The sequence below is a fragment of the Sinohyriopsis cumingii genome, chromosome 10 (assembly GCF_028554795.1).
Source record: "Sinohyriopsis cumingii isolate HCF-2022 chromosome 10, ASM2855479v2, whole genome shotgun sequence".
Taxonomy (NCBI): domain Eukaryota; kingdom Metazoa; phylum Mollusca; class Bivalvia; order Unionida; family Unionidae; genus Sinohyriopsis; species Sinohyriopsis cumingii.
This window is the reverse complement of record NC_142970.1, coordinates 113379397-113451485: the sequence shown is the minus strand read 5'-3', so window position 1 is coordinate 113451485 and position 72089 is coordinate 113379397. Positions and strand designations below refer to the sequence as shown.

The 72089-nt window shown below is 35.8% G+C and overlaps 1 protein-coding gene across 1 annotated transcript; it reads left to right on the top strand.

Moving 5' to 3' along the window:
* Nucleotides 1-34541: 34541 nt before the first annotated feature.
* LOC149791045 (transcription factor Sp9-like) lies at nucleotides 34542-54342 on the top strand. Its single transcript, XM_089972954.1, has 2 exons — nucleotides 34542-34682; nucleotides 50678-54342. Exons 1-2 carry the CDS (start codon nucleotides 34662-34664, stop codon nucleotides 51935-51937), a joined length of 1281 nt encoding a protein of 426 aa, XP_089829080.1. The 5' UTR covers nucleotides 34542-34661; the 3' UTR covers nucleotides 51938-54342.
* The last annotated feature ends 17747 nt before the right edge of the window (nucleotides 54343-72089 follow it).

Sequence of the window (72089 nt, the reverse complement as noted above, 5' to 3'; positions counted from 1 at the left end):
GGAAAGAAAAGTAAATAATAGAATGGATGATAGAATGTTAATTAGTTTTAACCTTGAATATTTTGGAGGGTTACAAAATGCATGATGGGAATTACACTCCATGTCTAAAACCGCTCACACCAATGCATAAAATGTGTTACATTTGAAACAGTTCACACTTAGCTAACAATGGATGACTAACGCTGACGGAAGGAGTCTTTGCTCACATAGATTGAAAATCTAATTTCAGATTTGGGAATGCATTCGCTTTTCAGACGCTATGTTTCTTGAAGGTGAAGACACAACGAAAGTAACTATTTATGCTGAAAATTTGGCTCCAGCATGACTAGAGTTTGACTGATGACATTAAGCACAAAATTAATCTTTAATTAGAATTACTTCTTAGACGTCTTCTAATTTAGACTTTCTTTGTGCTTTCCTTTTGCTCGTGTTTCTTCTTATTTCTATTAGCGTTACCTATTACATAAACTTATTTGTTACTTCAGCCAATTACTCGTTCTTAGTCTGTTACTCCCAGGCCTGGACATTATAATAAGGTTGTCGAATTCTTACGTTGGCTGGAGAGTATATCTGTTAATAAATGCATGTTCTATAACAACAGTCTGTGAATTCTCTTCAACCTTCTAGCTTACCTTTATATTGAAGATAGTTTGCAGGTTAATTAGACTCGTACAAAAAACCAAAGGAAAACATCATGGTGATATAAGAAACATTTAAACAACGATGCACTCTTGTACGCTTAAAAACGAAAGAGTAGCCCGGAATAACAGGTCGTTCATAATTCATCGGAACAGACTTATTTTTTTAGATAATATACAAGAAATACAAACGTGTTAACTTGGAAGACGAATAGAGGGCTCACACTTACATTACAAATATATATATATATATATATATATATATATATATATATATATATATATATATATATATGCACGCACAAATACAAATCAACCGGTGGCCTAGCGGTTAGAGCATGCGCATCGGATGCGGGAGGTCGTGGGTTCGATCCCAGGCTGAGTCAAACCAAAGACTTACAAAAATGGTACTAACAGCTGCCTCGCTTGGCACTCATAATTAAGAGGTTAGTGTTAGGACTGGTCGGCCTGGTGTCAGGGTAATGTGACTAGGTGGGACATCAAGCTACATGTCTGCAGCATGATGCCCCAGTGCTAGACATCACTATAAACTGCCACACTGCAGACATCGTAGCGATATGACTGAAAAATTGTTAAAGTTACGTTAAAAATCCAAATCACATCACAAATACAAATTTATGAAAGATTCTGTATACCGGTAGAAAGAGTTAGCAGTTTATCACACTTCTAAGCAGGAATTGGTTTTAGGATCAGGTGAAGTTTTGTGATTTGTTTTCTTTTGCGCTGTTTAAAACATATTTGTTTCTTGAAAGTATATATGAATGAAATCAATCGTTTCTTAATCATGTACACATCAGCACTTCAATGATACATTTAGGGCTTAAATACCATAATTCTTCTTATAAAGTACCAAATGTATTATTGTTTTTGAGAGCAGGAGTACAGAGTCTTCATGATTATTATCAAAGGTAAGATGATTCGACATCAGCGCTGAGTCGCTGACCAGTCCAGGACACCTTGTGTATGTGTGTCCTTGGGAAAGACACTTTATCTCCATTTCCTCAAAATGACATATCAAATGATGTAACAAAACCACCAACAACTACTCTAAAATCAAAGTATACACTTTTCCGTGTTCCTCTGTTAATATTAAATCATACTGAACACACAACATATTCTTTATGGTAATTTACATGGCTTTGGTTATTATAAACTACGTTATGTAAATGCCCGGTGGTGATATTCTTGAAGTTAGAAGTACTTAGAGCATTCAGGAGGCACCACTGGTTTCAGAACCGGAGGGGGTACATCAGCATTTATTACCATTTCAATGGCTTCTTTGAAGGGGTTAATTGTTCCAGGGATGTACGCAAATACGTCTTTGGTAACTTATAGCATTAATTCATCCCAGGAATTCAAAATAAAAGTCTTGGAGCTGAAATCAAGTGAAGAGAGTCATCAAAGAAACAATGTTCTTATTGAGAGTAAAGAAGACATTTATGACTATAATATAAATGGATTAAAATTTCATTTTGACCTCTAAGTAAACTTCATCCCTTTTAACGACATTTTAAATTGTTGTACATATTTACTAAGCTTGACATAAAGAAATATTGTTGTCGATTGTCGCCTTGTTGTCGATTGTTACCTTTGTTCGTAAATATTACGTCTGATGAATGAGAGAAATAAATTGTTGGAAAGAATTCCCTCTTTATTTTCAAACTGTATGCTTTACATACGTCTGGACAATAAATTATCTACAAAGGACAACCGCCTGTGTTCGTGGAAATTAAAGCAAAATTTTGAAATTTTGACACACATAGTCATTCGTCTGTCTCCTAGCTGATTGTCTTTATTTATGAAAGATTAAATTAAATATGTTCTCTTTAATTGACTCTAATCTGTTTGGTAGTGCCTGGATTAGTTATGCAGACATGTAAATATTTTTGATGGTCCTCGCTAGACTTTTGATTGCTTGTCATATAAAATGTATCATTTCTATCACTGTGAATGTTTAACTATTTAATACAGTAGATACAGAATTTCATCACGATTTAGATCTGATCTTAGAAACATGATTCGACTGGTATTACTGCTTTACGAAAATGAAATGTCCTAAATTATCTCTTGGATGATTTTCTGAACAACTTTTTATTTTAAAAAACCCACTTCAGATGGGAAATAACTGATCCATAACCCGTGGAATATAAGCAATAACTGATCCACAATCCGTGACAAATTTGCAATAATTGAATCACAGTACACGAAAAAAGATGCATGATGGGATATTTCCTCCTATTAAAACTGTTCTGCGTTGCGTTTTGTTAATTATGAGAAGGCTGTACAAAAAAGTCTCAATAATAAAGTAAGAAGGACTGTATTTTCTTAGCTGATTTACTTGTTTCGTCTTGTTCAGAACACACACACACACACACACACAAACACGTATACAGAAGTTACAGAAGTACTTTCATAAGTATATAATTAGACCTGGTGGCGCATTTTAAGATCACTCATATCGTATTGAATGAGAATTAAGGCCATGACATCAATATATAATAGTACAGATGATAGCTACATGCGTCCAAGTCGATCCGCGATGTAATAATTTTACTTGCCTCATAGAAACCAGACAAGGTTGCATTCTAAGTTCTCTGATTTTTCATCTTTCATAAACGATTTTAGCACGAAACTTTGAAAGGGATAAAAATATTTGAAAATTTGTTTATAGTGATGTACCAAAATATTTATGTACAAATTGTATGTTCGCCATGATGCTAATTATACAGACACTGTACATATTTTATTCTAATCAAGCTGCTAATTAGGCAAACACTGTACATATTGTATTCTAATCAAGCTGCTAATCATGCAGACACCGTAAGTATTCTATTATAATCAAGTTGCTCATTGCGCAGACACCTTACGTATTGTATTATAAACAAGCTGCTAATTATGCAAACACCTACTTACTGTATTCTAATCAAGATTCTAATTATGCAGACACCGTACTTATTGTATTACAGTCAAGTTGCTAGTTGTGCATACACCATACGTATTGTATTCTAATCAAGCTGCTAATTGTGCAGATACTGTACATATTGTATTCTAATCAAGCTTCTAATAATGCAGGCAACGTACGTACTGTATTATCATCAAATTGCCAATTGTGCAGACACCCTATGTATTGTATTCTAATCATGCTGCTAATTATGCAGACACTGTACATATAGCACTCTAATCAAGCTGCTAATTATGCAGACACCGTACTTACTGCATTCTAATGAAGATTCTAATTATGCAGGCACCGTACTTCTAATCAAGCCTATAAATATGCAGACACCGTACGTATTGTATTCTAATCAAGCTGATAATTGTACAGGCACCCTACGTATTGTATTATAGTCAAGTTGCTAATTATGAAGAAACCCCTACGTACTGTATTCTAATCAAGCTGCTAATTGTTTAGACACTGCACATATTGTATTCTAATCAAACGTCTAATAGTGCAGACACTGTACGTATTGTATTCTAATCAAGCTGCTAATTATGCAGACACCGTAGGTATTCTATTAAAATCAAGTTTCTCATTGCACAGACACCTTACGTATTGTATTATAATCAAGCTGCTACTTGTGCAGATACTGTACCTATATCACCCTAATCAAGCTGCTAATTATGCCACCTCTGTACATATTGTATTCTAATCAAGCTTCTAATAATGCAGGCACCGTACGGATTGTATTATACTCAAATTGCTAATTGTGCCGACACCATACATATTGTATTTTAATCAAGCTGCTGACTGTGCAGACACCGTAGATATTGTATTCTAATCAAGCTGCTAATTATGCAGGCACCGCAGATATTGTATTCTAATCAAGCTGCTAACTATGCATTCACCGTAAGTATTGTATTCTAATCAAGCTGCTAATTATGTAGGCACCGTAAGTATTGTGTTCTAATCAAGCTGCTAATTATGCACACACCGTAGATATTGTATTGTAATCAAGCTGCTAATTATGGAGGCACCGACCGTATTGTATTATAATCAAGTTACTAATTGTGCAGAAACCCTACATATTGTATTAAAATCTAGTTGCTAATTGTGAACAAAACCCTACGTACTGTATTCTAATGAAGCTGCTAATTGTTTAGACACTGTACATATTGTATTCTGATCAAACTTCTAATTTTGCAGACACTGTTCGTATTGTATTATAATCAAGCTGCTAATTGTGCATACACTGTACATATTGTATTCTAATCAAGCTGCTAATTATGCAGACCCCGTGCTATTGTATTCTAATCAAGCTGCTAATTATGCAGGCACCGTACGTATTGTATTCTAATCAAGATAACGTTATGCCTTACCAATGACCACTTTCTAATTTACCAATGTCCATGTTCTACCTTACATGACGAAAGTTTTACAATTACCAGTGATCAAATTCTATGGTCAATGATGACGTATTACGTTGCCAATGACAACGTTCTACCTAATGGATGGTCACGTTCTAGTCCACTTCCGTTGTAGGGACAAGTCTGCATCTGAAGTTGCAACACCAAAATACATCATCTCGAGCCCATTGCCGGATAAAGCCTCCATTTAATCCCAGAACATGTAACTAGGCCCAAATCTTTGAAATAACTAGATACATTAAAAATAAAACAAGACACCTTTTCGGATTCCTTTTGCACAGAGAACCATTTAAACAACCTTTAATTTAACAATCATTTATTATCACAAATCAAAAACAAATATGATCTATTCATAACGACCAAACTAGTAGTTTGTATTTTGGATGTCTTGTCACATTGAGTGGTAATGAAAGGGCAGATAAAGCAGCCAATGCTGCCCATTTCTGAAATGAAAAGACCATATACTGTCATCAGATAATTGATGTGGTCCATATGATTGGCAAAACACGTTGAAGGAAAACAGTTCGAAATAATGCCGTTTACAAATATAATAAAAAGATATTTTGGAATTTTTGTATTCTTTACCTTAATATTTCATTTGCGTACATTTTATCAGTTTTTGAAATCTTTAATCTACATTTTTTATCAAGTGTGATTACTTTCTTACTTTTATTTTAAAGGGTTTATCTTACTAAAACATTTCTTTGCAATTTGTATTAATACATTTTTGTGACAAAAATTAATCGGCACTTTATAGCCAGTATTGTGCTGTCGTGCTGCTAAACCCTACACATACATACACACACACACGCACACACGCACACACACACACACACACACACGTGCATGCATACATACATACATACATACATACATACATACATACATACATACATACATACATACATACATATATGCATACATACATACATATACATCGGAGAAAGAATTGGCGAAATAATTGGAGAGATTTGGAATAGAGAATGAATTGGAGAGATTAGGTATATGGTCTGTAGTTCGGCAAATGGTTAGATTTGCACATTCTGGTCTTTCAATGTAAAGAAAAATAAACACCAACTCCAGCTACACCCTAAAACTATCTTTACCTTATTTTCATATTTCTTTCAGCTGCGAAAAGTTGATTTTCCTGATGCTTATCTTTCAAAACATTGGTGACTTGATTTAGCTTAGGCTCGTAGAAATGAGCCCAGGACTTCCTCTACTTTATGTACTTGTATAAAGGGACCTGTCAAATTAGGACTGATAAATCGAGAGGGTCACACCTAAACACTGTGAAACAGCTCAGAGGCAGATGCGAATACAGATAAGACCGACACGAAAACGGATCACGGTACAAGTCTAGTTAACCCTACTTTTTTCTTGAACAACAATATCCCGCTAACAGGTGCGAGGAGAGTCAAATTCTTTATCTTGGGAAATGTGAATGTAAAATGCTGCATTGAATATAAAAGGTCATTTAATTTGTAAACCTGTGAGTGAGTATGATAAGATCTTCTATTTTACTAGCGATATCAAACAGTGTCTTTTGATATGTGGTTGATACCAATTCAAGTGTTACTGGAATTTAATTGGACTCCCCGCCTACACTAATGGTTTGCTACTGAGCTTACAAGATTTCATCTTTTAGTTTCCGCCAATACAACCAAATTTGACAATTTTTTAAAAAGAAAACTAATTGGAATACATTTCTCAGATAATGATGTCTTTAGTTTAAAAACAAACGTTCTTTCTTAAGTTGAATATTTCCCATAAATTATATAGTTGATAAAGCAGCTTGCATGTACATACCCTTGATAAAACCATTTGAAACATTTAGTTATTTGATATTAAATTGTATTATTATTATTATTATTATTATTATTATTATTATTATTATTATTACAATAATAGTAGTAGTAGTGACAACTTTGGTTTTAATTATTAAGCCCCTTCAAAAAAGATGTTGATAAATAAATGTGTACGAGTTAGGGTAGTTTGGCTAAATAATTAGTAACCATATTCAGATAAGTTAAAAGTATGTAATTTTGTCTTCATTAGGATTGCTAGCAATATGATTGGGCAGGCCATTTAAGTTTCTTTTCTTATATGTATATGAACCGAAAAAATAAAATTTAGTCACACATACTGGCACAACGTTTGCCGTTTCTCTTATAGAATTATAAGCAAATTATTTGCAAGCTACATTGATGTTAAGTGATCTACAACAATGATGGAAAAATGTTGATTACAACGACCGGAGTAATGCCTGTTTACAACAACGAGTGCAATGTAGCGTAGAACGAGAGAAATTTGGTCCACAACAAAATAGGCAGTAGAGATAGCACGAGGGAAATGTCGAAAACAACGAGGGCAATGCAGTTTAGAACGATGGAAATGTGGTATAAAAAACAACGAGGACAAAGAGGGCAATGTGATCTACAAGAAAGAGGGCAATATTAGAATACAACAGCGATGGCAACATGGTCTACATCAACGAGGATAATGTGGTCTACATCAACGATGGCAACGTGGTCTACATCAACGATGGCAACGTGGTCTACATCAACGAGGATAATGTGGTCTACAACAGCGAGAACAAAATGGTCTATAACAACGAGTTGTGGTCTACCAGAACGAGAGCAATGTGGTCTGCGACAGCGATGGCCACGTGGTCTACAGCAACGAAGACAATTTAGTCTATAACAACGAGGGCAATGTGGTCTACAACAACGAGGGCAATGTGGTCTACAACAACGAGGGCAATGTGGTCTACAAAAACGAGAGCAATGTGGTCTACAACAGCGATGGCAATGTGGTCTACAGCAACAAAGATAATGTAGTCTATAACAACGAGGGCAATGTGGTCTACAACAGCGATGCCAACGTAGTCTACAGCAACGAAGATAACGTAATTTATCACAACGAGAGCAATGTGGTCTACAGCAACCAGGGCAATGTGGTCTACAGCAACGAGGGCGATGTGGTCTACAACAGCGAGAACAAAATGATCTATAACAACGAGTTGTGGTCTACTAGAACGAGAGCAATGTGGTCTACGACAGCGATGGCAACGTGGTCTACAGCAACGAAGACAATGTAGTCTATAACAACGAGGGCAATGTGGTCTACAACAACGAGAGCAATGTGGTCTACAACAGCGATGGCAATGTGGTCTACAGCAACGAAGACAATGTAGTCTATAACAACGAGGTCAATGTGGTCTACAACAGCGATGGCAACGTGGTCTACAACAACGAGGGCAATGTGGTCTACAACGAGGGCAATGTTGTCTAACATCGAGGGCAGTGTGGTCTACAACAATGAGGGCGATATGGTCTACAATAACGAGAGCAATGTGGTCTACAACAGCGATGGCAACATGGTCTAGAGCAACGAAGACAATGTAGTCTATAGCAACGAGGGCAACGTGGTCTACAAAAACGAAGACAATGTAGTCTATAACAACGAGGGCAAAGTGATCTACAACAACGAGGGCAATGTGGTATACAACAACGAGAGCAGTCTACACCAGCGATGTCAACGTGGTCTACAGCAACGAAGACAATGTAGTCATGCTCACCTCTAAAACAGTAGAATCTGTCGATAACAGTTATAGTGAAAACTTCAAATGTAACTAAAGGTAGTGTTTAGATTTAAGGAATGGTGAGCGTGTTTTTCAACGGCATATAATATGGATGGTCCCATATACAACAGGGCAGGAATGGAATATGTACGGTCCCTAGCACAGCAGAAAATGAATATAATATGGATGGTCTTTAGTACAGCAGGAAAGGAATATAATGTGGATGGTCTTTAATACAACAGGAAATGAATATAATATGGACGGTCCCTAATACAGCAGGAGAGGAATATAACATGGATGGTCCCATATAAAGTAGGAAAGTAGTATAATATGGATAGTCCCTAATACTGCAGGGAAGAAATATAATATGGATGGTCCCTAATACACCAGGAGAAGAATATAATGTGGATAGTCCCTAATACAGCAGGAAAGGAATACAATATGGATATTCCCTAACTCATCAGGAAAGGAATATAATATGGGTGGTTCCTAATACAACAGGAAAGGAATACAATATAAATGATCTTTTATACAGCATGAAAAGAACGTAATATGGATGGTTCATACCAGGAAAGGAATATAATATGGGTGGTCCCATATACAACAGGAAAGGAATACAATATGGATGTTTCCTAATTCAGCACGAAAGGAATATAATATAGGTGGTCCCTAATGCAGCAAGAAAGGAATATACTATGGGTGGTCCCTAATACAGCAGGAAATGAATATAATATGGATGGTCCCTGATTCAGCAGGAAAGGAATATAATGTAGATGGGCAATAATACAGCAGGGAAGAATATAATACGGATGGTTCCTAACACAGCAGGACGCGAATACAATATGGACGGTCTCTAATTCAGCAAGAAAGGAATTAACATGGACGGTCCCTAATACATCAGGACGGAAATATAATATGGATAGTCCCTAATTCAACAAGAGAGGAATATAATATGGATGGTCCCTAATACAGCAGGAAAGGAATATAATATAGATGGCTTTCAATACAGCAGGAAAGGAATATAATATGGATGGTCCCTAATTCAGCAGTAAGGAAATATAATATGGATGGTCCCTAATACAGCAGGAAGGAATATAATATGGATGGTCGATAATAAAGTAGAGAAGTAAAAAATGATTGCTGTTGTTGTTATTATTGGGTTTAACGCCATTTTTCAGCACAAGATAGGGCATACATGGCGGCCAGTATTAATGGTGGAGGAAGAACCCGGCAAAACCCCGTAAAGAACCACCGACCCACGAGAAGCTACCGGCAAGCTTTCTCACATATCCACACTGGCCGAGCCCGAGACTCGAACCCACGCAGACAGAGGTGAGATGTCAGTGATCCGTGACGGAGAGCGCTTTAGACCACTCGGCCACTCTGGGCCCCAGTAAAAAACGAACTAAGTGAATTGAACTGATGATTTATAGAGATAAGGTGTCAAAAAATCACAAGCATAGCTTTTTTGTTTTACAAATAAATTTACTATCAGCTTTTATCAACCAAACTGATGGAAGTTTCAATGTTTTTATCACTTTTCTTTGTGCATTAATGAGGTTCCATAACCAGTGAGTCTACAAAAATACATATAATAATAATAATACTAATAATAATAATAATAATAAGAAGAAGAAGAAGAAGAAGAAGAAGAACCCATTTAAGTTTAGTAAAGGATGGACTGTATTGCAAAAGCAAAGAAAACACGACCCTCCTTTCTTTAATAGCAAATATTGAACAGAGCTAAATCAAATAGGTGCAACCTCCAAATTTCGTCATCGGTAAGTAAGAATAAAAATAACTAAATCAAAATAATGTTGCATTATTCGTATGCGTATTTATCCACCATGGATTCCACATGAGAAATTTTTACTGTATTGTACAAATGAGGCTGTTCCTAAAATGCTTTTATGGCAGAGGGTACCTTTGTGTCATGTCTTCAGGCGACTGAATCCCGTATTTAGATTGGCGGATTGCTACTTTGCACGTATTCATGCACGATTAGACATAGTTAAAATCCTCTATTTTAATAAGCTTTTTAAAATAATTTACTTATTTTGTCTTTATTAAATGTCACATTTAATTATAAAGACTGAGCATTGTATTACACACACATATATATATATATATATATATATATATATATATATATATATATATATATATATATATATATATATATATATATATATATATATATATATATATATATATATATATATATATATATATCTATATATAAGAATTACGGGGAAAAATATGTGTTAAAACAGAAAAGAACACTTGAAAAGCTGACAATGACAGCATAAATGAACCCTTTTTTCGATACCGTCTTATTTGAAGAACTACATGAAAAGGCACAAAGAAGATAGTATACGGACATGACAACATACAGAGGCTGAAAGTCGATCAAAGTCAATATTTAGGAACAGAACAATATCATAATGTGAGCCCATGTATTGAATATATTTGTCCCGTTAGCATGGAATGTTAAAAGCTTTCAAAATTCGGAAATGTAGACTGTAAAGAGTGATAAAGAAAGGACATGTGTCTGGCAATGCTAGTTTCATATTGCATTTTATTGTGCCATTATTTTAATCTGAATCTGTTTGTCCTCTAATTGAGATAAATTATTTGTTGCCATCAATGAATAGTTAAATCGCTTCAATTATATAGTCAATTATAATTTTAAATAATTCTAGGCAGTTTGTAAAGCGGCTTCTTTTCCGTTGCCTCGATGACTTTATTTTCTTGCTTACAAGGCAGGCTTTCACGACCATGCCTCTATTTCGACTTATTATCTTTTATCTCTATTGATTTGTTATATGTGCAAAATTGGAACGTGATATCTGCCTCCATCCTTATAACCAAAACTCCATACAGCAAAAACAGATCATCGTGACCTACTTTACTTTAAGCATATATTTTGTTATACCTCTAAGTTAGTGTCCATTTCACAACTAGTGCTGTACACACGGCGGTAACATTTGATGAGCAAATATATGGAATAACGTATAAAAGAGATACTGTGTCCTATATTCGTATGTTCCAGTGGCATTATCCATGCTGTCATTTAGACTCATTTTCAGGTGCCCGTCGTATGGTCACATTGTGATAACGTTCTAACAATGGGGTGCTTTATAAAAAATATTAAAAAAAACACATGTAAGTTCAAAAATATGGGATTAATGTCTTGTGTTATTGTCTTAGGTTGGTCTTCTTCACATAGGCCTCCAGTACATGCCTAAAATTTTTACAGTTCACTTTCAGGGTTTTTAATTTCTAACAACTTCACTTGTACATGCGGCATGCCTGAATACTAAACGTGGATGTTTCTGGAGAACATAACATGTCTTAGATTGTTTCATTTTAAAAACAACACTAACATTTCTTAATCCGAAAGGATGAAAACAGGCACACCTCTGTCAGACCAAATTCAAGCAGGGACATCTGAATCAGACGATACACAAGCAGACACACTTGAATCAGACGATATGCAGCCGGTACACTTCAATCGAACGATATGCAATCCGGCACACTTAAATCGGGCGATATGCAATCCGGCACATTTGAATCGGACGATATGCAAGCAGTCATATAGTTGACATCGTTCTGAAATAAGGCCATTACTTATAGTACTCCAATCCACTTTAAACTGGATAAATAAGTTAGAATATTAATTAAAATGACTATATATGAGTAAGATTTAAAATATAAAGCTATAGTTTAAAAATTTAAAAATATGTGACATGTTAACGATATCCTACTTGCGTCTGAAATATGATTTCATAATGGTGTGAACTATAGCAGAATTTTATATTCTATAGCCGAATTGTTTTTTTTTTCTTTTCCAAAATATATATCACATATTAGTACATTATTACTCTTCTGTCAAGATTCGTTATTAAAATACAAGCAAACAATGTATTAATTAGTTAATGTCATGACCCAAACTCTCATACAACCTACTACCCTTTTAAAGTTCCGAAAATACCGGTTTATACATAAACACTCTGTCTTCCACGAAACACTGCATCAGTGTCAGAAACGTTTGAGGTCTGTACATTTGACGCTATATCTTAATCGAAGCACTGAATCAGTGTCAAGATATATCGTAGGAACAAAATGTCGGTAATCCCGACGGACATAATAATGTTTTGCGCGTAATTGTTGCAGTGTAAGCATGTCTGCCTCATACCAATTCCACGAGATCGACCGAACTGTAGAGAACACGAATAGTTATGTAGACAGAACGAAACGTAATTCTTGTGACAACAATATAAAACAGGCGAAATGCGGTATGTCAGAAACCACTTAGAGGATGGGAGCTATGCTATGTCATTTGTAATGCAGATTATGTATGGGTACCGCTATTGCCAATGATGTTTTCGATATAGTGCTTTATTATTTACTAGTGTCTGAATGGATCTAAACAAATAGTATAAAAACACATCCATAAGCATGCGTTTGTAAAGGAAAGAGTAACCGTGTTTGCGTTTCATTTGCAACAACACAAAATAATTTTTTTCCACGAACACCTTCGGACGTGGCTCATTCTTTAGATTATAACGTTCATGTGCAAATTATGTGTTGTAATTCGGAACATTCGCAACGTTTTCAGATGCGACTTGAATAACTTCGACTTTATCAAAGGTAATCTGGTGATTCTTCCCGAATTGATAAGATTCTGGCCGACGAACCTCCGCTCAGATGTGTAAATTACAGATTTACCCCAAAATGATAGGTGTGAATTAACACTGGACAACGTTTCAAAACAATCAATGAAATACCTGCACTTTTTATTCGTAATATTATCCATGTCGCTTTGTAATGAAAAATATCTTTGAAGAAATCATTATTTTTTTTTTGCGATAGCTTTTAACAGTTGCTTACGTGGCTGTTAGTGGTGACACGCCATCTAGTCGTTGTGACGTCAGGGAGTTATTATGTAAATAAGAAACACCGGGTTCAGGACAGCTTAATGGACTATTATTTTCATCTGATTTTTTAACATGCGATCGAAAAGTCTTAGCATGTTTCGATTGCTGGTTTGTAAGCCCAAATTACTTGCAAAACGTACACGGTAATGTATTGTTATTCCAATTCATGTTCTACACAAATGACTAAATTAAAGGAAAACGCATTCTTAAGTGATGATCTCATCATCCCTCTGAATGATGCATTATTGTTTAAGACCTTTTTCCTGAATGACAATAAATCATCGGGGTCACTAGTCTAAACGTAGTGGCTAAACCAAACATTGGCATGGAGAAATTAAAATTCTTTATTTTAAAAGCATTACTCATTCTACATGACCTAAAATAGCTGACGTTGTTCTGTAGAACTGAAATGCAAGGGCATACATCTAGAAGACGACACTGAATCATATTTTTACGGTTGCCATACGTCCTTTTCTCCCGGACATGTCCTCCTTTGAACTCTGTCCGACATGGTGTTTCAAATATATAAAAATGTTCGGAATTCTTCCCTGATCGTTCTTTATCAAACAAATTTAGATATATTTATGACTGACGCAGGGCTGCTGAAAGGAAAGGACGACTTGCATTACACCGGTCACAATATATTATGTAATAACTATTTACGTTGTATACTCACTGTTACTTGATGTATATGCTCTCCGGAGTGTCCTCATTTTCGAATGTTCAAATAAGGTAACTCTGAACATAAGTGCGTCCAGTATTTACAACAACAACAACAAAAAAGATCCAAAAGCAGCATCCTGAATATGCAGCATTCGAATTAATTTTGGCATGCATCTGTGAGTATTATTCATGGCAAGATTTAAAAGATCTTGTAGCCCTGAAAAGATGCCCACCTGATCAAAATTTTGCTGACCTTAAAACATACAACCTACATTTATCGAAAAGGGAAAGTTACTATGAAACATTTTAAAATATGTCAATAACATGTTTATGCAAGATGTCATGCAGAAGTGTCTTAGATTGTTGTCTATATTAGAAATTTCAAACGGTATTGAATTTTTTGTCAAGTTCATTTTGTAAAGACCAATAATTCTTTAAAATGGCTAACACCATTACTTTTTTTTTTTAGGAAGAGTCTACAAGACCTAATGAAAATTTTAACAAACTTTCACATCACAGAATTTTATACTACATATTGACTATAATACTCTGGTGCAGATTAATCTTAATTCAAACGATGATGTTTATATTGGAATTTTGGACTATTACAGATTTCGAAGTGAACCATACAGAGATATAATTATTTTAAAACCAAGTCATTCAAACGCTAACGATTAACACGTATTTATAATTCTGCTGAGTATACACCTATACCCTCAGTATACGATCATAGGCATATACACTGAGTATCCGATTAATCACTTATGCACTGAGATTTCGAGTATATATTTATACACTGAGTATGCATGTACACTTATACACTGAGTATCCGAGTATACATTTATACAACCACTATCCGATTATACAATGATTATGCTAGTATACATTTATGCACGGAGTATCCGGGGGTATAAGTATATACTAAGATGCGAGTATACACTTATACACTGAATATCCGAGTATGCATTTATAAACTAAGTACACGATTATACATTAATATACTAAGTTTCAATAATACCAAAAACGACAGCGATATGATATGGGTACTCATATTAATATCGAACATTGTTACAAGAACTATAGGATAATGATGCGTTTAACTCATAAATGTTACCTGGTCACGTTTCTTTAGATGCTTCTTTTGCGGTAAAATATTAATAATCAAAAAATAGAGAGAGAGAGAGAGAGAGAGAGAGAGAGAGAGAGAGAGAGATAGGGAGAGAGAGAGAGACAGACAGACAGAGACAGAGAGAAAGAGAGACATAGCGAGACAGACAGAGAGACAAACAGAGAAAGAGAGAGTTGCGACAGAAATAAAAAGACTAAAATTCTTCTCGTTGGGTGAAACTAGCCAACAGTGGTCCACCTTACCTGACTTAATTTTATATTGTGTAGTTGTACTTTGTAATGAATATAAATGTCAAAAATCATGACTGTGCATGCAATAGTTAATGGAAATGGGCCTCTCTACATATACATTGAGAGATAATTAGAGTTTGAAACAATGGGTCATGACGACCTACTAAGGTATGAGCTTTATAAACTCTGCGACTGAACATAACACTACGCATTGTAAGCAAAGCTGGATGCCCAGCGATGTCAATATTTTAAATTTTACAGCTGAGACAAAAGAGATGTCAGCGGGTCATTCAAATAAATGCAGACATTTATTCCTGGCCTAAGGCTAGGAAAAATCCCAATAATTAAAATATAACACTAAAAATGAGTGATTTAACACGATAATGATGGCAAATATCATTAGAATGGACCTAGTTAAAAACATGACGCCAAATTGACTTTAAAACCAAAAATGATAAACAATGCATTTTATCTACAAAACTTAGTATTATAAATTTCCGGTGTTTTAATATTCATTACACACTGGACTGTCACGTGACTCCGACTATTACTCTACACTTAGAACAACAACCAACATTACACTAGAAAATAAAATATAGACATGGATTAGACATGTACAAAGCAGTGTATGTATGTATGTATGTATGTATGTACGTACGTACGTACGTACGTACGTATGCATGCATGCATGCATGGATGTATGCGTGCGTGCGTGCGTGCGTATGTATGTATGTATGTTTTGTGGGGTCTTTAATTAGAGGTAATACCCAATGCGATGCATCGTCTTTACTTAGAAGTTATGTTCAAGGTCATGCATCGTTGTTACGTAGAGGTAATACCCACTGCCATGTATAGTTTAACCTAGAGGTAATACCCACTGCCATGTATATAGTTTAACCTAGAGGTAATACCCACTGCCATGTATAGTTTAACCTAGAGGTAGTACCCACTGCCATGTATAGTTTAACCTAGAGGTAATACCCACTGCCATGTATAGTTTAACCTAGAGGTAATACCCACTGCCATGTATAGTTTAACCTAGAGGTAATACCCACTGCCATGTATAGTTTAACCTAGAGGTAGTACCCACTGCCATGTATAGTTTAACCTAGAGGTAATACCCACTGTCATGTATAGTTTAACCTAGAGGTAATACCCACTGCCATGTATAGTTTAACCTAGAGGTAATACCCACTGCCATGTATAGTTTAACCTAGAGGTAATACCCACTGCCATGTATAGTTTAACCTAGAGGTAGTACCCACTGCCATGTATAGTTTAACCTAGAGGTAGTACCCACTGCCATGTATAGTTTAACCTAGAGGTAATACCCACTGCCATGTATAGTTTAACCTAGAGGTAATACCCACTGCCATGTATAGTTTAACCTAGAGGTAATACCCACTGCCACGTATAGTTTAACCTAGAGGTAATACCCACTGCCACGTATAGTTTAACCTAGAGGTAATACCCACTGCCACGTATAGTTTAACCTAGAGGTAATACCCACTGCCACGTATAGTTTAGCCTAGAGGTAATACCCACTGCCACGTATAGTTTAACCTAGAGGTAATACCCACTGCCACGTATAGTTTAACCTAGAGGTAATACCCACTGCCACGTATAGTTTAGCCTAGAGGTAATACCCACTGCCACGTATAGTTTAACCTAGAGGTAATACCCACTGCCACGTATAGTTTAACCTAGAGGTAATACCCACTGCCACGTATAGTTTAACCTAGAGGTAATACCCACTGCCACGTATAGTTTAACCTAGAGGTAATACCCACTGCCATGTATAGTTTAACCTAGAGGTAATGCCCAATGTCTTGCATCGCTTTTCCCTCGAGGTAATACACAATGCCATGATCAATTTTTACCTAGAGGTAACATAAAATGCCATGCATCGTCTTTACCTGGAAATAATACCCAATACCATGCATCATCTTTAACCGTTCCAGTAGCCGAGTGGTCAGAGCGTCCGACTCGGATGCGGGAGGTCGTGGGTTCGATCCCCGGCCGAGTCATACCAAAGACTTACAAAAATGGTACTAACAGCTGCCTCGCTTGGCGCTCAGCATTAAGAGGTTAGTGTTAGGACTGGTCGGCCTGGTGTCAGGATAATGTGACTGGGTGGGACATCATGCTATATGTCTGCGGCATGATGCCCCAGTGCTAGACATCACTATAAACTGTCACACTGTAGACATCGTAGCGATATGACTGAAAAAGTGTTAAAGCTACGTTAAAACTCCAAATCACACCCCACAACACACACTCCCACACACGCATCGTCTTTACTTAGAAGAAATACCCAATACCATGACTCGTTTCTACCTATATAAAGTTTAATACAAATAATACTAATAGATAATTTTTAATTCGAACTCTACGAGTAAAAGGCACCAAATCCCTTACTAACCCATATTCCCTTACGACTAAGAACACATCACCAAAAAATGCTATTACTCAGTCGGTGTTATATGCATTAGTGCGTAGCAGACACTCGCATGACCACCTAGTAATTAATTTTCATGTATCTATACAATCATTCAGGATTCCTATGAAATAAATCGGCTTATATATATATATATATATATATATATATATATATATATATATATATATATATATATATATATATGTATGTGTGTGTGTGTGTGTGTGTGTGTATTTATATTTATATATTAACCGAAGTGTGGCAAATTCATTCCGAGTCATTAAGTCCATTGGTCGAGAGAGAGAGACATACAGACAGAGAAAGAGAGAGAGATGGGTCCAACTTCTAACACAGAAGTGTTTATAATTCAACCTTCACCATCAGACGATTTCAGTGGTGAACTAAAAAAAATAAATGCTGTAATCAGGAAGGTTAAGTGGCTAATTACATCGCTAAATCATTGACTGAGTTCACTATGACACACGGTCTAAATCAATCGCTTATTAAGTCGCGTTGTCATCATTATTGTCATGTGGATTACTGTTATTAAAAGTCATTTTGCGAGTCCTTTTTTATCTAAGCGGCTTTCATTAAAATTACGTTTTCATGAAGTTAATGATTATATTTCCTCTGGTTGAAAATGCATAAAGGGAGATTGCTTCGATTTAGGTTTCATCTTAATATTCCGTTTATGCTACGATTTCTATATAAAATAGCTAAAGACGCACGCATTTAAACAAACATGCATTCTAAACGTAGAAAACAACATGTACATATACGTTTGCTAAACATTTGCATGTAGCAGTTGAAATATAAAATCATTCTTAAGACTCAACATTATGGTATATTATTCAATTATTCTACGTTTAATTCATATATAATAACATCTTCATGATGCTGTGAGTGGTTTTCGATTAATAATTCACCAATAGCACACATTCCAATGATGCAAATAAAAAATAATTGATCAATTGAATTTATACAGAAAATGTTTTAGTTGAAATCGTTCTGTAATATTTAGTATCAGGTACAAAATAATTAGTATTTAATTAAGCTGCAAGTTCATATAAATATTTACAGGCTTTCTGTAGAGTGTTCGTATTATTACTTTTGAACGATTCAATGCAGTACACATTAGTGGCACACACACACGCACACGCACATACTAACACACTAACACACACCCACAACAGGCAACATCAACATCTGTATTTCTGCCTAGACATGGATGGCCGGGCCGTTCGTATACAGACCGTACCGGCGGTGACGAACTTGACTAATTTCATATTCACATGCTTCCACATGCCTTCAAGTCATCCGAATTTTGTACTTTTGTAACTTCATTGCACATTAGGATCTCAAGCATCTGCTATATATTTGCTCGGTATTAAATCGATAAATATTTTCCTTTCCTGAATGGTATTTGATTCTGTCGAAGGAACATAAATCAATGTTCAAAGTACAGTCATTTGTCATATTTAGGCAAGGCGAAATGTCGTCCATGAATACAAAATTTCCGCTGTATTACCCGTGCCAGGACCCTCGTTTCGGTCGCGGAAAGAATGCTCGATCTAAGACAAGTTCGTTAAGAAATAGCATAGTGACAAGCGTAACGATACGTGTTTATCCTAATACGCCGATTACAGGACCTCAGTATGTGTAGCTTCATAAGGATAGTAATCATGTCCTTGGAAAGGATCAGAATGAATGATGTGAAGTTTACTCTCTCTCTCTCTCTCATACATACATACATACATACATACATACATATATACATACATATACCTACAGTAATGTATATTTTATTTGTATTGTTGGATTTTTTCAATCATTGATGGTGTACTTGACCTGTGATATCTACTTTGTAAACAACATAATAAATAGCTGATATTTCTATATCAATGGAAGTAATCATTTTTAATTCTATCTGAATACATAATGTTAGATTTTGCTGTTTTGGTTTACTTTGAAATTTCTAAACTTGTTGACTACCTATTGAAAACTTACATATTCTTGCCTTAAAATATGAAGAAGAATCAGTCTTATTGCTGTATTCGGTTTTTAATTTGGGTGAATGTTTCTATTCAAATTATTATTCACTATAATTAAAATATGCTCAATGGTATTTCTATACAAAATAAAAAATAATTCATTTGGAATTATTGTTAATTCAGACAAGGACATTTTGGTTTATATTGTTATGAAGGAACTAAATACTCTTAACACACTCTTCACATTCCAGGCAATTGGCACATTAACACGTTTGAGACTACAGGTACATTCAATATCGGATTTTATTTGGAACAACACCAGAATTCAATTGGAACGTCATGCTGGTGGACTTGTGGTAGAACTTTCAGTCCTATTAGGATTTAATTCACAATACTCTAAATTAGTTTTGAATTGTCACCTTGTATTCAAGAGAAATAAATTATTTCTTGAAATGCACAAAACTTTCTTGTTTTCTCCTTTTCTTCCCATCAGACTGTACAGCTTAACAGACTTTCGCCGATAAATATGTGACAGAACATATTTCAGCAGGGTTTAATTTAAAACAGAAAAGACATTGTAGCATGACACATGACTTTCTACATATGTTTCTCTTCTGACATTCTATTGGTATGTTTTCAGAATACTCTCCACTCTGCTTTTAGCTAGAGCTCCTAGATATTCTCTGTTCACCATGTGCGTTAGGTACCCCCTACCGGTTTGAGCAATATGTATCCGTGCATGTCACTCCTGATTATGATTATGTCTCAGTGGTGAGCCGTTTTACTACCTGTAGTCCTCCACTGAGATTAATGAGTGCCTGCCTCTTGCTGTACGTGCATGCGTATAACTGACGTATAGACTGGGACTCAACTAATATAGTTATGAAACATTTGGAACGAATTCCGATTCATCATTATCTACACTTATTTCAGAACTGTTATAGGCAACTATAAAACATTTCGATATTCATATTAATGATGAATTCTTTCTGCAGATGGATCATTAGGGAACAAAAGTAATGTTTTCTTTGTCAAATACATGAAAGTGTAAAACCAATGTTTGCAATAAAATAAATGTATTCACAAAACAATTTTTGCACGAATTATTTCGAACAGAGATTTCATCATATTTTTTGTGTCGATTGACGCTTGATAGTATTAGTATTTTCAATGGCTTGTTCTTGAAATGAAACCAAATTATGTAATCATGAATAGCCAACTATGTAGTCAAGAATGGTCAAACTGTGTTATCTAGAGTGGTCAAACTAGATAGTTAAGAATGGTCAAACTCTATAGTCAAGAATGGTCAAACTGTGTTATCTAGCGTGGCCAAACTAGATAGTAAAGAATGGTCAAACTCTATAGTCAAGAATGGTCAAACTATATAGTCAAGAATGGTCAAACTGTGTTATCTAGAGTGGTCAAACTAGATAGTAAAGAATGGTCAAACTCTATAGTCAAGAATGGTCAAACTTTACAGTCAAGAATGGTCAAACTATACAGTCAAGAATGGTCAAACTATACAGTCAAAAATGGTCAAACTATATAGTAAAGAATGGTCAAACTCTATAGTCAAAAGCTGTTAAACTATATGGTCAAGAATGGTCACATTTTTTAGTCAAGAATCGTCAAACTAGATAGTCAAGAATGGTCAAATGATATAGTCAAGATTAGTCAAACTATATAGTCAGGAATGGTCAAACTAATTAGTAAAGAATGGTCAATCTATATAATCAATAGTAGTCAACCGATATAGTCAGAAATTTTCAAAGTAAGTAGTAAAGAATTATCAGACTATATAGGCAAGAATAGTCACTATATTGGCAAGAATGGTAAACATATGCAGTCATAAATGGTAAAACTATATAGTCAAGAATCGTCAAAGTTGATTTTTAAGAATGGTAAAACAATATAGTCAAGAATGGTCAAACTATATAGTCAAGAATGGTCAAACTATGTAGTCAAGAATCGTCCAACTATATAGTCAAGAATGGTCAAACTATGTAGTCAAGAATCGTCCAACTATATAGTCAAGAATGGTCAAAATATGTAGTCAAGAATCATTAAACTATGTAGTCAGGAATGGTCAAGCAAAAACATCAAGGCTGATCAAACTATGAAGTCAAGTCTGGTAAAACCTTGTAGTTAAGAATTATAAAACTATATAGTCAAGAATGGTCACTATATAGGCAAGAATGGTCAAAGTATGTAGTCAAGAATGGTCAAAGTAGATAGTCAAGAAGGGTCCAACTGTATAGTCAGGAATGGTCAAACTATGTAGTCAAGAATGGTCAAACCGTGTTGTCAAGAATAATCAAACTATACAGTCAAGAATGGTCAAACTAGATAGTCAAGAATGGTCAAATTATATAATCACGAATGATCAAAGTATATAGTCAAGAATGATCAAACTATACAGTCAAGAGTGATCAAACTAGATAGTCAAGAAAGTTCAAATTATATAATCACGAATGATCAAAGTATATAGTCAAGAATGATCAAACTATACAGTCAAGAATGGTCAAACTAGATAGTCAAGAATGGTCAAATTATATAATCACAATTGATCAAAGTATATAGTCAAGAATGATCAAACTATACAGTCAAGAATGATCAAACTAGATAGTCAAGAATGGTCAAATTATATAATCACGAAGGATCAAAGTATATAGTCAAGAATGGTCAAACTATATAGTCAAGAATGGTCAAGCTATATAGTGAAGAATGGTCAAACTATGTAGTCAAGAATGTTTAAACTATGTAGTCAAGAATGGTCAAGGAAACAAGTAAAAGACTGGTCAAGCTATATGGTCAATACTGGTCAAACCTTGTAGTCCAAAATGGTGAAACTATATAGTCAAAAATGGTCAAACAATGTATAGTAAAGAATAGTCCAACTATATCTGGTCAGGAATTTTCGAACTGCGATGTCAGGAATGGTCAAACTATGCAAGTCAAGAATGGTCAAACTATGTACCGGTAAGTCAAGAATAGTCAAAATGTATTATCTAGTATGGTCCCAGTTTTGTAGTCAAGTATTGTACTGCCAGTGTTGGTATAATATTATAGAAAATAGGGTTTGGTATCAGTAGCAGATTGTTCTGTTTGTAATAATTCATATCAGATGCATTCCTATGTATGTTGCACAGTCGCCGGGAGTATAAATTGAGTTTACCTAAATATTCTTGAGTAATTATCAAGAAATATTTCAATAGCGACGTGGAAACATTGTACAGTCAGGATGCATCACTAGTGACGTGGAAACATTGCACTGTCAGGAGGCGTAACTATTAACGTGGAAACAGTATGTTGTCAGGAGGCATCACTAATGACACGGAAACATTCTAATGTCAGGAGGTGTCACTAGTAACTTGGAAACATTGTATTGTCAGGAAGTGTTGCTAGTGATGTGGAAACATTGTATTGTCCGGAGACGTCACTAAGGAAGTGGAAACATTGTATTGTCAGGAGGTGTTACTAGTGACGTGGAAACATTGTACAGTCAGGAGGTGTCATTACAAACGTGGAAACATTGTATTGTCAGGAGGTTTTACTAGTGCCGTGGAAACATTATATTGTCAGAAGGCTTCACTAGTGGCACACAATGTTTCTAAATCACGAAATATCTACTCATAAAACAAAACAAAAATAACTCGTAGGTTTCGTTTGTAAAACAAAAATATATTTCTGACGATAAATGCTGTCGATTTTCCCTCTATTTCCTACAAATGTGATTAACGGCTTCATTATTGTATCCATACAAATAAGTTCCAAACTGTTACAATAATGAAGGCCAGCGACGTTTGTTCAAATGTATATAACGATTCAAAAATATGTGCATTTTGTTTAATATTTGATAATTTCTAAACGAAAGTGAATATTTTTTTATGTAGAAGTTAATACATTATTTGCCAAAATAGATGCAGTGATTCCGCTTTTTGGACTACTTTATTTTATCATAGAAAAAATACATATGCCCTTATGTACACTGTTCAAACTTATTAATATTTAGGCATCTTTTTTTCTTCTCTGTCCCTCACTTCTTCTATCTCTCTATCATAATAAAACCGATTTTAAAATATGTAAAGACTAAACTTTATGTAATTGACAGGGATGTGCTATCCAAAATCGGCTAAAAATAAACTTCAAACACAAATATATGTATCAAGTATTGACTTATTTAAAAAATAAGGGTCAGTGACTGAAATTGCATGTCCTATTTCAATTTCGTCTTTAGTTTCATCCATATTGTGTGTGTTACACTCCACAGCAAGTATCCGCGTGGCTTAACGTTTAGCGTGTCGGACTCATGAACGAAACGGTGCGGATTCTAATCCTACATTCACATCAGCCTGGGTCAGCTACTTTCTTCAACAAAAGGAAAAGAAAAGTAATATTAAAAAAAAAAAGAAAAGAAAAAAAAAAAAGAAACGGAAAACAAAAACAAAAACAATTAAAAATAAATGAAAAGAAAACTACTTTTTTGATGCGCCATGAAGAGGAACTCGTGATCACATATAATATTATAATATTAGCATTATTTAATTAGCGAATTTAACTTTTATGAGAATGCAAATTGACTATCAAAACATTGATAATTAGGGGATATATGAATGTTGATTGTAAATCGAAATTTAATATATATGAAAAAGTAAATATGACCATACGCTAGTTCAGATAAAGAAAACTTTGCTTCATTCAACAAAACAGTCAGTAATATATTCAGACCTTATTCTTTTTTAAACGTATCCTCGACATCAACGCTTTTCAGGTAAACGCATTTTACTTTTCAAAGTTTATTATAAATAAAGAATTTGATGACACTGTGGTGAGAAATAAAGAATTTTACATTGTACATGATGGCTGTGTACAAAGCCTGACATGACCTTTATAAACGTTGTAGTCAGATCCGAAACGAACTTAACACTGACTAAATTCATCAGTATATTGATACGATGTACAAATTTGTCCTGAAGAAAACGAAACAACTGGACTGAAACGACCTTTACACTGACTTAATTCATCAGTATATTGATACGATGTACAAAGTTGTCCTGAAGGAAACGAAACAACTGGACTGAAACGACCTTAACACTGACTCAATTCATCTGTATATTGATACGATGTACAAAGTTGTCCAAGCACAATTAAAACAAAATTCCATTTTAACTTAACCCATCTTGTTTTGTTTAAGGTAATGTTAGGAAAATGTATTTATATATTAAAATGTGTAAAGTGACCCGTTTACATTTTCCATCAATCTAATATTAATAGTAGTAGCTAGTATGGTTTGGTTGTCATGTGCGTATGAAATAAATGTCTGTTTTCTCATAAATATGGTTATCAGTGAATAACTCAAATAAAAGTTTCTATCATTCTCTTAGTTATTTCAAATTTTGTCTGACTTATGAAACAGCTTCACAATTCACACTATTTCAATGCATTCATAATTTGTATAGCTTCACATTTCACATATATCATTGTATAAATAAATTGTATAGCTTCACATTTCACACATATCAATGCATACATAAATTATAAAGTTTCACATTTTACATCTATTATAACTTACACTTTCATAATTTCAATCCATGTCATAACAATTTTACCAAGTTTTAAATAAGTGTAGTTTCATTCTATTAATGTAAAACCATGTTGTACAATTAGTCATACCACATTGATTAGGGGTCTACAGGTGGCCGAGTGGTGCAAGGCGCTTTACAGATCGTTGATATAGCAACTCTGTTCGCCTAGGTTAGAATCTTGCGAGAAAGCTTGCCAGTAGCTTCCCATGGGTCAAGTTTCCTTCCCGGGTTTTCCCGGGTTCTTCCTCGCAAAATATTCTGACAGCCATGTATATCCTATCATGTGCTGAAAATCTACATTAAACCCACATACTCAAGCCAAACATTTTCTAGCTCGGTTATCGTTCAATCAGGACAAAATTCAGAGCTGGTAAGAATTTGTTTTGCATTTTTTGTCGACTCTGACTGCTAGAAGAAAAAAATATTTCCACAACATTTCTATTTTTTATCACTATGACAAATTAATTTTTACATATCCAAACATATCCAAACATACCATTGGAAAGATGTTAGTCTCATGCAGGTTATACATTCTATATAACATAATTCCATCTCGTGATGAACTAATGCTTTCACGGTCATACCCCTTGATTGGTTCTCAGTATTCATTAAGTGATAATTTTCTCTGGGAATGTTGTTGGGGAATATTGTTGCAATTGTGCGAGTCGCTTTTCTGGTTTATGTTTGTATTTTACATTCATGATTGCTTTTAATGCAATTTATAAAGGAATGTTAACTTGTATTTGTTGTTTTGCATGAAACGATTCAAAAGAATATTTACTCAAACTTCTTACATGACACGTTTTAAGAAAATGTTCACTTATCTATCTATCTATCTATCTATCTCTCTCTCTCTCTCTCTCTCTCTCTCTCTCTCTCTCTATATATATATATATATATATATATATATATATATATATATATATATATATATATATATATATATATATGTATGTGTGTGTGTGTGTGTGTATGTGTGTGTGTGTGTGTGTATAAAAGTGATGTACCATATCAAACCAGTTGTTGCAAATAACAAACAAAAAAAAATATAAAAAAATTTAAAGGTTTGAAATGGTCCTTCCTTTAATCACGTCTGTTCAACTGCATGTCAAAACGTCGTGCATTGTTACACACGCTACCGTGAGTGGTACGTTTGAAATGTACACTCAAAGACCACTTTTATGCATCACCGTGTGATGCTAATTAGCACGTTGCTACACAATCAATAGCCGCTAGTGATACACAAAAACGCCTGCTTACGATCGCGAGGAATAAAAAGGACATTGTGCAATCTCATGTGTGCACATTTTTCTAGAGTAAATGAAACATGGGAAAACGGACTGGTACGTTGGAAGAACGGCATACAGGGGCCCCCTCCTAAAGCAGCCCGGGGGAAAAAACAAATATACAGTAAAACACAGATTATCCGGACCCATAGGAACACAAAGATGTTGTCTGGTGAGTCGGTTGTCCACATATTCTGTTTCACTCAAGTGGGGATTTTCGTTGTATCGCAACATCGTACGTACGAGTGAACAATCTCGATATTTGACATTGTTTTTCGTTTGGGACGAATTGATTTTGTTATATTTTCTTTATCTTGTGTATTTCTACTCTACGTTCAGAGAGAAGCTCTAATTTAAATTTAGATCTGACGTTTAAAATTCACTGGATCTAAATTTCAGCAGTCGTAATTTACTGCACATGCACTACACTGGACTCCATGGTTATGAGACATTGCCGTATGTGTTATTCAGTGTCAGAATTTCTGACACATACGTGTCTAAATATGGAACGGAGAAACAGCTCAACATCGGGTTCCGGAAAATATTGATGTTAACTAGAAGAATTATGAGTATATCAGGGTGAGTTTTGCAAACTACGTGTATACTGTAACGTGGTTTTGATTTTGTTTCCCAACTAGGCCTATTTATAGTATAAAGTGCTAGATTATTACCCTTAAAACTTGAGATATGTATGTATGCATGCATGTATGTATGTATGTATGTATGTATGTATGTATGTATGTATGTATGTAAGAATTTCAAACTGAATAAAAGAGATACAAATACATTTTTTGAGTGCATGAAAATTCGCAATACTGGATAAATAAGCCGGGTTCCAATCACATATACACATCAACAAACACCACCACCAGCAATCATCACCACATATCACTGGCATGCAGAGGGTATCAGACGGTTTAGCATGACAACTCAGATTTTCCACCTCTTTGCCACAATTGTGCCAAATAATCTGGTGCGGAATAGTCTGTCGCCATGGCTATAGTGACCCAACCAAGTGAACGGAATATTTTTTAAGGTCAGTGCCCTATTACAATCCAGCATGCCAAAACAGAAACATGTTCCAAGTTAAAATCTTCAAATATCGCCTTTTCCAGTCGCACATGATAACAAAGTAACACTACTGAGCAGATATTCGAAACATATTGCTGTGATATGCCTGTAAAGTATAAGTTGATCTACAAAACTCTGGAATTTGGAGACTGAAAGACAGGACTGGAGAGTTATTATATCATACTTCTTGCACAAAATGTGAAACTTTATAACAGTAATTGTATAGTTATAAATTGCAAAGTTAAATATGTTTCCAATCGGGTCAGTTGTTCTGCTTCCGTAATCAATATGCGTTATTAATAGTTAGAATCAGAGTTATATATATATATATATATATATATATATATATATATATATATATATATATATATATATATATATATATATATATATATATATATATATATACATATATTTATTTATTTATTTATTTATTTATATATTTGTTTATTTATTTATTTAACGAGATAATCAAACTATACAGTAGCATTAGTACTTAGATTTCAAGTAGGAACCTTATCAGATATTAGGCCTTTATTTGTTTTGTTATAATGCATTACTTAGGATATTATTTTGGTTATAATGCAATCATCATCTGTTATATAGATTTTATGTTGAGTAATAAGGCCTATCTCATATAGTAAGATGACTATTTTGGGTTATAATGCATAGTTATCAGGCATTAGGTTATCAGTTTTGGGTATGATTAATCTCCTTAGATTTTATTTTTTTGTTAAATTGTATAACTTATCTGGCATTATGACTTTATGTTTGGTTACCATGTCTCACTTATCTGGTATAAGGACTTATCGCTGGTTATAAAGCATCACTTATCCGGTATTTGGACTTTTGGTTTTCGTTGTAATGCATCATTTATCTGGTATATGGTTTGGTTTTGGTTATAAAGCATCAATTATCTAGTAACAGGACTTTGGTTTTGGTTATAAAGCATCACTTATCTAGTAATAGGACTTTGGTTTTGGTTATAAAGCATCAATTATCTAGTAATAGGACTTTGGTTTTGGTTATAAAGCATCACTTATCTAATAATAGGACTTTGGTTTTGGTTATAATGCATCAATTATCTAGTAATAGGACTTTGGTTTTGGTTATAAAGCATCACTTATCTAGTAATAGGACTTTGGTTTTGGTTATAAAGCATCACTTATCTAGTAATAGGACTTTGGTTTTGGTCATAAAGCATCACTTATCTAGTAATAGGACTTTGGTTTTGGTTATAATGCATCAATTATCTAGTAATATGACTTTGGTTTTGGTTATAAAGCATCACTTATCTAGTAATAGGACTTTGGTTTTGGTTATAAAGCATCACTTATCTAGTAATAGGACTTTGGTTTTGATTATAAAGCATCACTTATCTAGTAATAGAACTTTGGTTTTGGTTATAAAGCATCACTTATCTAGTAATAGGACTTTGGTTTTGGTTATAAAGCATCACTTAGCTAGTAATAGGACTTTGGTTTTGGTTATAAAGCATCACTTATCTAGTAATAGGACTTTGGTTTTGGTTATAATGCATCAATTATCTAGTAATATGACTTTGGTTTTGGTTATAAAGCATCACTTATCTAGTAATAGGACTTTGGTTTTGGTTATAAAGCATCAATTATCTAGCAATATGACTTTGGTTTTGGTTATAAAGCATCACTTAGCTAGTAATAGGACTTTGGTTTTGGTTATAAAGCATCACTTATCTAGTAATATGACTTTGGTTTTGGTTATAAAGCGTCACTTAGCTAGTAATAGGACTTTGGTTTTGGTTATAAAGCGTCACTTAGCTAGTAATAGGACTTTGGTTTTGGTTATAAAGCATCACTTAGCTAGTAATAGGACTTTGGTTTTGGTTATAAAGCGTCACTTAGCTAGTAATAGGACTTTGGTTTTGGTTATAAAGCATCACTTAGCTAGTAATAGGACTTTGGTTTTGGTTATAAAGCATCAATTATCTAGCAATATGACTTTGGTTTTGGTTATAAAGCATCACTTAGCTAGTAATAGAACTTTGGTTTTGGTTATAAAGCATCACTTATCTAATAATAGGACTTTGGTTTTGGTTATAATGCATCACTTATCTAGTAATAGGACTTTGGTTTTGGTTATAAAGCGTCACTTAGCTAGTAATAGGACTTTGGTTTTGGTTATAAAGCGTCACGTAGCTAGTAATAGGACTTTGGTTTTGGTTATAAAGCGTCACTTAGCTAGTAATAGGACTTTGGTTTTGGTTATAAAGCGTCACTTATCTAGTAATAGGACTTTGGTTTTGGTTATAAAGCGTCACTTATCTAGTAATAGGACTTTGGTTTTGGTTATAAAGCATCACTTATCTAATAATAGGACTTTGGTTTTGGTTATAATGCATCACTTATCTGGTATTAGGATTATAGTTTTGGCGTATTGTGTGTATCTGTACCTTTTATGCTGCACTTTGCCACGAGAGACGATTACCCGTCTTAGGCAACTATAAAAAAGTCTAGCACATTGACAGAACAGGTTTTAAAATAAATGCACTACGGCACAATGCCTTATATTCTTTATCTATCAGCATTAAGGAACCAAAAATTTGTGCGTTCTTTCAATTTATAAATGCAAAAGGAATATCCTATCGTTTGTTGTTGGAATTGCATCTGTATAAGGAGTGTAGAAAATACACAAAGTATTATTATTAGTGCTTACCAATTCTAAACCTCTTTAATCTATTAAATGTTTAGCAGTGGAACAGTGTAGGATAGTATCTTTTTTATCCAGGGTCTGTGTCGCATGTTTTCATTATTTCACAAGTATAAAACGCACAACAATATAGTTCGTCCTTTTTCTTCTTCGTCGAGTGTTTGCTTCTGTTCTCGTCGTTGTCGTCTCTGTTGTTATTTATATCAATGTATAGGAAGGAATATAAAAATGCATTAACACAGGAAAGTATAGGCTGAACTGTGTATTTTGTCAAGTAGAAAGCAAGAGTAATATATGTTGGCATTAAAGCCAAATTGTTGACAATGAATTTTGTCAAGTAGACGGGAAGAGAAATTTTCTTGGCATTATGGCTAAATTGGAAATTGCATTTTGTCAGTTAGAAAGTTAGAGAAATTTATGTTCCCATTAAACCCAATTCTCAGTGAGAATAAATGACAGTCTTGGATTTATTAAGAAATTAATTTCCTTGTATTTCTTTCTGCTCCACATAAGTCTATAGAATTTTATGCAAAGTGAGCAATTTTGCGAAATCTTTATAATATCCGATAAGTTGATTGACTATATCGTCCGAAAACCGTAAGAGTCATTGCAAAATATGTATACGATCCGATATTTTGATTGACTATGTCTTCCGAAAACCGTAAGAGACATTATGATATCTTTATAAGATCGACTATATCGTCCGACCCGCAAGAGGCGCTGCGAAATCGTTATAAGCTTGACTATATCGTTCGAAACAATTATTATGTATGATTTTTAATGAATAAGTTGACGTTTTGTCGGATTGATTCTGGGCCACAAATTCTTTATTTCTCTTCTTTAATAGTTTTTACTAAAATCCTTTTGTGACACAACATAGCTCTGTTTCGATCGGCGTTGATGGAAAGTTTAATAATTTCTTATATGACATACACATAAATAACATATGTTAAAATTTTCGTTATTGACGTGTGTAACAATGCAAAAGGTTAATTGACAGATGAAATGTCGCTGAGTTCAGAACACCTGGGACTCTCTTGTGCTTAAAATGCTATTTCCATTTCTCTTACCATATTTAATGTTTCTTCTTGTTTGAGAAAATTATTTTGCGATCACATTCAATAGACTACTGTCATTTACTGCATTTCAAACTGAACAGTCACTTTTGTGGACAATCTTTACCTAACATGTCGTATGACGTGAAGAATAAGACAGAACAAACACACCTTCGCTGTGTGCGCGGTTTTCAGTATTGAGTCCATTCAAATGGCTATACAAGCCCTGAAATTGCTTGCAAAAAGGTTATTAACTTTATGAACAAAAGCATACATCGCTGCTCAATACGTTTGGGGTATTTCTGTTTGATTTTGTAAACCCCAAATGTTCCAAAGTAACTTCCTTCAAAAAGATGCAATATGGATGGCAAGAAGCTTACACGGCTGTAGAAGACAAAGGAATGGTACAATAATCATCTACTGAGATCAACGACACTAACTTCGTCTTAATATTAATAAAAATTCTACGCTTCTCAAACAATATGTTCCTGATTTGAAAAAAAAATATTTCTTTTCCCTGATTCAGTTTGTTCTAATTGGTTGCATCTGGAATGAACAAGAGCGAATATGGCTATTGGAATATTTATCGTTACCGTGTAATTAAATACCAGTATTGTAAGGTGCTATACTATTAAGAACAAACAGTGCAGGTGCGTCAGCAAATTGAATTAGAATTATGTTTGGTAATTTTTGTAGTAAAGAGCAAAATGTTGACCCTTTCGGTCTTTTCAGAAAACGATGCATTCTTGGCTAAATGATATGGAAAAAATGTGAGAGAAAAAGTAGGTGATGAAAAGGCAGATAAAATTCTAGGATTGTCATATATGTGTGTTGTGTTTTTATAAAAGTAAGATTGCATGCATAAAGCCAGTTTGAAATCGTGTAAAGTCACATATCCGCCATTATGTGACCATCCATCCATACACACATACTTGCACACATGTACAATTAATTATTCGTATACATTCATCTTCCATCGATCTTGGGGTCCATTTTTCTTACCGTTCATGCGTTAACATGAGTTCCTGCTTTCTGATTCATCTAATGGAAAATAATGATATGCTTTAGCAAAAAATAGTGGTTAGACATTAATCCATCCATATATATATATATATATATATATATATATATATATATATATATATATATATATATATATATATATATATATATATATATAGTTAATTAGTTATATGATTTGTTACAGAGAGAATAACGTTTTCACAAAGGCAGAATGTAAACTCACAGACTGACGAAACTGAGACATAATGAAACCCAAACACAAGTAATATAGACAATTATTGAAATTATTAAAACATCAAAAGAGTTAAAACAGTTTCCATTATTCTTAATCTCCAAACCTTTACTTGGCTGACCAAATGAGACTTTTATTATGCATGTGGTATACGTGTGCAACATCTCTGGTGGTCTCTTTTATTCTATCAAGGATATAAAGTCCGATAAACTCACTTACTTGACATACAATACATATTAATAGGTTCAACTCTTAGTACCTGATTCTATTCCTTCAATCATTTCCAGTCCACGCTAATATCGCTACCAGTTTCAACAGGATCACATTAAATAGCTGGTTGGTAGTTAAATGAAAGAAAAGAAAGTTTCATAAGTCCTTCTGTCTGTACATTTAATAATGCAAGTAATTAATTCGTTTTTTTTACAAATGTTTATTGAAGTACGATACGGCGCTTAAAATATTAGAAATTAGAAATCAAAAGGGCTAAACCCAATATAAATGAAATACGAGGACACAAGATAGTAAAAAAAAAGACACCTCTGATAAAGATTGGAGGACGATATAATCCAAATCATATCTGGTTTCGCTTGTTTTCGGTCTCCACATTGAAATCTTTTGGGAGACACGATTTTTGGCATCTCTTGGAAAATAATCAAGGCAAAACTAGTTTAGCTTTTAAAGGAAATTCAACAATGAACTTTAACATCAGGACCAGTTTCGTCATCATTTCAATTAAAATAATAACCGTAGGTACTCGCGTATAAGTCAAGTCCAACTGCAAACAACATAGTCACTGACCTGACGTTGCATAATGGGCCGGTAGGTGGTCAGGATGTATTTTGGTTGTTCTACTCCTAACAAGCTACATACACACAGATTTACCAACGCATTATGCTACGTAGATCGGGGTCTGTACTGCTTGCAATTGGATTCGACTTATAAGCGGCTATAACGGTAAAAGCTGTTCAGTTTATAATTACTACATATGACTATTGAAAGTTCCTTCTAAAATGAATTATAGTACAAGCCGAGAGGCACTGTAGTGCTGTCAAACGTATTTTTACATGATTTATTTTCGATATGACGTTTCCTACAAAACTCCATCTATTTAAAACTTGGCACACGACGCTGTTCGTTTAAAAAGGATCATAATAAAAACCAAAGCATACAAATGCTAATTAGGGATCGAAAATATAGTACAACTGAAACTGTTTACTTTAATGAGACCAAATACGGTATATTAAAATGCTTGGTTTTGGTCACGAGCCCATGCGATGTTATCTTCACGGTATCTTACAAATTAATTAAATAGTTCGCAGGTACTCATTGGTTAGGGCTGATCACTGATAAGATAATGTGCGTAGTAATACCCCATTATTACACATTTCAATCAAATCCTTCAAAAACTCTTCACACCGCCCCTTATTAAAGCGAGGGAGGACGGGCAAGCCAACTGTAACATCCAATTATCTCGAGCAGCACGTCCCAGGATTACATCTGTAACGTCGAATAGTATTGGATAATGAAAGTGGGCTTTCCATAAACCCGCCTTTTATTGGCTGTGGATGCGTCCCACAGCGATTAAGTAAAAATGAAGCAGACGATTGAGTAGTTGTGGTAGGCAGAGTGTGCCTGTTTACAACACTTGAAGTCAAACATCCAGCCATTCAAAATTAAGGGATTTAGATGAATTAAAAGCCATATATCTGTTCCTGAGTAGAAGAATGGCTACCACTATGCTTGGGGTGAGTTTTTGTTTCCTTAAACCTCGTCTAAGATACTTAAAATCAGAACTTAACGATTGATAATCGAGCGGCATTTCCTCGGCTCTGTAAGAATTAAGCGTATTAATATCTGTCAAATATCAGTAGAATTATGAAACTAAATGTCACCATTATTGAGGTAGATTCAGGATTTTTCAACGGGGCTTTGATTTATAGAAGTGGATAGGGGTGGGGTGGTTCATGTTGTACTGGTCAACTATTACCGTTTTTCACTGTATCGTGTCCTATTTAAATTTTAAGGGGGAGGGGCGAATGTATATCCGAACCACTTCTAAATTCCCCACTGCACTGCATTTCATGACACCGTACATGACGCATCGCGCTGACCTTCTAGAATTTATTCATGGAAGGTAAATATTGTTTTAAAGCTCTTTAGTATAAACATATAAAGCATGAAGAAAAAAAACCCAAAATAATGGTCCTGCATGGGATAGGCTTGCGTTTCAGCCTGAAGTAGTGTTAAAATTATAAAAATGTTAATTGTTTAAACAAAGAATCGGGTTTGTGTCACGTTCCGTGCCCGTTGTGTACGACATGTTTACTAAGAAACTCCATTCAAATGCAGTTTGAAAACAGCGTTAATATATTTTTCACAAAGAGTTTTGTTCTATAGGCAATCAAGCCAGGGAATTGGTGTACACTGAATATGTAATATTAAAATGCATCGGTCCATGAACAGTGGTTCCTTTTCCGTTTGTTCTTCCTTCAACCCGACCATCCACCTTTCTGTCTGTCGGTCTGTCCATCCGTCCATGCAACTCTCTCTCTCTCTCTCTCTCTCTCTCTCTCTCTCTATATATATATATATATATATATATATATCTGTCTGTCTATCTATCTCTATCTCTCTCTCTCTCTATCTATCTCTATCTACCTACCTACCTACCTACCTACCTATCTATCTATCTACCTACCTACCTACCTACCTACCTACCTACCTACCTATCTATCTATCTATCTATCTATCTATCTATCTGTCTGTCTGTCTGTCTGTCTGTCTGTCTGTCTGTCTGTCTATCTATCTATCTACCTACCTACCTATCTATCTATGTATATATCTATCTATCTACCTACCTACCTATCTACATATCTATCTATCTATCTATCTATCTATCTATCTATCTATCTATCTATCTATCTATCTATCTATCCTTGTATAATCAGTATGTGTCTTAGCCTGTTATAGTCAGCCTTCACAATTTTAATTGATGAGTATATTTGTTTACATTTCGTATAAACTAGTATTTTCGTATAAATTCTGTTACATCAGTTTACGTTCCATAGGTTTGATAAATCATTACATCTATTCCCTCCGTTTGTCCGTCCTATCTTATTCTATTTCATTATATCGTGACAAGTAATCAACTAATCACATTTCTTTTTAAATCTTCAGATTTTTTTAAAAAGCTGCTTAACTTCAATAGCGTAACATTTTGGTAGTTTCATGAATTGTGTAGTATCCATTTTGCCGAAATAAAAAATAAAAAAATTAAAATTGATCTCCGGATAAAATTATAAAATTGCCATCATCTTACTTGCTGATAGTAAACATGTTTTTCTAATGTGATTATATCATTTCAAGGAGGAAAAGAATGCATCTTTCTAGTGCATTGGATCAAAATTAATTATCATTTCTGAAAATTCTTTTTCTACCTTTATTATTATTGCTATTATCATTGTTATTTTTATAATTATTAATATTTTTATTATCATTATTATTATTATAATTATTAATATTATTTTTATTATTATTATTGTTATTATTATTAGTATTATTATTATTATTATTATTATTATTACCATCCTCATTTGCGTCAGTATTAGTAGTGTTAGCATCAACAGCATGTGAATGATATTTTAGATTCATAATTTATAAAATGTCTCCCTGGTCACTTAAACCATCCTCAAAATTATTTATGTTTCAAATTTCTAAATCAAAACTCTTGATGTTTTTGGTATATTTCCAGCTTAGCTATTTCTAGTCATGCTCTCTCTCTCTCTCTCTCTCTCTCTCTCTCTCTCTCTCTCATAGACAGTTAAAATTCGTTTACGTACGCAAGCAAAATATTCACTGATCCAGAATAAAATCATTGTTGTTTTAGCAGTAAAACAAGCACACATTTTTCAATCGTATTATTCACGCTGGCTCCGTTAAAATGGAGAGAAAACCAATCACAATTTTCAAAATATTCATCTAGAATCTGATAAACTTCCGCAACAGTGACTTTGTAGTCCCAAAGAAAAGAAATAGAAATTATCAAGCTACGAAATTGACCTTTATGTACTTGGAGTTATTTTAGTTTTTAATTATAGCCTTAAATTAACGTTACAGATTAGGACTTCGAATTTCTTACGAAGAACGAAATCTATGATATTAAAATATCAATGTTGTGATGATGGACTCGGATACTTATTTTTATAATAAAATAAATAGAAAACCAAAAACACTTAAAAGCAAATACTTAAGAATCCTAAGAGTTTATATATTAAGGTGAACAATAGTAGAGACACTGCTTGTCACCTTAATGATTATAAAAATGGAAGAAACTATCGGGAATTATATTACATGCCTCAGCATTTTATAGCTCTGTACTGTATCGGGTACATTTTATAGCTCTGTACTGCATCGGTACATTTTATAGCTCTGTACTGCATCGGGTACATTTTATAGCTCTGAACTGTATCGGGTACATTTTATAGCTCTGTACTGCATCGGGTACATTTTATAGCTCTGTACTGCATCGGGTACATTATATTGCTTCGGGTACATTTTATAGCTCTGTACTGCATCAGGTACATTTTATAGCTCCGTACTGCATCGGGTAAATGCCATAGCTCTGTACTCCATCGGATACATTATATAGCTCTGTACTGCATCGGGTGCATTGTATAGCTCTGTACTGCATCGGATACATTTTATAGCTCTGAACTGCATCAGGTATATTTTATAGCACTGTACTGCGTCGGATACATTTTATAGCTCTGTACTGCATCGGGTACATTTTATAGCTCTGTGTTGCATCGTGTACATGTTATAGCTCGGTGTTGCATCGAGTACATGTTATAGCTCTGTACTGTCTCGTGTACATTGTATAGCTATGTACTGCATCGTGTACATTTTATAGCTCTGTTTACATCGTGTACATTTTATAGCCATGTACAGCATCGGGTACATGTAACAGCTCTGTACTGCATCTGGTACATTGTATAACTCTTTACTGCAACATGTACATTTTATAGCTCTGTACTGCATCGTGTACATTGTATACCTCTGTACTACATCGTGTACATTTTATAGCCCTGTACTGCATCGGGTACATGTTATAGTTGTGTACTGCATCGCCTACATTTTATATCTCTGTACTGTATCGTGTACATTTTATAGTTCTGTACATTTATAGCCCTGTGCTGTATCGTGTACATGTTATAGCTCGCTCTTGCATTGGGTACATTTTATAGTTCTGTACTTCATCGGGTACATGTTATAGATCTGTACTGCGTCGTGTACATTGTATAGCCCTGTACTGCATCCGGTACATGTTATAGCCCTGTACTGCATAGGGTGCATTTTATAGCTCTTTTCTGCATCGTGTATATGTTATAATTCTGTACTGCATCGTGTACATGTTATAGCTCTGTAATGCATCGTGTACCTGTTAGAGGTCTGTACTGCATCGGGTATTTTTATAGCTATGCACTGCATCGTGTACATGTTATCGTTCTGTGCTGTATCGTGTACATGTTATAGCTCTGTACTGCATCGGTTAGATTGTATAGCCCTGTACTGCATCGGGTACATGTTATCGCTCTGTACTGCATTGTGTGCATTTTATAGCTCTGTACTGCATCGTGTACATGTTATAATTCGGTACTGTGGTATACAGTTGTATAGTGCAATCTATAGCATGACACTACACCTGTGCGTGTTCAAATTAGTACTGCATCTTGTGAACTGTATAGTTAAGTATTGCATAGTGTGCATTGTACAAGGAAATACTGCATCTAGTGCACTTTACAGTGCAATACTGCATCCAGTACATTTTTTAATTCAGTACGGCATCTTGTACATTGTATTGTACAGTACTGAATAGTTTCTAGTAAGTGTCCATTTTATAGTACAGTATCGTACCGCATCTTTTACATTTCATCCTGCTGTACTGCATTTTATCTTTCAGTACTGCATTCGGTGCAGTTTACCATTTAGTACTGCATGTTGTATAATGCAATACTGCGTCATATACATTTAAAGTTTAGTACTGCATCGTGCACACTTTATAGTTCAGTGAGGCATCTTGTGGATTCTGTAGTTATTATTTCACTCATTTATTTGTTGTTTTAGTCGGTTAATATGTTCCTACAATGATCTTTTAAATTTTGAATTGATTCAGGGTATTGATTCGTGTAAAGCTATTACCCAACCCCAATGTTTGGTTTTTTATATAAAAGATGGAGTTTGATTCCCGTTGTTGCATCTACTGTATAAAATAATGACCTGTAGTTGGCATGGTAACTATATACACCAAATCTTTAGTGAGTTTTGTTTCTTGTTCTGTTTGCTCGTACCTCAGTTCATTGGTAGACATAATTAAATTTACAACAAACTTAAGTTGATCAGTGGGCGCAAAATCTGTTATCTTCTTTCGAACAAATCACAAACATTAGTGTCCATTTCCATAAACAATCGACCTCACTGACCCCTACATTTTGATACAAAATCACAGAGACTATTATCATTATGCACGGGTAGTTGAAACCCGTTTCAGAAGGATAGTGTTCTTGAAGGTTAATTATATCTTACACTCTTTTTTAATCGTGGCAAACAACCCTAACTCTACTGGCTTTAACCTATCATAATTGACCTTTGCCGCTGTAGTTGATCAGTAGAACGCCAAAACTTCCACCCGATTGGTTTCCCCTTATAGAAGAAGCCATTCCGACTGATTAAGAAATCTTAAAATCAGATAGATTGAAGAAATCATTAGAATTCCCCCCATCATTTGGTGTGATGCTCATGGTTCACCTCGTTGCCGGCGATAATTTTCGGCCGGCGGGGTGATCCAGTGCAGGAGCAAGTAAATCGTTGGGTTATTTGGTCGACTGGGACCCTCGGACAAATTATGTGGTTGATGTAAACACTGTGTAGTTGTATATCTTACTATCAAATTACTGTAAAGAAGGTACTTAAGGGACATTAATAGCAATAATCACAACCCTTTTTGGACCTATCATTGTATTTTAGTCACCCACGTCTCCGGTGGTAGAGAGATAACACATGATCATCTAATTTGTTAATTATTTCTAATGCATATGAGGCAGATTTTGAACTCGTTAGCTTCATTGCATTTGACGGAAATCTTAGTTGACTGATGGATGGAAATTCAATATCAAAACATAATAGTCGAGTTTTTCTCTGATATTGCATTGCTAATTATTGTTAAAAATTCACTGTATAGTCCATCTGAGACCAGTATATATAAAATCAATTACAGGTATAAAATTCGCTGTATAGTCCAACTGAGACCAGTACATGTAAAACAATTACAGTTATAAAATTCACTGTATTGTCCATCCGAGACCAGTACATATAAAACTATTATTGGTATAAAATCCATTGTATAGTCCATCTGAGACAAGTACATATAACAATATTATTGATAGACAATTCACTGTATAGTCCATCTGAGACAAATACATATAAAACTATTATAGGTATAATATTCTGTATATAGTCAATATGAGACAAGTACAAATGAAAATATTATAGATATAAAATTCACTGTATAGTCCATCTGAGACATATACATATAAAACTATTATTGGTATAAAATCCATTGTATAGTCCATCTGAGACAAGTACTTATAAAATATTATAGATAGACAATTCACTGTATAGTCCATCTGAGACAAATACATATAAAACTATTATAGGTATAACATTCAGTGTATTGTCAATATGAGACAAGTACAAATGAAAATATTATAGGTATAAAATTCACTGTATAGTCCATCTGAGACAAGTACATATAAAAATATTATAAATATAAAATCCAGTGTTTAGTCCAGCTGAGACAAGTACATATAAAAATATTATAGGTATAAAATTCACTCTATAGTCCATCTGAGACAAATATATATATAAAAATATTATAAATATAAAATCCAGTGTTTAGTTCAGCTGAGACAAGTACATATAAAAATATTATAGATATAAAATTCACTCTATAGTCCATCTGAGAAAAGTACATTAAAAAATATTATAGGTATACGATTCAGGAAAAGTACAAACACTCTTAATTTTAAAGATTACGTCCTAAACGTTGTTGCGTTTATTTTCTGGTAATATATGCATCGTCTTTCTCACTGAAACTATTATTATTATTATTATTATTATTATTATTATTATTATTATACGGGCTTTGGATTAATAGTTAAATGAAACATTTCAAGTTTTTCTCCAATGACAGTAATGAGTAAAATCACCTGATATAAATTTATTTACATTCCATAGAGATTTCAGCTGGCTTGTATTTTTAATTCAACATTTGCTGACACTCCCTAGATTGTGTGCGATGGATCGTCTCTTAAATTGAGGTATAAAATCTGGGTGAAACTACGTCAACAAACTACGGTTGCGTTATTATAAAACGGAAATTCCTATGCATTATATTGATCATTTTAACAAAATATTTCATTTAAAATCAATCGAATTCAATACAGTTAAAACGCCGAGAATAGAAAGACCCAGTGCATATTTTCATGTGTAAATATATTCTTATACGGAGAGAAAATGCATTTTAAAGCTACTATGTGACGAACTTAAGTCAACTTGAAATGGGAATGATAAAGCACTTAAGAACAATGACGTGTAGTCGACTTTTATTTTTATCATTGTACTTTGCAAACACGCAAATAAACACACAAACACAAGTAACAGGACGACGTACGATAAAACACTAAAATATGCAAATAATATTACTGGTATGAACTTATTTATGGGATACCCTTTTGCCCATTGTGAATCAGTGTTACAAATTTAACACGATAGTCGTCCTTAAAGTGTTTGAATTTTTGGGATTTTTTTTAAAGAAAAGAACGATCTTCCCCCCTCAATTAAATGCATTTCTCCTGTTCGATCCATGTGTGCCTGATTATATACGTATAAGGTGTTATTTCTATTTATACGGATGTGTCTATCTTTTAAAACATGTATGCAAGTTTTTATATTTACATTTTTAGAACTTTATATTTAATCAGCACCATATGGCCATTATTGTGTTAACTTTCCTTTATAGGTTTACTTACATCTTAGCTTCTTTTTTTAGACATTAATCCATTTTTAGTGAAGGACCGCTATCCCTGTTATTGGATTTGTCGAAGTGAACCCGAATTAGTTTAATAATATAGCGCTTTCTATTTGCATCTATGACCCTTGCATGCTCGCTTTGTATTGTCCTCCGTTTAGTTAGTAAATGTTATCAATGTACTCCGAAAAAACTTCTAGAGCGAACATCTTTATAATTCAAGTTTAACTAGCTCTGTTGAAATTAGCCTTCCTGAGCAGAATTCGGCCAATACATGAGCTAGTTTGCAGATGGTTTTCCTGTTGTGTCACACTGTGCATTTATTACGACTATTCGGTACGTGAATTGTGTGCATATCGTACAACATGATCTAAATAATTCACATATATAATTCACAATGTAATAAACTATTTTACCTGAACATTTCACATTTATCTAATTCACCGTGTAATTTATTTTTACCTGATTGCCTCACATTTATATTTCCTGAGAATCCAACGTTTGATGGAACTAAGTATAACATATCGTGGTGTATATAGTTGCTATAAGTGTTCTTGTGTTTGTTTTACTTTCGTGTTCTCTCTCTCTCTCTGTATGTCTGTTTGTCTGTCTGTCTGTCTCTCTCTCTCTCTCTCACACACACACAAACACACACACAAACACAGACACGCACACACGCTTCTTTTCAGATTTGACAAAGCAGATAAAAAAATTAAATATTTTGAATCTTGCGCTAATCACGAATATTTTTCTATGACAACATTCGGAAATCAAGAGTAGTGTTTCCTCCCCTCCCCCCAAACGTTCGAAATTCTGCCGTATTCTTCAAGCTCATAATATGCTATTCGAAATAGGATGAAAAGTGCTCAAACGTTGGATTATGTGTTTTTACACTTGAGTACTTTGTTTCTTGTCATTCTACTGCGGTAACATATTGTATGGGGTTTAAAGGAGGCTCCTTGTGGTTTAAAGGGGGCTCCTTGAGCCATACATTCTATACAAATAGAAGCCACCTGTAACCCGGATGCATGATGTCGCAGTTCATCAAATCTGTAAAAACACAGCAATTGTATATTGGTCTTCTGTACCATTAGTTTATATATCAAACGTACACGATAAATATATTATTATTCTTCCATGTGTAAACTGTGCCTTCATAATTTTGGGAATTTGAGAAACATTTTAGCATGACCAATTAGTTCCGTGCCCTTCATATTTCAGTTCACTGTAGTAAACACATGAGATCTTCAAAACACCTGCAAACATTCAGTAGGCCGAATTAGTGGGAAGTCTTTGATCACTGAGGCCTTTACCTCTGTCACGAAAACATGAGATCCTTCATCTTGCTAGCACCCAGCTTAACACCACTCATTGATTAGTATGTTCCCCGCTTTCTGACACCCAGACCCGCTGACCTAAGGGAGCTGATGGTTTATGTCTGTCTCTGATTATGTTTCCATTTGGTTCTCTTCTCCTCATGGACCGTTGTAGACCCAGAGAGAAAAAAGAAAAAGGCAAGACTGTGTACTACTAAACAGGTTGGAAAGGGTATTACTCAGGGAAGTGGGATAAACCCACCTGCTGTTACTCTTGAAAACGGAATACGTAATAAGATCCGAGTTTATCACGATTAGCTGCAAACTAACCGTGATGAACCCTAAATGTGATGACAGAGAAAGAAAAAGACAAAAATAGACTCAAAAGCAAACACTAAAAATGGGAGGAATTTGCAGGCTTGGATGACAAATTAGCGGCCACTGGTAATTTTGTCAAATATATATATAAATTTAGATACACGTATAGTTAGTACATTTCATCAACATACGGAACCCTGTCATGACAACTTTACAAATTTGGATATGAATGTGTTTATCAAAAGACGGAACTCTGTTATGCAATGTTTATAAATTTGGACATGAATAAATAATAAATACAGGATATCAACAAAACAGAAATAAGATTATGTATTTGGCTTGATCATATATAGTGACGGGTATTTTACTATTACACACCTATTTATGGCATTCAAAGTTTAGAACCTTAGAAAAATAAGTAATGGAGATTTTTCCCCAACTCTTGTTATTCATTCATGTGAGACCATTTCGCATGAAGAAGAAGCAAACACATATTTTGCTGAAGGTTTCTTTTGACCTGTTTTGCAGGTTCTGAGATTAAAATGTATGCTAACTAAATATTAAAAGCATGGCTTCATCAAAATTTTATAGCGTCTTCACAATTGATTGGCAAAACTAAATCGAAACGAGAAAGTGAATTTTCTAGTTTATCTAAAATGTTTCATTATTAGTTCAGTCTGATTTATACATATGTGATTCGATGATCAATTTTCAATACGTTGCCTTCTCTTTTCTGCACCAAATGGATGGTTAGCCATTCTGTAGTATTTAATCACTAATCACAGAGAAACTAAAACACCTGCGCTGTGGTTTGATGGTCAAAACGCGATTTTCAGAAATAAGAAACGTATCATCTCGCTCGTCACAGTACTAGATTCAGTTGGAAGAAACGTTGTAAAGACAAATACTGTAATCGGATGATCTTTGCTACTGCCGTTAGATTATGCTCTCTTCCGCTTCAGTAGTGCCACGTGAGAACAATAAATAGACGAACAAAAACAACACTGGTTTTGATTACGTCACCTTCATTGTATGCTCCTCTACGTTTCAAACCATGCAGACCTAAACAGAAACCTGTCTAGAAAGAACTATATTCAAAATGCATTGTTTCTGTCTTACATTAGTATGATATCTTCACATAAGACTAAAACAGAATCTTAAAAATCACTTGTAAATTTAACTATGCTGAAAAACAAAGGAACATACCCTAAAGAATTTATATTTTAGACTATTATAAACCTTTTACATGTTCACTTGAGGTAACCCTATTATGCTTATACGGGGTTGTACCATCCTTTGTGAGCTGATACGGGATTGTACCATACTTGTTACACAAATACGGCATTAAAAGAATCCTATTACACTGATACGGGTTTGTACCACCCATATTAAGCTGATAAGGGTTTTTGCCATCTATATTATACTGATACGGGTTTGTACCACCCATATTAAGCTGATAAGGGTTTTTGCCATCTATATTATACTGATATGGGGCTGTACCATGTCTATTACTCAATACCAACCCTCCAAAGCTAGAAACAAAGCGAGAAATGCAATCCAGCATTACTTGCTCTGGGTTGTTTTGAGCAGTATCCTGTATCATATACACATATTAGTTTCGGACTGTTTCGAGTATTATCCTTTAATACATGTAACATTAGCTTCGGATTTTTTTTTTTCGGATATTATCCTGTATTACATCTAACACTAGCTTTGGGTTGTTTCGGGTATTATCATGTATGTTATGTAAAGCAAATGAATCATCCTAATGTAACAGTTAGCTTCCATTGTCGTAATCAATATAAATCGTGTTTCTTGAACATCTGTTTCCTAACTATAAAAAATCTTTATTCTTATTTATAATATTATAACCCACATTTTTAATTGTACACTGATTACTATTTGGAAAAAATATACCAAATAAATGCTATTTAGAGAATTATTTCAGCAAAATATCTTAATAGTTGTATTAATCAATCGCCTTTATTCCTCATGCGTGAATAAAGGGTCAGTTGATTCCTCTTATTAGCAACAGGGGACGCCGCTGGAGGGCACTGGCGATCAAGATTAGCGTTTTCTCAAAATGTCAACCTCATTACACCCGGTACTTTCTCCGCTTTAATATGTAATAAGCCGACATTATTACATCCGAATGTATTCATGGTTGAAAGGTCAAATGTCTATTTTTAGCGGATATGACATTGGGCCATTTCTACAACTTATTCAGCTGTAAAAAAAGAAAACCGAATTTTTCAAAACGCTGATAAACTAAATAAACGAACATATACGCTCACCTACGCCTACTTTTTAAATACTTTGGATTTTTTTTAACGAGAATAATGGTAAAATATAAAGTGTCTTATTATACTCCTCGTTCCATCTCTCCATCTTCTTGCCGGCTATTTTCTTATTTTTCCCATTCTTCCACTCTTTGTGTTTCTTCTTTTTCTCACCCAATTGATAATTGATCGCAAAAGGAACATTTTGATAAGAGATGTTCATGTTAAGAATGGATCAAGCAATTTACATCGCTTTTTCTAGTATTAGCGTGACCGTCAACAACTCGATACTCATGTTTAGGATTTACGTAAGAAACAAGATCACTAACACCAAATTTGGCTTGTCAGTCTGTCTCAGTAGTTCTTTTTCCTACCATGAGCAAGCTGTACTCCAGCGTATGTGTCATGTTGAGTGCCATGACAAGTCAAATGGAGATGTCCTGATGGAGAGCGCCACAAGTTCGATTTTACTCAAACCTGTATGTTCCCTTTGAATGCAGGACTATAAAGTAAGAGGTTTCGTTCACAAATATGGGCTTTCGTCAAAGGTTCGCGTGGACTATGGCAATCAAACGCCATGTGAATTGATGTCAGTTATCTGCATATTCTTTGCTACCATCATTTAGACATCAGTTGTTCCATGCATTACAATTGTGGCTTTTTTAAACACTCTAGCGTATCGCTCTGAAGTTGATATTAGATGTGAAGTTTGCGAAATAATCCTATTAAAAGAATAAACAACGAACAAAACGTGCTTCATGGTAAAAAAAGATAACGATCATTCAACCACTTTGAAGAATGGTTGTCAGCAATACAACTTATCAAGTCTCAATTGCTAACACGGTGCTTTATAAAACAATTTATTCAATTACCTTCACAGCATAAAGATAAGGAGCTTCAACAAATCAATGAATTGAAATCAAAGTGGCACAATCTTCTGTAACATATATGAGTATAAAGAGGTGATAATTGTTCGAATAAAATACTGCAATTAAACTGCAAACGATAGCGACAGACATCTACGTTCGGTATCATAATTTTTTTCTTGTAACCCGGTCGAAGTGTACAAGCATGGAGTAATTTCCAATCTTGAAAATCGCCCGTAGAGAGACAAGCTTATTCTGCGAAAGTCCCCTTCCATGCCTTTAACTCTTTTTCAGCACAAGAATGCTTTTTGTATCAGCGGGAGTCATCACTTATGGCCTCTAATACACTGGCATGAAAATGGTCACACCTGATTAAGCACGGTTGTCTAATGTATCCAATGCTCCACAATGGCGAAGCCGCATCACCTGTCTCTGACCCATATTTCTCCGCTCGGGATGTATAGTAATGAGGCCCCATATCAAATAGCGATTAATTCCGGTGGATTTAACTCGGGAGTTCTTGGGGATTCTATATGCATTTTCTAGTTATACTACTCTGAATATCATTTCGACCGTGCGTGTCATTCAGAGTAACTGACAAGTTCTTGCTTCGCCACGACAGCTATTCTTCGAATGAATCAATACATGTTTAAAACTTAGCCTTTTGTCTTGTTAACCTTGTAAGTAGCAATGACGTTTGTTTGCGCTGTGATACAATATATTTGTTGTTGTAGGGTTTAACGCCATTTTTCAGCACAGGATAGGCTACACATGGCGGCCAGTATTAATGGTGACAATATATTTGTATGATTTAAGGCTATGATTTGAGCCACGTTGGTCATTATAGCGTGAAAAGGGTAGGAGGTTAATGTACGCTAATGGCACACCTAACGTAAGAAATAAAAAGATGTCATTATATGCACTATTGAGGTGTTATTTCCTCCTCGCTGTGAAACTGTCTTTCTGCAAAAGAAAATTCATTTGATCATAAGGAAGTGATCCTTTCGACCCAAATGAGGTATATATACTTTGTTTAGTTTTATGCAAAATGACTTGGTTGAACCAATTAATAGCTGCAGTGATACAACTGCAGACAAGTCGGCAGACAGGAAGACGGACAGGCAGAAGTTTAGAACCAGAGGGAGGGGAGTTTGGAGAAAGAGAGGGAGGGAGGCAGACAGTGCAGCAGATGAACTACCAAATTTATTTAAAGGACGGAGTGACAAACACAAGGAAACTGACCTAGGGATAATTATCGGAAGAGAGATGGGGGCGGGGATAAATCGTGTGTGTTCCATCGAATGGAGGATAATCAGCCTCTTGTATTCTAGTATCTGAAATGCAACAATTATATCACACAGAGGAGCTTCATATAAAAGTAATACATTGTTCAGCCAACACTCTTTACCCTTTTACAAATGGGAGAGAGAAGTGGAATGGAGTCCTTGTGAAAGAATTATTCCCTTCATTCTTTACAGGTTAGGGAAGTTTTCATCGCGCATAAAATGGTGGTTAATAGAAAATAAATTTCACCTTCTTTCAAATCGAACAAAAAATTCAAGCAAAGGTGTATGTGTTGACAGCGGAGATTTGGGTATTGACGTTTACGCAATAGAGCAATGGATGCAAACTTTAGGTTCGTGAAGTACAGGTCTTTGAAACGTGTTAATTCATTTGTAAAGTCAATATTTACAGACTTTAACGACTGATTGTGGGTGCATTCATACGATATATGCTTTTTTACTTCCCTTGGGTTGGAACATATGACATGCGATGTTTCTAAAGCCTAGGTAAAACTATTCAGAAAAAGAGAAAGAATTCGAAATTCACAAGCACTGAATTTGTCGGCAACATTTGACATTGAACAACAACACGTAAAAAAAAAATTAAGTTGAGTGCATTAGAGTGTGTATTTATGAATGTGCTTGAGTATGTATGTATGTATGTATGTATGTATGTATGTATGTAAACAGATACAAAGACCAAAACAAAACGCGTTCGTTTTTTATAATAAAAGTCTCTTTTATAAAGGACATGTTCTTTTAAGAAAAAAGCAGAATTACAAAACATCACAGTTGTCGTACCTCAACTACATGTTCCAACCCATACATGTACGTGCTCCCTACATTGCGTGGCCTCGTATACAGGTATCAGATTCTAATATACACCAAACACGCTAGTAAGCAGCTCGTCTTTCCTTTGATTTTCTAGAGATCAAACGTACCGCCTGATCCTTTTATTTGATTTCACCACAAAAAAGCAACACTTCAAAATGTATTTCGTATTGAATCACTCAGCCTTTGAAGCTCAAAGTAGTTAAGTTGTTCAGTTTGTGTCCATATAGTTTGTCTCATCAATGAGAGAATCCATTCAACAGTGATTAGACTGTCTTATCGACTTTTTGAGTCAGTGCCACCGAAGTAGATCAAGAAATAAGGTGACTTTTGAACTTTATTTATTCAATGACACGTCATTTACAACTTTGTTAAACATTTCATTTTAAGTTAATTCGGTGATCTAGTAAATGGGGATAACGTTTAGCCAGATTTCATCCGGCAAATACTTACCCAGCAATTTACCTAGCTATCTACAAACCTTCTAAACTGCTTGCTTTCATCTTCCAATAGTAAATTTCATATATTTATTAATTCGTATTCATTACATTCATTTTGCGACCTATACATACATCTTTTTCTTAGTCCATCTTTCCATCCATCTATCCAGCCAGAGATTCACGAATATATCCTAAGCTTGCAAATTTCCGTTGAGGGAGATAAAAGACAGAAAGTAAATCAAGCGTGAAAGTACGTACATATGGAGAAACTATTTCAGACAGAAAGCTGGAGCTTTGGAAGCTTTGACAGCTCCACTGGTAGAGCGTCAGATTCATGATCCAAATGTGATGTGTTCGATACCCACCCAGGTCAGCTGCCTCGGTATGTTCTCGAAATAGGCACTTAGCTCTCATTTCGTCGGCATTCTAAAACCAACAGTTCTTTTTGGAAAGACTGCTCCGGTGGCCTAATTGGTTAGAGCGTCCGCCCCTGGCGCGGGAGGTCGCCGGTTCAAACCCCAGCCGAGTCATACGAAAGACTTTCAAAAATTTTACATAGAGCTGACTTGCTAGGCGTTCAGCATTAAGAGGTAAGTGTTAGGACTGGTAGGCCTGGTGTCAGATATTGTGACTGGGTGGGACATCATGCTACATGTCTCCGGCATGATGTCTCAGTGCTGAACCTCACTATAAACTGCCACACTGCAGACATCATAGCGATATGACTGTAAACATGTTGAAGCTACGTTACAAATCAAGATCACACACAGACTTGTGGAAAAAATAAACAGCTCTCACGAGACAAGCAAACAGAATTAAATGAAAGTTTTTTGACACAGACACAGACGCACACACACTAATCGCTATGCCATCTTCATGTTCAGTAAAATAGCAACATTTTAAATTTAACAGAATGCATCATGATGAAAATATAATTCATACAAACGATGCAGATTTAAAGATCACCATTGTACACATTTCTATTTCTAAATGCAAATATATTTTGTGTGATGTACACATGTTGCTTTCTGTAGCCACAGAGTGATACAATTTTGTTCCTCGTTTATGATTCTTACGCCAGTGTATGCAGGTAGGTATTTTGGTAGGTGTACTATACTTATCAATATGTCTGCGATTGATCAGAGGTAAATGCGCTGTACTAACTACCGGATCAGTCGGGGTTAACTACCATAGTGTTTCCTCATGCTGCTCCATTTTTCCGGACAATACAAAACCTACGCGAGTTGTTGTGCCATTAATCAACTAAAACATTTATTTGTTTATTTATTTATTTATTTATTTATTTATTTATTTATTTTCAGGACCATCATCCATTATGCGGTACTCCTCTAGCAATGTTAGCAGCTCAGTGTAGCAAGATTACGAACAAATCTACCCAACAGCTGGCAGATGCAGCAGTCGTCAAGGGGTTTTATCCATGGAAAAAGCCTATGCCAGGTGTAAGCGCACCAAGTCCTATTTCTTTATCCTCACAGCGCATGCCACACATGAACCCGCCCATCTCTATGACGACCTCTGGTCTTAGCTACTCGCGTAATAATACAATGTCCAGTTGTGCTGGTGCTTATGGAAGTGACCTCTTTTATCCGCAAGGTGGCGGAAGCTCTTACGCTCAAACAAATAGTTGCCAATCAGCTATTAATCAAAAGATGCACGAAGACACTGGATTGGGAAGTTCTAATTTTGGAAATATGTATTCAAGGGTAGCCGGTGTAACAGGACATCTATACGACTCCTGGTCATTAAACATGCCCAGTAATCATGGGCTAAAACCTGAAGTACATGGATCAGTGAACTCAGCATCATCATGGTGGGATATGCACTCAAATCCATCAAACTGGTTATCAGACGTTTCTAATGCTCCCAGTAGTTTTCATTCCCAAATCACCACCAGTTACCCTAGTTCGGATTATTCACTTAGTCATGCCCTTAGTTCAAATCCATCTGCATTTTTGCCTGCCAATCAACATTTCATGCAGGATTCATACAAATCTATGCTTCCTACTCAAACTGATCTAAGTGTATCTGCTGTCAGTCCATTTCTGTCCAGATCTGCAATATCACCATTAACAGGCTCAAGATCGCAGAGACGCTACACGGGTAGAGCGACATGTGATTGTCCAAACTGCCAGGAGGCCGAACGATTAGGTCCAGCAGGCTCTCATCTCAGGAGAAAAAATATCCACAGCTGCCATGTACCAGGATGTGGTAAAGTATACGGCAAAACCTCCCATTTAAAGGCACACCTTCGATGGCATACGGGTGAACGTCCATTTGTCTGTAACTGGCTCTTCTGTGGAAAGCGATTCACACGGTCAGACGAACTACAGCGTCATTTAAGGACACATACTGGTGAGAAAAGATTCGGTTGTCCAACTTGTAATAAAAGATTCATGCGCAGTGATCATCTCAGCAAACACTTGAAAACTCACACCTCTCCTGATGGAAAGAAAACCGGAAGCGGAAGTGATTCGGAAAATAGTCAGGAGCCACAAGCTCTCTCGCCTTCTTCGAGATCATTTTCTCAAGAAAAGCTCTTATCTGTCAAAGAGGAACGATAAAGTACGAACCATTGTAGAGAAGGATTTTGCAAAATGAATAGACGTGTGTTAGTAATATAATTTCGCTTGAACAAAGTTACCGTCTGAATCTGTTAAAATATGCATTGTGTGTTTTGTTTTTAAAACCCAGGATACATTCTATACGAAACGTAGCATTTCTTTCTACCTTTAAAGGCAGACCCATTCTTGTGAGCCTAATATAATAATACATTAATGTAGCCCACGTAATGTTTCACCATGTGCAATGAATTAGATTGAACCCTTGTACATCCACTCAGTATGGTGTTCTGTAGTAGCATTATTTATCTCTGATGATCAAGTCTATTCAGCATAATAACTGTATCGATGAGATGTTAAATATTTACTAATTTTGTTTTCTAATCTCGGTAACCAGAGGTTTAAGAGTTCTTACGTCATTACATATCAGAACATTTTGTAGCAACCACACGATCCATGACGAATAATCTTCTTATGCAGACGCTATTATCTTATCATACTGATTTGAAAACAGTGATTTAATGTAATTATTTTCCACGGCCAATTTGCTCAATCAGTGACGCTTTATTTATGATCTTCTTGTCCCGTATGGCAATGTAGTTAAGTGGTCTTCCATTGCAAAATGAATGCCCATGATATTCTGTTTGTTTTATAAAATAAAATTGTTAAACTGGAAACACTGTCGTATATTTTTGGGATTGTAGTTTACATTAGTAGAGAAAAACATTTTGGTAATTGTTATCACAAGAAAAATGCACCCATTATGAGAAAAGTTATCGTATGTAAGTAAATAAAATGTGCATAAAATATCTTATTGCAAACCAAACACTGTACAACATTTTTTTTCTGGGCATATTTTTCTTGGCAATTTGGAGAGTATATTTTTTCATTTTCTTTGACACAGGATTTGGAAGAAACCATTTTGTACTTTGCTAATGATGATGAAAAATAAAATGCGTTTTATGAAATTCGTATTTTGCAAAAAAATGTACTGCATACATTCAGCATTTACTCAGTTCACAAAACATCCACAGCGCTAATATATCATAATCTGCAAAATATCCATAACGCTATGATATAATAATTTACAAAACATTCAGAACGCTAAAATATAATAATTTGCAAAACACTCACAACGCTAAAATATCATAATTTACAAAACTAAATTTGTGAAATCACCGACTATCAGATTACTTTTTCTTTTCTATTTTTGAACACTTCACATGGTGGTTACTATTAAAGGTTTAGTTAGGTCTGTACTTTAATAGGTTTATAAATGTTCGGTATAAATTTACAATTTCACCTGCTTTTGTGATTACTGAGACATTCTCCAAAGGGGTGGGGGCGGGGCATTTGTTAATTTTGCGGAAATTACTGGAGAACGACTTTCAGCATTCTGACTTCAAAAGACAATGCTTGACATTATTTTATCTGATCCTTTTATTGGTCTTCAGTTATCATATTGCCATTTTAAAACGTCAAAAGTTGTCATATATGTACGTACGCATTGAAACCTTTATCCATCATCTATGTACCTGTCTTTAATTTATGCAAATTTATTCTTAAAAACTTTTCATCAGTCAACTTTAAACAAAAATATATTTTTAGTTTGGTTCTTTGTATGGATAATTTGTCTGTCATTTTTTGATGATGTCAAAACTTTACAACAAAGTGTTAGTAAGCCGAAGTTCCTTTAGATCAGAGGTGGGCAAACTTTCCAGTGCAAGTGCCGAATACACAAATATACAACTTGTCGTGGGCCGCAATAGCTCATCAAGTAAAATAATTAATATTTGAAATAGCAAAAACAAAAGGTTTTTCCAAATAACATCTAATTAATTTTCAGCTGTTAATATGTTCTTCATATTTGAAAACTTAAACTTCAAAAGAAGCACATTTATTTGATAAACAGAGTAACATAAACAGAGTCAGTGCGAATGATGACTTGTTCCTAGGCCGCATGAAAACCCTTGGCGGGCCGCATGAAAGCTCTTAGCGGGCCGCATGAAAGCACATAGTTTGCCCACCCCTTCTTTAGATGATATTCAGCTCAAACACATGTTCTTAGTCTGAACACATTAATTTAAAAGCTAGATAATAATATATGCAGTATTAGCATGGGTCCTTAAATGTTACATTCATGGCCGCGATATGCCTGTTAGAAAGATCACTGTCAAATAATGTTGACGCGGTGGTATTACATAGAGATCATAGTAATTTATCTTCAACACGATCTTATCCGTTGTGAAACCTATTATAATATATGTTTTTACATACAAAATGAATGGAAAGTAAATTGCATCTGTATTACATATGAAGGTAAGTACTGTGTGTTGCAGTTTAGTAATTTACTCATTAACTGATGGCATGCAATGTAGAAGAGGCTTCTGAATAAATACGTAACTGTCTTTCGATTTTCGTCTGATTCTAGTTTAGCTAATGTTGTTGATAATTGTGGTGTATTATCTAGTGCCTATATTTGATGTTATAAAAAAGGGGAAAGGTGCCATTTGAATAAAACCCATATTGAGTCATAATCTGAAAGTAAATTGTTGGGAAAGGAAAAACGTAATATCGACGATACATTACACGAAATCTTATCCATAGCTGGTAATGTAAAACAAAATATCACATAGTTCAACGAATTGTTTGGTTTTACTCATCGAATAACCCTGTTATAATAAAATAAATAATAAAACTTATTTTTCTTTTATTTAAGTTTATATACCATTTTGAAAATAGCTTTCTTGCATATTCGCTTTCTTAAATATCGTAAGTATGAAAAACCTTACTTTACTTATAATTGTATTATGTTTGTCACAAGAGAAATATATGGGGGAATGGTTTGTGATGACTGTAATATCAAGACAAGAGCTTCCAATGATTGTATTGCCACGACAAAACGTTTATATTCGTAAACAGTATCTGAAATCAACTATAAATCAATCAGTTGTAATTAAAATCATATATAAATTAACCAAGTGTAATTGAAAGCACGTATAAATTAACCAAGTGTAATTAAAATCATATATAAATCAATCAGTTGTAATTAAAATCATGTATAAATCAATCAAGTGTAATTGAAAGCACGTATAAATTAACCAAGTGTAATTAAAATCATATATAAATCAATGAAGTGTAATTGAAAGCACGTATACATTAACCAAGTGTAACTAAAATCATATATAAATCAATCAAGTGTAATTGAAAGCACGTATAAATTAACCAAGTGTAATTAAAATCATGTATAAATCAATCAAGTGTAATTGAAAGCAGGTATAAATTAACCAAGTGTAATTAAAATCATGTATAAATCAATCAAGTGTAATTGAAAGCACGTATAAATTAACCAAGTGTAATTAAAATCATATATCAATCAATCAAGGGTAATTGAAAGCACGTATAAATTAACCAAGTGTAATTAAAATCATATATAAATCAATCAAGTGTAATTGAAAGCAGGTATAAATTAACCAAGTGTAATTAAAATCATATATAAATCAATCAAGGGTAATTGAAAGCACGTATAAATTAACCAAGTGTAATTAAAATCATATATAAATCAATCAAGGGTAATTGAAAGCACGTATAAATTAACCAAGTGTAATTAAAATCATATATAAATCAATCAAGTGTAATTGAAAGCACGTATAAATTAACTAAGTGTAATTAAAATCATATATAAATCAATCAAGGGTAATTGAAAGCACGTATAAATTAACCAAGTGTAATTAAAATCATATATAAATCAATCAAGGGTAATTGAAAGCACGTATAAATTAACCAAGTGTAATTAAAATCATATATAAATCAATCAAGTGTAATTGAAAGCAGGTATAAATTAACCAAGTGTAATTAAAATCATATATAAATCAATCAAGGGTAATTGAAAGCACGTATAAATTAACCAAGTGTAATCAAAATCATATATAAATCAATCAAGGGTAATTGAAAGCACGTATAAATTAACCAAGTGTAATTAAAATCGTATATAAATCAATCAAGTGTAACTGAAAGCACGTATAAATTAACAAAGTGTAATTAAAATCATATATAAATCAATCAAGTGTAATTGAAAGCACGTATAAATTAACCAAGTGTAATTAAAATCATATATAAATCAATCAAGTGTAACTGAAAGCACGTATAAATTAACCAAGTGTAATTAAAATCATATATAAATCAATCAAGGGTTTTTAAAATCATAAATAAATCAGTCAAGTGTAATTACAAGGATATCGTTTTGTTAATGTTTAAAAATATTAGATCGGCACTTGAATTTCATTGAAATATTTTGAAGATAATTAGTTTGTCAGTGTGCCTAGGAAGGTGCGTAGTAAAAAATCTATGTATAATGTATGGAAAAAAAAACAACAACAGGTAGCTCCCATTGAATTCAAATATCGTAAAATATTTGCCAAGATGTTGAAGGTCATAATGCCAATGTTGCCTACAAAGTTTAAATATAAATAAAAATAATATGAATACCTCAGAAATAACACCACTCTACATTTATATTACTATTCATTTCATTCTGATACATCAGTGCCGTAAAGATATAAAGATTTACCAGTCTTGTATGAGGTAAAATCAATGATGCTATCATATACCGGTATGTAGCACTGTACAATTAGACGAGAATGTTAAGGAAAGAGTTGATTAGCATCTCTTGAGACAAGCGGCTTACAGCTAATGAAAGATGTATTTATTCAACACTTTCATAAATTTTGTTTCAAATGGATGAATCTACAATTGCATTTTCGCACAACTGCAAACAATTTTAGTTAACTTTGGTCTCACGAAATGATGCTGCTCAGTTATTTATCACACTACGACACGCAATATGGTTGACCTGATGTTCACATATGACACTGCAATGAGTTATATCATACTATGACATGCATTTCGAATGACTAACACTGCAATGCTATGACATTAATAAATTTTATATCCCAGTATGGCACGCCTTATGGATGACATGGCACTGTGAAAGTTTTGGCCATGCTTAATATGATATATCACATTATCACATTGTTAGTACACTGCATATAATGTGTGTGTATTTTAATAGTTTTGATATGACAACACGTTAACATATCTCATTTTATGTGATTTTGATTGGTCTAAATAAGCATGTAAAGTTCTTGCACAGAATTATCTTTACTGATTGCCGCAATCGTGTGAGTTGTTCTTACCTCACCTTCTAGAACTTTGCTGTTTTGTTTCCTTTATATTTGCTATGACTATTACCATTTTGGTGGTCATTGTTCGAATCGATTGCCCATGTTCACGTCTGTCGAAATATGGACAACGGCTCGTTACAAATAAAATTAAGGTTATTGGTCAATGGATAGAGGATAGTAAATAAATTCACCTGTTCCCGGAATAATGTACACATAACCGGCATCCGAACTGACAGAAAGTCATCAAACTGCAGTATCTCCATTTGAAATCCTGTATAGAAAAATGTTTCAATCCTAAATTGTTAAAACAAATAATGCAAATATTGTTGGTTATATAACTGAACATCATTAATTCAGTTAGTGACTGAGACAACTTTTTACGAACAACAAATAAAAGGTGCTGCAGGTAAGTCAGAATGAGCGAAATTATGTCTTCTTTCTAAACTATTTACATTAAAGCATCAACTTTATCAATCTCATTGAATAATGTCCAGTGTATGCTAGCCAGCAAAAGCTGGACATTATTCAACCCTTGTCATAAATTCAATAGTAATCCAGTGTGCGCTAGCCAAGGTTCTCAAAAGCTGGACATTATTCAACCCATGTCATAAATTCAATAGTAATCCAGTGTGCGCTAGCCGAGGTTCTCAAACGCTGGACATTATTCAACCCATGTCATAAATTCAATATTAATCCAGTGTACGCTAGCCAAGGTTCTCAAAAGCTGGACATTATTCAACCCATGTCATAAATTCAATATTAATCCAGTGTACGCTAACCAAGGGTCTCAAAAGCTGGACATTATTCAACCCATGTCATAAATTCAATATTAATCCAGTGTGCGCTAGCCAAGGTTCTCAAAAGCTGGACATTATTCAACCCATGTCATAAATTCAATATTAATCCAGTGTGCGCTAGTCAAGGTTCTCAAAAGCTGGACATTATTCAACCCATGTCACAAATTCAATAGTAATCCAGTGTGCGCTAGCCAAGGTTCTCAAAAGCTGGACATTATTCAACCCTTGTCATAAATTCAATATTAATCCAGTGTACGCTAGCCAAGGTTCGCAAAAGCTGGACATTATTCAACCCATGTCATAAATTCAGTATTAAACTAGCGGTTGAAATTCTTTGTCTATGAGATTAATTATAATGCCGTGAAGATAGGAAGATATGATGTTGACGAATTTTATATATCACACTACGATGCTCAATATGGATCAGGTCACTATGAGAAGATAAAATGATGAAAAACGTGCATGTTATATTATGATATATTTTCACATTAAAATTTCATAGTAAACTCTTCAGATACATGATATGTTTGATACATTATTTAAAAAAAAACAGAATTTACGGCTGCTGTATTTTGTGTGATGTACTTGAGACAGAAAATATAAAATAAATACCTTATGTTGCAAAGAATTGAATCAGAAACTTTGTCTAAAAGTAAAAGGTATGGAATGCCCTCCCTGTGATATGGAAGCGTTATGGTAACTAATTAAACTGAAAACAGAATTATGTATTTAAAGGTCTTGACATTAAATGTTGTATCGTTTCTACTAAATACAAATATGATATACGTAATGATTTTTATAATTATGAGCCGATACGTTGGGTCTGTTTATACAAACTGGTAAACGTCTTTTTTATAAACTTGTTTATTAAACATTACTTCAAACAATTTATCCAGACGTTTTCAAAAGAATATAATTGCAAGAGACGTTAAATATCCATTCTGGTTGATTCGCATTAGAAATTATAAGTAGTGATTCAAAGTGTTAATTGAAAATATAAAACAGCGTCGCCGCATAATTACTGTATTGCTTATTGGATGACTGCAAAACCGCATTAACAAATGAACTTCCTGTACAGCAAATAAACGGTGGCATTTTTGAACGAGGCACGCAGTGGATTTGGATGGACTGGAAACCACATCATACATATAGCAGAATAAATACTTACTGTGCTCTGAATGTGATTGCATGCTTTAAAAATATCAATAAAAACGCAACAACAATATTTACCTTTTTCGACCTTTAACAGACTGAAATTAAGGTGAATATATAGGTAGGACCATTTGAATCGATGAGATGTGACACATCGCAGATCACTGCCAAGTATGCAAGCATTGTATTATTTGAATCGGTATGATTCCGCACAGCGCAAATCACGGTACAATATGCATGCATAGGACAATTTGAATCGGTATGATTCGACACAGCGCAGATCACGATCCATTATTAATGGAGCTTGAGAGGCACGGTGGCACTAAGGTTAATGTGCTGGACTCCTACGTAGGCGTAATAAAGTTGAATTCCAGACTAGATTGGGTTGACTATCATACTATGTCCGTAGGCATTATGCTTTACGTTGTTGCAACCCCAATAAAAAACCAAAAAACCAATCCAAAATAAACAACTTACTAAACGTTGTTAGACAAACGTCTTAAATCAAGCTCAGTCAAACCATACCAGAAATGGTGTTGTGCGGCTTTGATGCACACCAATGATGATATAGTGTGGATTTGGTAGCATGGTTATATGTTTTTGGGACTGAGACCATCAGTTCGGTTGCCTCGACCAAAGGCTTTGACTGAGGCAATCGATTAAGTTGCCTAGTCCTGATAATGGGACCGATACATCCGTTTAGGTTGAATAATCCTAATGTGTGTGTGTGTGTGTGTGTGTGTGGTATTATCGCCATACTTAGATGTTACATTACCTACGTGTCCGCCAACGTTTCGTTTCTAACTGAGGGAGCAAAAGGTCTTACAATAAACCGCGTAAACAAAGCAATGCAGTCATGTTGTTTGTGTCTTTAAAACAGAATACAAGCCAACTCGTCGAATTCATCGTATGAAAAGCCTTGATGTGTTGGCGCTCACCAGTTATTATGTATTTTTGAGAGACTGACATATGTAAGCTGTAGTTGTTTGCATTTAAAACATGCACGGTGGAGAGAGAATGTTGGCATACCTCTATGCTACTTTAATGTAATGTGGCTGACATTTCTTTGGATATTGTACTTTTGGAAATTTACATGATCTAAGCACACTGCTAACTAAAATGACTACTCCCTTGTGCTAAACAAATTAGCCTGAATTTGTATAAAGTACACTATCCTTAGCAGCTATTAAAATAGGGAAAACTAATTTTTCCAGACTAGACAATTCCAGTTTCGGAAAGTGCAATAAATGAATTACCAAATATATAAAATGTAAACAAAGTTATCGGCTCTTTTGTTATACAATTTACCTCTGAAATTCAGGAATGACCAAATGCAGCTAGCACATTTTTGAAAGGTGCACATCTGGAGTAAGGCCAAGCTGTATACTCTATAACCCATATTACACCCATCAATCATACACCAAAATAAAGGGAATTAACAGTTCTTTGAACTATACCTAAGATATACAATTTTTGTTTAAATAGCCAGTATAATCAGTGAGTAAAGCCGGGAAATTCTTTTTCGTTAAAATTCTAACCCGATGCAAAACACGAAACTGTAGAGCGCCACCTTTATATTTCCGTAGGTGGTAAGACGCATCCTAAATCTCTTTAGTGGTGCCTACCATAAAGGATCAAACAGCAAACACACACATTAAAGTGCACATAATAACAAGTAAAGATGATGAGTGTCCTTAGAAAACGTACATCTGAAAATAAGGTAAAACTGCTCACCGCAGACGATTGCAAATAGTGGTCTGGGAAATATCTGTCGTCTCTACCGTTATCATCCGGTAGTATGAACATTCCTTATTACGGACAAGAACGAGTAGAACGAGTAAGCATTTGTAATGATCATCCGATTGTTCAGCGTAAAACATCTCCATAACTTGTACACTGTTTATAAATACAACCGATAAACAGAAAATATTTCATCGAAACATAAATATTTTACACAGGTAGATCTCACATACAAGATACCATGACATCATGCCGCAGCAGTCAGAAAACACAAACGATATCTAGTTAGCTTCGACTCTACTGGATTTATCAGTTTCATTTTAGTAAAATACATACTGAAATATTTCCAGAGAAAGATCAACACTTCGACAGTCTTATTCGCCATTACAACATCTACTCACCAGAGAATTACAAATCATTGTTATACAACTTCCAGCCAAAAACAAATTAATATGTATGAACAGATAGAATTAAAACATATTCAGAACACAAAGACTTGGAGATTAATGTAAACGAAATGTAAATATATAATTTGCTAACACAATAATCAAGATTTATATAAATGTGTCATTGCCAAGAGACCGTCTTGAATGGAAGTATCATTGGAAAAATTAACAATCTGGTTTTGTATAGGTGCAACTTTCTGAACGATTAAACATTTGAAGAGACACATCCATGAATGAGAAATAAATCGAATATAGAATTCTTTACTACAGAATCTGCCCTATAAAATATTGAACAGAGGCAAGATGAACACTGACAAATTTAGACAGAAAATAAACGAAAGTACAAGATGGACGGGTGGAATGAGTGAATACTTAGCACATATTGTAATATAGTTGGAGTATGCGCATTTGGTTTTAAGGAATTCTTAGATTTGTGTGATTACTTGTGTGATTATTGGAATTCGGCGCTAAAGAAATATCCTTAGCCCGAAATAATTAGCCTATTACTAGGTGCAAAAGTCACGGAGTGAAGTGTTAGTGAGTTTCCATGATGCCATGGTTCACTAGCAGTGAATTCAGGCCAAAACCGAATGAATGTCCCTGAATAACAAAGTCCCTATTTAAATCTATTGGTGTACATTGGTGGTGTGACTGCAGTGGCAGTATTTACGGTAGGAAACCGGTAAATTACACAAAGGAATAAATAAGAAGGGATTCTGCAGACACTGTTTATGTCGCCATGGGGGCAAATATGGTGCAGTTATATTAGCGAAATGTGCCTGGAAAGCATACATTGACTGGCAGAAGGTGGCGGAGTTAAAATAGTTTCCAGTGTTAAGGGATACTCGTATATTTTCTAAGGCGTGAACGGCTGGCGGTACGGAAACCTGATGAAGATAAACCATGCAGGTGAGTAGTGAATAGGGGCGATTCAGGGTCTAGGGTCTTACCATTAGAAAACCACCCTGGGGGGATATGGGGCCTACGTAAATTTAACATGGGAAAAAACCCTGGGCCTGTTTAGGGTCAAGGGAATTTAACATGGGAAAAAATAATCTTGGGCCTGTTGAGGGTCAAGGGAAGTTTAAACAAGGTGGGCCTGTTGAGCGTCAAGGGGAAATGGAACATGGGAATAAATCGTGGGCCTGTTGAGCGTCAAGGGGAAATGGAACAGGGTCGGGACCCTATTTTAATAGGGTCCCGACCTGATGGGCCTATGAAAATGGAACAGGGAAAAATTGAAACAGGGAGGGGTCTCTATTTTTAAAAAAAATATAAAAAAAAATAAAAATAAAAATGGGGTAGGCAAAAGTCAATATCTTTTCGAGATATAGGAGTGGCCCTGAAAAGGGCCTTTGGGTTCATGTTAATATTAAGGGTATATTAACATAAAGAGCACCGCATTGGTCTTCTTCTTGTCCTTAGGCTGCGCCTGACTGCAGGGCCATAGATTAAGACTCTTTTGAGGCATCCTTGACGCTCCACATATATTCTTCGCATCCACAGGCTGGTGTCTGTCCTGTGGATAACTGTCCAATTGGATCGGACATACATTGGTATGTTTGTCCGGAACATCATAGAAGACACAAGGGTTGAAGATTGCACGTCGGTCCACATGTTGGGGTGCCGAGAACAGGTGAAGGAATGCAGTGAACTGCGCTTATTTATAGGGAAAGGAAGGATTGAAACGGATTGAGTTGGTTAACCAATCCAAACACGCGTTACAAAATTCAGTCAGCCCACGTCCAATCCGAAGAGAGTAGTCCGTGACGTCAAATGTCCTATAAAGATTCGCTAGCGCCTGTGTGCAGTCAATCCATGCAACAGTTTTTTCAACATGACGGAAACTCAGAAGACGATAAATTGAGGTGCACCAGCCCTGGAGACTACCCAAGGGAACCCGGACTTACTTTCAGAAGAGGTGAATTGGGATTTTTGGATTTTCTTACCTCGCAAGAATTTGTTCCGGAACCTTCGCCACATTCTCCTTCATTACCGCACGTGGAGAATTTTAGACAGAGACAGAAAGAAGAATTGGAGAAATTTATACAACAGCAAAAGGAAGTGGAACAAGCTTTTCTCCTACAGCAACAGCAGCAAGAAGAAGAGGTAAGAAAAAAAAACAACAACAAGAAGAAGCAGCAGCAAAGAAACAAGGGTGTGAAAGTCAAACGGTCACGGTACTGTTAGACATTTTAGCGGAGTTAAGAAGTCTGAAACAAATGTATCAGACTTCTTTATTACGACCGAAGAGAATACGACCTTCCCGAGCTAAACACTCCAACTCTGTGAATAAACCTACCGTACCACCCTTAGTGATTTCAACCAAACCATCATCATCAGCAGTACGCAGTCCAGAAGTAGGCCTTGGCCGTGGCAAAGGCTTAAGGCAGTTAAAGTTGATTGTTTAAACTCACCCCTACCCCAAAGGCCCTTTTCAGGGCCACCCATGTTTTTGCCAATAACTATAAAAACCATTTTACCCCTATAGTACGTGTGAATGATGGAGTGTGTGAGTGTAGGTTCTTATTTTAAAATCAAAACCCAAAGACACTTACCTTTTTAGACCTAATTTATTCTTTTATAAATATTTACAATCCAATTCACAATTCACAACAGAGCACTTTAAAAAGTTCATAGACTTCTTCTGTCTCATTGTTCACTCTCTCTGTTTTTTTAATTTCTTCACAGTCACAGTCTTTTCCTCCTCTTCCTCTTCACTTTCTTCCCTTCTTTTTTTCTCTCCTGTTTCTTTTTCTTCATCTGTCTGCTTTCTTCCTCTTCTTCCTCTTCTTCTTCCTCTGAAGAATCCCTCTCTTCTTCTGACTCCTCTTCAGAATCCCTCTCTTCTTCTGACTCCTCTTGTTCCTTAGGGCAATCTAGAGACCAATGTCCTTTTTCTTGACAATAATAACCGGTATCTTGACTTTTGTCTCTTTTTAACCCTTTTTTTCTTTTTTGACGGTCTGGACACTCTGAAGACCAATGACTATTCTTCTGACAGATATAGCAAGTATCTTGACTTCTATCTCGATGGGAGGGTGAGTAGTCCCTCGGCTGGTCTGAAGAGAATTTTCGGATGACCCCTCGCAAAGCTCTGATGAAACGTTCGATCAGTGTAGTCTCTTCCATCGTTGTGCTCGGTTTGAGAGTGAAATGAATAGCGGAAGGACAAGACACACACCCTTTATATACGCTGGTCTGCCATGACTATAAAGTAACCCATGGTGTTTAAATTTTAGTCATTTGACGTTTTGCTATCAAGATGAAACGATCCAATTCATTTGAGAGGAAAGAAGAAGAAAGTAAGAGGCAGAAACGTGATCTATCGCCTCGTACCAGGGCTGAAGTCTTGGCACAAATTCATGCCAGTGATTTTGAAGAGGACATGAGTGAACCAGAATCCGAACCCAGAGAGTTTTCCTCTAAACAAAGTTCACCACCCTTAGTTAACCCTGAAAAGTACTATTCCATTCAAGAGACAGAAAAGCATCCCTCTAGAAAATTTAGAACCACGGCTTACAAATACACGGTGAAGTTTAAAGATTTCAAGTCCGAAGTACCGTTAGAGAAAGCAGAAGGGTTCATCACCGAGATGTGGGATTCTTTGCTCACCACACTTAAGCGACAATGTCAACCCAAAGAAGACGATCGCTTGAGACTTTCCATACAACACGGCGGCTTGAAATCCCCTGTTTGGATCGAGTTTAGCACCCCTGCAGAATTGACCGCTTCCAAAGTCATGGACAAGATTCAACACGTACAATAATCCAATGACCAGTTTGACATCACCGATGGAAAAGCCACACTAGACATGACCCACGTCTCTCCTCCTCAAGGGACCGGACAACGCAGAAAGGTGTTATTGGTGAACGGTCTTCGTAGCACCAAAAAGAGCCTTGTCCAAATTCACAATTCTCAAGACCAGATGTGTTTAGCCAGGGCTATCGTGGTGGGACGAACCTATGCCGACAAAAACGACACGGCAGAATGGAAAAGAGCCTGGGAGAACATTCGACAATCGGACCGAGCCAAACAACGAAACGAAGCAGAACTCCTGTTACAACAAGCCGGCTTGCCCAAAGACACGCCCTGCAGCATTCCTGAGATGCAAAAATTGAAAGATGTCTTAGCTCCACGCTACACCTTGAAAGTGCACCCTCAAGAAGTGCGCGGACCTCTGCTGTTTCGAGGGAAAGACTTTAAGGGTGGAAAATACATTCATGTCTATCATCACGATGAACATTTTGATACCATTACTAGTATCACCGCATTCCTGGGATACAGTTATTACTGTGAGAAATGTGACTATGGCTATAACAATCGAGAGCAACACAAGCATTGTGGATCGAAATGCCCAGGATGTTTGTCCTCTCCACCCTGTCTGAACGAAGGGCAAGAACGATTGCATTGTTCTACTTCTCTGCGCACGTTTGTCAGCCCTACCTGTTACCAACAACATCTGAAGACGCAAGGTTCACAGCAGAAATGTGCTTGTTAACTCCTGAGATTGTGCCCTACGTGTCGACAAGGCATATGTGCCAATACTGCCAAGGCACACATATGTCGAGGAAAGAAAAAATGTCACACTTGTCACCGCATCGTGGACTTGGAACACCAATGCTACATGCAAAAATACCAACCCCAAGAAGAGAAAGAGGACGGTCACAAGAAGAAGAAGAAAGGCAATTTCATCTTTTTCGATTTCGAATGCATGCAAGAGACCGGTATTCACATTCCTAATTTCTGCGTGGCTCATCGAGCGTGCGAGAAATGCATTCAAGAACCTATCTTGAGTTATTGCCCTCACTGCAGCAAGATTCCTGGAGGGCGCCAAAAAATCTTTCGGGAACCGAACACGTTAGCCGATTTCGCTCAATGGGTCTTAGACCCCATCGACAAGACGTGGAGCCAAGAGGACATCAAACGTTATGGAGATTGTCATCGTCATGCCAAGGTGATGGCTCACAATTTCTCCACATACAATGGACAGTTTCTTTTGAGATGCTGTACGGAACATGGTACCGAACGTCCTAAAGTCACTTTGAACGGAGCCAAAATCATTTTCATGCAAGTGGGACAAGTGCAATTTAAAGATTCGATGATTTACTTGGCCATGCCTTTGAGTCTAATGCCTAAAACGTTTGGAATGACAGAAATGGCTAAAGGGTACTTCCCACACTTTTTCAATACGGAAGCCAATCAACACGCCGTTCTACCCCATTTGCCTGAGGCTCACTATTACGACCCCGACAACATGCGTACCGAACAACGAGAAGCTGTCTACGCTTGGTACCAGGCTCACGCCTCCGACCCTTTCGACTTTCAGGAAGAAATGCTAAAGTATTGTCGTTCCGACGTGGACATTTTACGGCGTTGCTGTGGAAAATTTCGAGAACTGTTCATGGAACACGGAGGGGTGGATCCTTTGAAAGAAGCTTGCACCATTGCCAAAGAGTGTTCCTTAGTGTACCGCCAACGATTCATGCCTGAAAACACCGTGGCTGTCATCAGTCCTCAAACGACCAACTATGTCAAACGTCAATACTCGGTCAAAGCCCTACGCTGGTTACATTACTTGTGCGACAAGGAAGACAAGTGGATTCAGCATGCCCGCAACGGAGGGGGTGAAAAGACCATCGGAACGTATTCGGTCGATGGCTGGGACTTAGAAAACCCCAAGATCGTGTACGAGTTTAACGGTTGCTTATTTCACGGATGCCCCGTCTGTTACCCTGATCGCGGCACTAAAAATCACTTTTTACAACGAACCATGGAAGACTTGTACCAGGCCACTTGTCAGCGACGCCTAAAGTTAGAACAGGAAGGATAACAAGTGGTGGAAATGTGGGAACACGAATACGATCAATGTTTGAAAACTGATCCCGTGTTTAAACGTGTCGTGGAAAGTTACCAGTGGGTGGACCCCCTGAACCCGAGGGATAGTTTGTACGGAGGAAGGACCAATGCCACCTGTTTGCTGTATCAGGCCGACGAAGAGAAAGGAGAAGAAATCAAATACTTGGACGTGTGTTCCCTGTATCCCTACGTGTGCAAATATTGTCACTTTCCTGCAGGACACCCGCAATTGCTAACGGAACACATCGACCTGAAAAACGTTCGACAATACGAAGGCTTGATCAAGTGCAAAGTTTTGCCTCCCACTGACTTGTACCATCCCGTGTTACCTCACCATTGCCAAGGCAAACTGATGTTTCCTTTGTGCCGTACTTGTGCTGAAACGTGCAACCAAGATCAACCTTGTCATCACACCCAGGAAGAACGGGCCTTGACGGGAACCTGGGTCAGCGTAGAATTGTTCAAAGCTCTGGACATGGGATACCAACTGTTAGAAGTGTACGAAATTTGCCACTTTCCCGTGACACAACAATACCACAAGGGTGGCCCCACTCAGAAAGGCATTTTCGCAGACTACGTGGATGCCTTTTTGAAACTGAAACAAGAAGCCAGTGGCTATCCTTCCTGGTGTCACACTCCCGAAGACCAAAAGACATTCAAAGAGAAATACTGGCAACAAGAAGGCATCACTTTAGATCACATCGAGAAAAATGAAGGCAGGCGATCGTTTGCCAAAGTGATGTTAAATTGCTTGTGGGGTAAAATGGCACAACGACCGTGTTTACCCAAGACGGAATATTTGACCGAACCTTCCCGCTATTTGCAGATGATTCACGACAAAACCAAATTCATGAAACACGTGGACGTCGTTCGCGAGGATTTGATCTTGGTCAATTACGAAGAAGATCTGGACTTTGTACAAGACGACCCGTTTGGAAATGTCATCATTGCAGCTTACGTGACAGCTCATGCTCGCTTAAAATTGTACGACTCTTTAGAACTGTTAGGGGAACGCGTCCTGTACTTTGACATGGACAGTTGCATTTACATCGATCACCCGAGTCAACAGCACCCAGACATCGAAGGAGAACGTTTAGGAGCCTGGACAGATGAGCACCCCGACGACATGATTCTAAGTTTCTCCAGTGGTGGTCCTAAAAATTACGGCTACGAATACCGGGACAAATAAGGAGAAGTGCACACGACGTGTAAAGTGAAAGGATTGACTCTGAATTATCGTACCAGTCGAGTGGTGAACTTTGGCGTATTGAAAGAAGCCTTGCAGTCTAGAGAAGATGAACAATTTAAAGTGACCACCTATCAGCCCAACAAGATTGTACGTTTACCCACTCACCACATCGTCAGTCGACCCTTGGAAAAAGTCTATCAAATCGTGTACCAGAAGCGAGTGCGACTTCCCAATCACTTCACTTTACCGTATGGACATGTCGGTATAAAACATTGGTTGTAAATGGATAGCCACTCACCAGAAGCATGACTTCGTCACAACAAGAATCGAGTGAGAAACCCGATGAGAACTCCAACTTCAAACCCTACCATTTTCCAGTCTTCTTACCTGACTATTGTGATTGTGCCCATCGATTGGACACGTTTCAAAAATGGCCTACGAATAGGGAAGGATTACCTTCTTCGCATGTTTTAGCTAGAACAGGATTTGTCTACTTGGGACCTGAGTCAGGATTGGGATACGAAGTACAGTGTTTCGCTTGCGGACTGAAGTTACGAATGGATCTATGTATCTATAAAGATTCAGCTATTCTGGAACATACTCGATGGTCTCCGCACTGCCCTTACCTTTCTATGGCCTTTCCACCCATTACACTACGGTACAATTATGATGGTACCTTAGAGACGGTACTTTCCAAAACTAAACATAAAAAAGGAACGATGTACAAGCTTGAGACTGCATTGCGACTAGTATAAAAAGGGACAATGGTCAAGATCGATTGTTTATTGTGACTACCAAGACCAAGCGAACAAGATGAATACTTTCAGAGAAACACAAAACAAGTTCAGACAGGCACAATTCAAGTTTGGGGCCTCTGAAGTGGAATGCGATTGTGAGCCTTGCAATGGGAACGATGCTGTACGTTGTGACCTTAGCGATTCCGTAAAGCATCATGGGAACTTTGTTCTCACTACCCCTATCATGGAAAGTGATGCTGTGCGTGTCAAACCCGAAGGATGCGAAAGCGATGCCGCTCGTCCTCTTGGACACTTTACTGGGTTTCGTTTTAAAGGTGGATGTCCACCTTCACATCTACCCCCCTACGGATGTCATCCAGTCCTGAGCAAACTCCTGTCCATGTCACCCAACCTTCATCGAAACGAACCTGTGAAAGACGAATATGCGTTTCCTGTGCGTTTGTCGGAATACTGCGACTTTGAAAATCGTCTTCAATCGTTCAAAGGAAAATGACCTTAGTATCTGGGAGGACCGACCCCCGAAGAATTAGCCAGAGCCGGATTTTTCTACTTGGGCGAAGGAAAAAAGTCAAGTGCTTCAGTTGCGGTGTGTCACTTCACCACTGGGAACCACAAGATTCGGGCTACCTAGAACATGCTCGATGGTCACCGAATTGTCATTACTTACCCTTAGTGGGAACGAGACATTGAAGTAACTTACCATGTCGTTGAAGAAGAAACCAGACTGGTTAGGAGTCAAATGTTGGACATCACCGAAACCAGTATTTAAACTCCGTTTCAAAGACGATATTGAATCATTACCTAAAGAACTGCAAGAGAAGATTTACAAGGAAGTTTGGCAGGGACTTGCCACAGTGAAATCTCAATGGGTCACTGTAGAACTTTTGTGCCGAGAAATTCACAAGAGGAAAGTGAAAAAAAGTCAACCAATGTTTTAGATTTCTCTGGGTCAAGTGTGCATTTATCCTATTATATCACTCTAAACTGTTTACATCAAAAGAGTTCAATGAAATTCTTGGACGTTACCCTGAGTGGCAGTGGTCAGAAATTACTCACTATGTGGATTACTTTTATTCGAGGAGAAGATTGTGAATTGTACGGACTGACCTATTCATGGATACTTTACAAGAGAACATTCGTGGTTTGCCTGTGGAGTTGAGAGAACGCATTTACAGAGAGCTGGTCAAAATACAAGTCAAACGTAAAGAACAATTGCATCCGTTACGTCACCAGATGTTTAACCACTGGTACCTGAATGGTATAAGAGAACTGATTCGTCAGAAATTGTTTCAGTGGTCAGACCTTGTTTAACACTTTGAATTAGTGAATGAACGAAATGTTCATCATTTTGGTTACTTCGAGATTCACCTAGTGCAACGCATTGAGGAAGACAAGTTAAAGGATTACCAAAATATTTTACGTGGAATCTACTTAGAGGAAGAGGAAACTTCTAATCGAACTCTGAAGTTTAGGTTACAGTATGCAAGATTTAGATTCCTAACTGGAGAACGAAGATCTCTGGCTAGAAAGTACGTGTATTGCTTCCGAAACAAAGAAAATATAAAAACTGGAATCCATGCCACGACTTTTATCACATGTGATTGAACAGATTCCGTGGAAGGAACTCAATGACACTATTCAAACCGTGGATCATTACCATCAATTATTACAAGAACTGTATCCATTCAATTTGGGACGACGCATAGTGTGTGTCTTAGTGACTTGTTTTCTGGGATTTCGTTTAGTAGCCGATTCCTTGTGGACTCTTTACGAACAGTATTTACTACCCCATTCAACATGAAAGTGGTGTCTTTAAATGTTCACGAGACACTCATTTTGCTCAAAGCCTTGCGTTTTCATCTGGATACTTCTCGACCTCTACGGAAAAAAAAGATTCGTCAACTTTTAGCTACCGAAGACGTGTATGACGATGTGTGTGTAGCTTGTGACTTACACCCCTATTGGACAGATGTCCGTGCCTAGAAAAATATGCGATTTTGAGGCTTGGACCCAAGAAGTGGCCCAGTATGCATGAGAGTTGTTCAAGTAAAAAGTTACTTTTCAACCTGTGTTTGTGACGGTGCCAGAAGAAGAAGAAGAACCCGTCACCCAGGACAGGACTGTCGTGGACATGCCTGAAAGACCCTTTCGGAGGACACTTGTGTGACCTTACCCCCTATAGAACTGGTCAGAACATTACCCAAAACATGTTGTACAGATACTTGTTTTTATTCCACGTTGATGGTTTTCATGTGCCTTTTATCGTTGTACTTAAGCCTTTGGCTTTTATGTATTTTTGTCTTTCGTGTTCATGTTTAAAACATTCAATAAACGTGTCCTGAAAAAAGTATATAAACTCTTGTTTTGTTTGTTTTCGTGTCAAAAGTGACATTCCTAACACTATGGCTACCTCTGCTGTCTCTGCTCCCTCTTCCTTCACTGTCAAAGTCATCGACGAACACTTAGATCGTGCCAGTTGGGAGGTTTTGTATCTTCGCCATCCCTTTAACATGCTCATTGCTGGACCTAGCTGTTCAGGCAAAACCGAATTTGTCAAACGTTTGATCGAACATAACCATCATTTGATCTTTCGACCACCTCAACGCATCGTGTGGTGTTACAAAGAGTGGCAATCAGCGTACAGCCTCTTGCGAGAAAGTCAAGGCGATTCCATTGTGTTTGTGGAAGGCATTCCTAAAGAAGACGACGGAATCGTCTCTGACTCCCATCAAACTCATTTGGTCATTTTCGATGACATGTTAGGAGAAGACGAAGAAGAAATTAAACTGTGGTTCACGCGCAAAGGGCATTATCGTAATGTCAGTGTCGTTTACATCACTCAAAATTTGTTTCGACAAAGTAAAGCCCATCGCACCATCAGTCTCAATGCGCATTATGTGCTCTTGTTTAAAAGAACTCGAGATAAATCGATAGTGCAAGTCTTAGCCAAACAGTTAGGAACGCCTTGGCTGACTCAGGCGTACGACGATGCCACTCAAACTCCACACGCTTATTTACTCGTCGATTTGAA

What these genes read in the sequence shown, in the direction of transcription:
- LOC149791045 (XM_089972954.1), top strand. Translation starts at nt 34,662, where the DNA reads ATGGCTACCACTATGCTTGGG. An exon ending in TGGCTACCACTATGCTTGGG is followed by an intron (nt 34,683 to 50,677) that starts GTGAGTTTTTGT and finishes ATTTATTTTCAG; the next exon opens with GACCATCATCCATTATGCGG.